At 49.2% G+C, this 65,422-nt stretch overlaps 3 protein-coding genes across 3 annotated transcripts; all 3 read left to right on the forward strand.

Moving 5' to 3' along the window:
• The first annotated feature begins 23,519 nt into the window (after window positions 1-23,519).
• On the forward strand, window positions 23,520-26,829 carry LOC142590987 (uncharacterized). Its single transcript, XM_075703362.1, has 2 exons — window positions 23,520-25,046; window positions 26,343-26,829. The coding sequence occupies exons 1-2, from the start codon at window positions 23,649-23,651 to the stop codon at window positions 26,649-26,651; spliced, it is 1,707 nt and encodes a 568-aa protein (XP_075559477.1). The 5' UTR covers window positions 23,520-23,648; the 3' UTR covers window positions 26,652-26,829.
• Window positions 26,830-39,679: 12,850 nt separating this feature from the next.
• Window positions 39,680-42,811, forward strand: LOC142591352 (uncharacterized). Its single transcript, XM_075703676.1, has 2 exons — window positions 39,680-41,206; window positions 42,503-42,811. The coding sequence occupies exons 1-2, from the start codon at window positions 39,809-39,811 to the stop codon at window positions 42,809-42,811; spliced, it is 1,707 nt and encodes a 568-aa protein (XP_075559791.1). The 5' UTR covers window positions 39,680-39,808.
• A 13,407-nt stretch (window positions 42,812-56,218) lies between these two features.
• Window positions 56,219-59,350, forward strand: LOC142591354 (uncharacterized). Its single transcript, XM_075703677.1, has 2 exons — window positions 56,219-57,745; window positions 59,042-59,350. Exons 1-2 carry the CDS (start codon window positions 56,348-56,350, stop codon window positions 59,348-59,350), a joined length of 1,707 nt encoding a protein of 568 aa, XP_075559792.1. The 5' UTR covers window positions 56,219-56,347.
• Window positions 59,351-65,422: the final 6,072 nt, after the last annotated feature.

Raw genomic sequence — 65,422 nt, forward strand, 5'->3', positions numbered from 1 at the left:
TAAAAATACATCGAGGGCTTACATAAGGGCAACCGAAATTGCTTCGTGAAGACGTCCTAAAGGCTCTGCCCCGCCTGTGATGCACTCGCATGTTGTATCTTTCCTTGAGCTGAAACAGCACAAACTAACACGACAGGAAAACAGGTTAGCTCAGGTCATGAGCTAACCAATGCAAATGCGTGCATGGTAAAATAATTTCCAGCCTTAATATAAGCATGAAGAATGTGTCTATAACTCATACCCTCACATCGTACTTTCGGCGTAAGAGTGCGAGTTAAGGACACATCTACACCCTTATTGAAATTTTCGATGTGCGAGTTACTAAATAATATAACGTAATTTATTGCGGACATCGTTCCGTTCCAGGAAAACATCTCCCGCATCGTCAGCCTGCACTACCTATGCCTTCTGTCGGCGGCGCCATTACTGGACAATGTCGCCGAGATGTTGGTGCTGGCGTTCAGTGACAGCCTGAAGCCTCACATAAAGTGTGTGCACGTTCACTATCGATCCTCTGGCCACGCCACCGAGAAGCGGATCACGTGGATGAAGCGGGCTGGCGATGAAATCGAAGGCGTACTGGTTCGAGACGGTCCCTGCTTCCTCTGTTGTTCGACGGCGACGTTCATAGGACTCGCCAAGCCGCTGAATCGTGACTTCAAAGATATCCTGTAGATGAATGCACGGCCGAGACGTAATATAATGGCTTAGATACGCGTAAATGTGCCTGGAATAATGCTGCTTATCATTTGCTTTCTTCTTTCGTATCTTCGAATATGTATGTCTTATCCTTTTTTTGTTTTTCTTTCTTCACTCAGTGTCTGAACACGATCTAAAGGGGCCCTGCGACGCTTTTTCGGCCCGTTAAATAAATCGCCTTGTATGCGAGACAGTCTCCGCAAAGCATGGGCCGAAAATTGCTCGCTTTCGTGGAGCAAGCAAACGCTCCGTGGTCGAACTTAGTACACACATTCTGTGGGGATGCGAGGGTAACCCTCCCCCACAATCATTACTGCCAGCTCCCTCCGATGAGGGTTGGAACCCGCTGCTGACAAGAGCAGACAAGAAAACGCAACTTTCACTCGTCTCGTGGGCCCGAGACGTCGCCCCCAACTGGGAGCCACACTAGGCCTACCTGTCCTAACTTCCAACCCTGCAGTGGCAAATAAAGGTGTTTCTCTCTCTCTCTGTCTCTCTCATGCACCAGACAGCGTACAATCATCAGCAGCCTCGTTACGCCCACTGCAGGGCAAAGGCCTCTCCCATTCTTCTCCAACAACCCCAGTCATGTACTAATTGTGGCCATGCCGTCCCTGCAAACTTCTTAATGTCATCCGCCCACCTAACTTTCTGCCGCTCCGTGCTACGCTTCCCTTCCCTTTGAATCCAGACCGTAACCCTTAATGACCATCGGTTATCTTCCCTCCTCATTACATGTCCTGGCCATGCCCATTTCTTTTTCTTGCTTTCAACTAAGATGTCACTAACTCGCGTTTGTTCCCTCACCCACCGAATGTACAATGTGGCGTGACTACGTGCCTAGGTGGCGCTGAGGAAACGCCTATCAATATAACACCCCTCTATCTCCAAAACTAGCGGCAACCACTTCCCTCCTCCTCCGCTCCAAACCCGCGGTAGTCGCGCCCTCGACAGTGGCGCCACCTATGGTGGCCCTGCCGTGGAAGACGACGGCTAACCCGATACCGGAGGAAATCCGCGGAAAAGTTCATTCGAGCCCTGCAGAGCAGTTTTTGAGGCGAGGTTTTGTTCGTCAGGCGGTAACTGGCCTTAATAATGTCGTGTTAGTATCGCTAAATATAATATTTAAGGCATAAAGCGCCCGCACATTGAGAGTTCGTGTTGCAGAAACACAACACTTACACACAGTGTGCTCAAACACGCGTACGTGGTTTCGTAGGCTCATTTGCGTACCTGCAGGATACCCTTGTTCGGCCGGCGCGCGAGAGATTCCAAATGCCTGGGGCCAGAAACGCCTAGCAACAGGGCCACTTCTGCTCCGCGTTTATTACGGATGTTTGTAGCTCATGCACGGATTTTGGCGGCCATGAGAAAGGTTTCCACACGTACTCATTATTGATAATTTGAACAACGTACCAGGGCATGGAATCGTTTTATTTATTACAGTGCGAGTGGCTGGAATTTGATAGCAAGAACGCACTTGACGGGTCAACTCAACAGTGATTCCGAAAATAATTCTCCCTACTCCCCCCTAATTAGCACCCGTAACACTTTTATTGAAGTGCTCATGTTATGTCTGTATACTACGTCTCTCTGTATTCTTTCGCGTTGTAATTTTTCGCAGAGGAGCAGTGCATCTTTAACTGGAACTTTCAAGGTACACAAGACGGAAAAAAATGATTCTGGGGTTTTACGTACCAGAACCACGATATGATTAGAGGCACGCCATAATGGGGAACTCCGAATTAATTTAGACCAGCTCGGTTTCTGCAACGTGTCCCCAATGGTTGGGACACGGGCGTGTTTGCATATCGCCGCCATCAGAGTGCGGCCGCGGTGGCCGCGATTCGATCCCGCCACCTCCCGCCATCAATTCGTGTGCGCGTACTTCCGTCGCACTGCGCCAGCAATGGCGTTCGGAGCGCGCTGCAAAGAAAAAAATATACAAAAGCGCAACCCGTGCTTCCTCGTGACACAGATTGGCCAATGGAGGAGGGGAGGAGGCTGGGCAACACCCTCTAGAGAACTAGGTGTTGGGCTGGGGCGACAGGAGGCGTGGAGGAGGAAACGCCGGGAAGAGCGGCGTGGCGGAAAGATCTAATGGCGCTACTTTTGGAAAATTGAGGGACTTTAGGTCAGCATAAATTAAACCCCTTAAACTTCGTAAAGTAGCAACACTCTCCTCCTCCACCTTCACTCGATCCTCCTCGTTTCTCCTCTCTTTTACGCTCCCTCCTCGACCGTGGCGCCGCCTACACTGCTCCAGCTTAGCAACGGCGCCAACATGCGCTCATTGCCACTCCGTACACGCTTCTCGAGCAAAAATGGCGCTGATGCACGGCGCAAGGGCCCACGTGATGCTATTAGGCCAACAGCGACGCGGCGTCGGTTTCGGCCAGAACGCGCGAGGAGGAGGCGGCATTCTTCAAAGCGTGGCACTACTTTGCTAAGTTTAAGGGACTTTAGGTCAGCACAGCCCGCAGGGCCGCGCTTGTCGGTTTCGGGTACTACAAAAACTCAAAACACGGCCTCCGAGATCGGGCGCCACATCTCGGAGGCGATATGCGGAACCCTGGCGGCGAATGAAGTTGAAAAGGAAACAAAGTTGTATACCCAGTGCGAACACTGCGCACAGGAGGTTGCGCAGAATACTCGGTCAAAGACCAGAGTTGGTAGAGTATGTTTTAGAGGGAAGCTGTATACCTCTACCGTCCAAGGAAATTTTGGTGTCGTTGCGGTAAGCAAGAAACTCCCCGGTGGAGCTGAAGTCGCGTTAAGCACTCCGCATACGTGGGCCAATCCCGAAGATAGTGCAATGCCGGGCCGACCCGCGCCGGAGGTGAAGAAGGTGTTAAGCCCTCCCTATACGAGCGCCGACCCGTGGCAGAAGTGCAGTTAGCCATTAAGGGACCATCACACAAACCTTCGTCGGTCATCCTTCCTCACAGATCGCAAGGGCACTGGAATTTTTTATCCATTTCTGAGACACGCAGGTTCTTTTCCAGAGATGTTCTTCAAAGAACACCTAAATATAACTTTCCATATACACTGCAGCGAATTCGGTTCTTAGCCACAGAACCAGAACACTGAAAATTCGGAGTATGCATGCGAATATTCGAAATTTGTCCGCGCCCTAACGGATGCAGCTTCTCACCGTGCTGGTCCTCCAACGTTGCCACAGCTAGCAAGACGGCAGTTCAAGCGATTATGTACGAATCGAATGGTCCTAGATATTTTTTTTCGTATTCGGAGACCCCATAACAGAACGACAAACAAAAGAAGAACCAATTAGGCATACGATAGTATGGACGCCGGGACACACGGGAGTGACAGGGAACCTAGAGGTGGACAGGATAGCTCGAGGGTGCACTTATTACCGAGCATCCAACATAGGCGACCTCGAGGAGACCGAACCTGTACCCCAAGACTATTCGGCGATACTAAATTACTACAAGGGCTGCAGAAAGCGGTATCCACCACCGCACAACTCCCTTAGCAGAGAGGACTCTGTCGCGTGGAGGCAGCTACAAACGGGCTCGTACCCGAACCTAAACGTACTCAGCAAAATTTATCCCACACAATACAATGACAAATGCCCCTGGTGCCACGAAACACCCACGCTGTATCACATAACTTGGGCATGCCAGAAGATAGACGTGGTACCCGTTATACCAAACCCGAGTGCGGAGCAATGGGAGGGAGTGCTCTCCCTCCCATTGGCAACCGACCGTTGTGCTAGAAGATGGACGATTCCATCTGAAGACCGCAGAAGACCAGCGAATCTAGAGCAGATAAAGTTTTTCACTCACTCACTCACTCACTCACTCGTATTCGATTTGAGAATTCGCTGTCCCAAGTTGTACAACACTATATGTATAAGGGGAGTGTACGGCTGCCCTTGCAGTCTACAAGCCTAAAGACCGATTCAAGTGGACACTCTTCTGAACCATTCTGGTGCAGGAGAATCGCGGTCGTTGCACAAACTATCCCGTTCGCGGAAGAACGCAAGAAGGAGGTCGCTAGCGCAATAGTTACCGGCCGTTGAGGAAGAATTGCTTGCCTTGGGAAACCCACAAGTTGTAACGTAAGGTGATGGTATAGAGTAGTGGCTCTTCCATAAGACTGCGTGACGCAGCGCGAAGCGGAACAAGGGACACCGAAGAACAAGGACAAGCGCTTGTCCTTGTTGCGCTTGTCCTTGTTCTTCTTTGCGCATTGTCCCGCTTCGCGCTACGCTACACAGTCTTCTTCAGATTGGTTGTCTCGATATAGACAAAGCAATTTATTATATGCGCAATCTCACCATTGCTGGACACCTTCAGAACGATGTACGGTGATGTGGCATGGCCCTCTGCTCCTTTGTAATGAGCACTATACTCTACTAGATTTATAATTCCATTTTTTACATTGCTGCCATGCTAAAAACGCAAAAATACGCTCCTGTACCATGCATTCGACGCACGTTAAAGAAACCCAGGTGGTCAAAATTATTCCGGAGTCCTCTATCTACAGGGTACCGCATGATTGTATCGTGGTTTCGGCGCGTGAAATAGCGAAATTCATTTTCACATCAAGTTTTGCGGCACGCTCACGAGAACCACGGTCAGCAAGGCTGTGAAGTTATATCGCGCGCTAGATAACACGGAGGAAGAGATTAATGAGGCAGCAAAACTGCACCACACAGATAGATGCGAAAGCGCCCCATCCATGGCTATAAATTCATAAAACAAAATTTTAGAACGCCTCGCTTCTGCAAAAACGTCCATAACACACGTGTTGACGGAGGGAGTCAGCTGTTCAAGTTTTAATGTGTCTCGCTTTGTTTTTGTCTAATTTTGTTGCCCTCAGTTCCTTGTTTGTTTTTTCTTGTGACTTCCGTACAACACCCACCATGCTCTAAGGGAAAAAATTAGTTGTGAGTTGACGCATCATGTTATCGATGTCACATTGCTTTTAATTTATCCTTTGTTAAACAACGAAGGAGCGCGCTTAAGCACGATATACCGCCGGCGACAGCCCCTGCCAAGCGTTTATATAGCGGTGCGTTTTGCATGCACCCGACAGAAGCCGGTCCAGTCGGCTTGTCGTGCTGTAATTGGTCTATCGAGCTCGTGCAAACGCTGCCTGGTCGGCCTGAACGAGTGTCGGGTCGGGCTGAGTAGGCCCGACGTCGCGACGTCGACCCGACTCGACCCGTTTGCAGCGCGAATGTAAACGCTGACTCGTCGGGGCTTCAGCCGGTGCTGAGACTTCCGCGGAAGCAGTGTGACGTCGCGATTTGTGCGCTGTGCAACGCGAAGGTTATCATAACAAGGCAAAGACAGGCATCTAACCTGATCATAACGACACGACCCATGAAAGACAAGCTGTTGCAGACGGCAGGCGGGAAACTGAAGTACAGTTCGGACGCGTCGATATCCCGGCACGGCCCTGGGTGTCGTCGTTGTTCAAAACTTCTCAGAAGCGTGTTCATATAAAGGGCACGCAGTCACGCCATGTTCATTCCGCCAGATTTTCTGACTGTCGGGTTCACTAAAGTGTAGCCTGTAACATATAAGTAAAGGTAACCAATAAGTGTAACCTGTAACCTATAGCCTCTAACCTATAAGGTCAAAGGCTATGTCGCTTGAAGCTGGCTGCGCTCTATAGCAGCCACACATGCATTCCTACGGTAAAATCTTATCTCCTGTAGGGTATCATATCCACTGGTTCGCGGATCTGTAACTGCACGCTGCGAACAAGCAGGCAAGCAGAAGGGGGTGAAAAGAGCGAACAACTTTGTCACTTCTGCCGCTCTTCATAGCAGTTCGCCGCTTTGAACAATGATGTTTGCCGAGTAAAGGTGTAAAACTCGTTCGAGAACCTTCCGAATAACGCACGCCGTCGAAAATCTCGCGGAAATATTTCTTATCCACGCATTTGGTGTTACGCCAGCGCCACCGCAACTGCGTGACGTCACGTTGCTCGCCCGTATTGTATCACGTGTGCAACAAGCATTCGTCGAAAGTCGTGCGCAACGGTCGGTTAGCACCATCGCCTTTCCCCGTTCGTTGGGCCGCGCCACTTGAGCCTCTATGATTCGGCGAGCCTGAAGCCCTCCACTAAAGAGACACCGGCACAGGGACACCGAAGTAATGGTGGTGATACGCGCCCATCAAGGGCTGTCTTCTCTGATCGAGAAGCTAGAAGCTACGACACTGGTTCCGGCTATCCGCGCACTCGACCTCACAAATTGCATCCTTCTCGAACCAAAGGAATTGCCTCTACACATCGGCAAATGTACGGGACTCCAAATTTTGCGGTGCGTCGCCTGCCCGCTCAGGCCGAGCGCCCTGCTCCACTTGATGTTAAACCGGCTTCCAAGTCTAAAGGAAGTTGAGTTCTCCCTCGTGGCTGAGACGGACGTGGACTCGGAAATAAGGGAGCTGCACAACACCGCGTCGCAAGTGCCAGGCGTCCTTGCTGTCAGTCTCCGCCGCATGTACGCCGAAGTGAGCGGCGACCTGAACTTCAAGCTCCTCTCGGCGCTGCTGAGCTACTGCCCGGAGCTGGACAAGCTGCGTGTTCATTTCGTGCGCGGAAACTTCATGAACGCGCTCCTGGAATGTAACGCCATCCTCAAACAGGGCTTCAATTTGGAAACATTCACGTTCTGTTCCGAGGTGCCAACCTCCGATCCACGCCTGCCGTCCACACCACTGGACTTCACGAGCTGCGCGGCCGTCTGCGCCAACGCCAGCTACCAGAGGTCCAGCAACATGTGGAACTGTGTTCTTCTCCGAGATCTCGCTGTCGGGTACACAAATCCCATCCATTTGCCGCAACAGCTGGTCCTGGTTGCCGTCCACCACGCAGAAGGCATCACGGCGGAATGGATTCGCGCGGCCACCCTTGGGCACTACTGGGCGAACGTGAGTCAAGTTTGTCTTCTGCTGTTACCGGCACAGCCCTCCGACGGTGTATACGCGACGGCTGGCGCCGCCTACCGCGACAGTCTTCGCGACTTTATCTCCGTCAAGCTCAAGCAACTAGTCGAGCTTAACATAAGTGCCTTTCACTTCGGACCCGGCCTCGATCTGACGGCACTGCTACAGGACGGCTCCCTGGAGCATCTGCAATCCCTCTCGGCGACGCCCTGCGCGCTTCGCCGCCCGTCAGCTCTGCGCCGTCTAGCGCAGAACTGCACCGAATTCAAAGAACTGGACGTGCGCATCCATAGGCGGGGCAGCTTCGTTCGCTGCACTGTTTGCGAGGGTGAGTTCGTCCTCCATCCCGAAGACATGCTGGAAATGCAAGACGGCACACCCATGTTTCACAATGGGCTTGTCAGGCTGACTCTGAGTGACGTGCATGGCCGTATCTCCCTTTGGCTCATCGAGACCTGTCCTGCGCTTTCGGTGAGGCTGTCAGACTGCCCCAATCCGTCGCACCCACACTACCCGTCTTTGGGTCAGCTGCTCGCCAGAAGCAGCTTGCTGAGTTGTCTCGTGCTTCGGCACGATGCCCTGCCATTCGGCGAGGCGTGTCTACTGGTGAGTCGGGTTTGATCTACGTGCCTTTAGTGCCACGAGCATGGTTCCGTAATCTAAATGTGTCGAAAGCGCCGGAAATGAAATTTCTCAGTTTATTTATTTGGGGGAGGGGGTGGCCTCAGTGAATGGCGTACTGCCCAAAATACAAGAAAAATTGTGGAGGGAGACATAAGACAAAGCACAGACTACCAACTCTTTTATTGCACGAAACGACAGCAAGCCAATACATCGGCAAAGTAATCGAGAGCACCACCCCGATATGCGGAAACATTTACATCGTTTTCCCACCGCTGTGACATGAGATACCACGTTCCAATCTGAAGCGAAAAAGACGAACAGATTGTGTGGTGCGTTGCTTGTTCAGCACGAAAAAACTAATTTGCAAGAAAGTAGTTCTGCGTCGTGTTTACTGGCATTGCGTATCTTTTTTGAGATAAATGCTCAAGGTAAATACGCTAACGGCAGAAGAAACAAAAAAAAACTGCTTCCCAGATCTGGCTGTTTCACTCAGAACAAGCCACCGATTGGAACCATAGGTTTCTGCTGTAACACAATATCTATTTCCTCCTTTCAAATTCTTTAGGGTGTTTAGCACAGTTTCTGAAAGTTTAATTTCACTTTATAACATTTACAGTAGACACGGACATTTACCGAGAACGGTTAGATACGGGCAACTGAAGTTGCTTCGGCGAAACGTCCTAGGCTCTGCCACTCGCCTGGTGCACTTGCATGTGGCATCGTTCCTTGGGCTGAACAGCGCAAATTAATACGACAGGAAAAGAGGGACATACACACACATCCTCCTATTTCGTGATATTTCTTCTACGGTCAGGAGCTAACAAGCCCAAAGGCGTGCACTGTAAAATTTTTTGAACCCAGAAAGAAAGGATTGAGAATGTAAATGTCTATAACTCACACCCTTGCAACACTTTTTTCGCAATAAGAGTGCCACGTAAATATATTTACGCCCTTATTGAAATTTTGGTGGTATAAATTCATTATCATCATCAGCCTGGCCACGTCCACTGCAGGGCAGAAGCCTCTCCCATGCTTCTCCAACTACCCCGGTCATGTACTTATTCTGGTCATGTTGTTCCTGCAAACTCCTTAATCTCATCCGCCCACCTAACTTTCTGCCACCCCCTGCTACGCTTCCCTTTCTCTGGGAAACCATACCGTAACCCTTAATGACCATCGGTTATCTTCCTTCGTTATTACGTGTCCAATTTTATTTAATTTCTATATCCCATAATTATTTAATAATATAATTTTCTGCGGGCGTCGTTCCATTCCAGGAAAACATCGCCCTCATCGGCCGCTTGCAGTACCTGTGCCTTCTGTCAGCGGCGCCATTACTCGACAATGACGCCGAGGAATCCCTGCTGACGTTCAGCGACCGGCTGAAGCCTCGCATAAAGGGTGTACACGTTCACTACCGAAGCTCTACCGACGGCATCGAGAAGCGGATCACGTGGATGAAGCGGTCTGGCGCTCCAACCGGTGGCGTCCTGGTTCGAGACGGTCCCTGCTTCATCTATTGTTCGACGGCTACGTTCATAGGACTCGCCAAGCCGCTGAATCGTGACTACAAACAGATCACGTATAGATGAAGGCACAGTCGAGACGTAATAATGTGTCATAGATGCACGTAAAAGTGCCTACAATGATACAGCTTGTTTATTTGTTTTTTTTTTCATTGGTATCTTCGAATATGTATGCCTTATCCTTTGTTTATTTCTCTTTCTTCACTCATTGTCGGAATTCGCGCTAAAGGGGCCCTGCAACGCTTCTTGAACTCGTTAAATAAACTGCTCTACATGCGAGACCATGCTTCAGGAGCGCATGAAATAAATATTGCTCACTTTCATGAATCGGGGAACGTGGAATGGGGCGTGACGGCCTGCCCAGGTGGCGCTGCGGAAACGCCGGTCTACACATCACCCCGTGGCGCGCTTTTCGGTTACGGATTGTCCACAAATTCAAAACATGTCCTCCGAGATCGGGCGGCAAATCTCGGAGGCCATGTGCGAAGCCCCGGTGGTGAATTAAGTAGAGAAGGAAAAAAGGTTGTATGCCTAGTGCCAACACTGCGCAAGAGAGGTTGCGCAATGTACTCGGCCAAAGACCAGAGTTCATCGAGTATGTTTTTATCCATTACTGATACACGCACGTTCCTTTCAAGCGATGTTCTTCCAAGAACACTTAAAAACAGCTTTCCGCATACACCTCAGCGAATTCAATTCCTAGCGACATAACCGAAAACTCAAAATTCGGACTATGCATGCGAATGTTCGAGGTGTGTACGTGCCGTCAGGGACGCAGCTTCTCGCCGTCCCGGTCCACCAACATGGCCGCTAGACCAACGGCAGTACAAGTCATCCTATACGATTCCAATAGTCCTACCTATTCGGACCTACCTATTCGCGCTGTCCTTAGAACAAGCTAAGGACCGCGCGAAGGACGACGAAACGAAAAAAATATCAGTGCCGTTCCACTCGGTGAAGAAGGATGACCAGCGAAGCTATGTATGTGGGCCCCTTAATGGTGAGGTGCACCTCGCCGCGGGTCGGCCTGGCATTACACTAACGTCGGAATCGGCCGGCATGTGGGGAGTGCTTAACGCCTGCTTCACCTCTGCCGCGGAAAGGCCCGGCACTGCACCATCTTCGGGATCGGCCGCCGTATGGGGAGTGCTTAACGCCTCCTTCACCTATGGCGCGGGTCGGTCCGGTATTGCACCATCTAGGAGATCGGACAACATATGCGGAGTGCTTAACGTCTCCTCACCCTTGCCGCAGGTCGGGCCGGTATTGCACTATCTTCGAGATCGGCCAACGTATGGGGGGTGCTTAACGCCTGATTCACCTATGCCGCGGGTCGGGCCGGTATTGCAATATCTTCGGGATCGGCCGCGTATGGGGAGTGCCTCACGCCTGCTTCACCTATGCCGGGGTCGGGCCGGTATTTTACTATTTTCGGTATCGCCCAACGTATGGGGAGTGCTTAACGCCTTCTTCACCTATACCGCGGGTCGGTCCGGCATTGCACTATCTTCGGGATCGGCCAACGTATGGGGAGTGCTTAACGCCTGCTTCACCTATGCCGCGGGTCGGTCCGGCATTGCACTATCTTCGGGATCGGCCAACGTATGGGGAGTGCTTAACGCCTGCTACACCTATGCCGCGGGTCGGTCCGGCATTGCAGAATCTTCTGGATCGGCCCTGTATGGGGAGTGTTTAACGGCTGCTTAACCTCCGCCGCGGGTCGGGCCACTATTGCACAATCTCAATGATCGACCCACGTATGGGGGAGTTTTTTGCTTACGACACAAAAATTTCTTTGGAGGATAGAGGTATACAGCTTTGCTGCAAAATTTTAGTCGAAACTTTAAGAGACAGGAAGAAATCGGAGTTAATAAGAGAGCAAACTGGGATGCCTTCTGATGCGATGTCAAGTCGGGTCGATGTTTCAGAATCCTTTTTCCCGGAAGAGGCTGGCCGTCCAACTGGTTCAGCACGACGGCAAGCGATTGTCTCTACTCAGTGTACTGCGGCCACTGGCAAAGAACGTGACGGAAGGTTTCCGCGTAGCCGCAGTCGCCACATGCTGTGGCGTCAGCCATCCTTATGCGGAACGGGTAGGCATTGGAAAACGCGAAGCCCAAATATAGCCAACGAAAACGGGTCGCATTGTCACATGTAATAGGGAAGATAAAATAAAATGGTAGACGAAGAAAGGTTTCAAGAAGACCTCGAGGATGGCGTTAAGAATGACGTGTATTAACCGAAGACGAAAGAAGATAAAAGAAGTTCTCAGTGAGGTGACAAGAGATGATTGGTGGAGAAGAGAAGAAGAAGAAGTACCCGGTGAGATGGAAAGCGATGATTGGTGGAGAAGAGAAGAAGACGAGAAGGATTACGTGGACTAACAAGAAGGAGAATTTGCCCTGGCAAGCAAGCAAGCAAGCAACAACGCCTTAGGTTCAACAAACGCGAATGAAACGCGGCAAGCTGGTGCCTGAGCTCCCGAACACTGCTTCTGGTCAAGTAGCTGGCGGTTTTCTTTCAATCTGTGTGTTTTACGTATTTAGTTTTGAGCTTTTGTTCAATATCTGATAAGCTTCCAAAGTAATTTCCTATTTCATGGCAATGTCACTCTCATCGCCAGGCCAGGAGGTTTTCCCCTGGTCGGCTTCTGTTCCTAACTCTGATTTGCCGGTGGAGATTTTCTTAACGCAGTGGGACGAGCAGCGTACCTGTGGCGTTGGTTCCGAGTGATGGCGGGGTGATTCGCATGAAGAATCCCAACGCAATTCAAACCGAACTCCGGATGACCTCGGCCAATTTTCAACAAATCACCGAGGTTCGACAGTTTGACCGAGCGTCCATTCTTTGCTGCTCGTCAGACCAGGCTTGTGTTCAAGATTTGCTGAAGTGCGGTGTTTTTGCGACACATCCGGTGAGCAGTTTCATTCCTCGTCACCTTGCATGTACCAAAGGCCTAGTCCGCGGTGTCGACATAAGTCTATGTCCGGCAGGAATCTTGGAAATGTTTTCAGCGGCAGGCGTGATTTCTGTGTATCGTTGCAGCCGTGTTGTTTGATAATAAGCGCATGCCCACTGAAACAGTCATAGCTACTTTCGCTGGAATGAACCGCCCATAGGAAATCAAGGCATGTCCACTCATATACCGAGTTGAGCCTCTATCACCTCGCCTCCTTCAGTGCCTAACGTGCTGGCGGTTTGGGCACTCGACAAAAGAATGCAGGTCAAACACACGATGCCGAATTTGTGGAGAAGGCCATCATTCAAATGACTGTTCTTCCCGAAATGAGTCCTGCTGCCTTTGCAGTGGTCCCCACCCCGCAAATGAACCTAATTGCCCTGCAAGGACAAAAGAAATGCAAATCCTCGAAATAATTGAGAGACGTCGATGCTCTCGTCGTGAGGCCATTGGAGAAATTCAGAGCAGATCTCAAGGGTATGCTGGTATAACGGCCCGTCAAACATTGTCTATGGAGAACTCAATCTCTGAGGCTGCTGCAGCTTCCGTAGAAAAGGCATTGGAGAAAGCAATGGAGCGCATCATGACAAATCTCACCGACTCCCTTGTCCAGGTGCTGTCCTCACAACTAACTCCGTGGCTTCAACTAACTAATAAACCCAACCTTGTGGATCAAGATTGGGTTTAGGTGTGGGGTCTACCGCGGAGTCCACCTATTGAAATATCGACCGCGCAGCCATTCACAAATAACGATTCACCAAAGCCATCAACTACTGAAAAAGTCGACCGAATCTGTCTCTCCGACACAGATGGGGTGGAAAATCAAGATGTAGATATGGACCCCCGATCTCTTCAACGAACAAGGTCACCGACAGAGAAAAAAAATCTAGCTCTCCCATCAACTCCAAAGCAAAAAAGTACGTTAGAGAGACCCCGACTAAGAAGGACTTCTTAAAAAAGAACGTTTTAGACCAAGGAGTCTCTGCTGCTCGGATTTATTCACCATAGGAACTTTAACAGTAATTCAGTGGAACTGTCGTTCCATACTTTCGGCCGCAACAGATTTATTATATCTTATTTCTATATACCCGCCAGATATTATTGTTTTACAGGAAACTTGGCTTGCTGCTGGTGGATCTTTTCATCTAAAAAATTTCCGATGTTTTCGATTGGATCGCCCATCCCGAGGCGGTGGTTTAGTGTTGTTTGTGTCATCAAAAATCTGCCATAGAGCTACTATAGCATACCAGATAATGTCCCCAGACTGAAATCCTAGGACTGGATATAATACTACCTGGTTGTACACCTTTTTCTATAATTAACACGTACTTCCCCGTTGGAGTACAAGATACCCGTTATCTAGATACCTCTATTGCTCGCAGTCAGAAGAACAACATACTAGTGGGAGATTTTAATTCTCATCATGTATCGTGGGGTTTCCGAACGGACACTTGTGGCAAACGCCTGTGGGATTGGGTCATAATGAATCATTTCTCCTGCTTAAATTCGAGAGCACATACTTTCGTGCGTGGTCAGTCGCGATCTACCCTAGATCTTACGTTTGCTACCCCGAACATGACAGTCACCTCCTGGAAGACTGTAGATTTCGGAACTAACAGTGATCACCTTCCTGTAATTTTTGAACTGATTCCTCCTTTAACTAGTTTAAATAATAATATGCGTACTTTCGTGAACTACGAAAAATTTTAAAATGCTTTAAAATCAGGTTTACAAGCCCAGGAGGGCATGGAGATGGATATTAAAGCAATGAGCCTATGTTCAATACTAAAACAGTCATCAAAAAAAGCTAAATTTGCTGTGAAATCTTATAAGTATGGACCATAGTGTCCCTGGTGGAATTCTGAGTGCGAACGAGATTTTAGACGTAGAAAAGCTGCACGGAAAAAGCTTTTATACAACCAGTGTCCTGTCAATTGGGCTGATTATACATATATAGCTACCACATTTAAACGAACAGTCTCAAAAGCTAAGGAGGACTACGATTCCAGGCACTACACATACCTTTCGAAGTCTCAGCAATAAAAAAGCCCTGTTTAAATTTCTTCGATCTCGCAAAGCTATACCGGCCCCCGTGAACGTCGAATCTGTCGTTCTATCAACAAAAGAATTATCAGAATCACTTGAGAAAATTGCTCAAGGACTTGCGCGACGTTTCACACATCAGTTGCCGATAGGACTAAAGAAACCGCCCTTGGTAGACGACTTTGTAGCAGTAACAGCGACAGAGCTTGAAGGCATTATTAATTCCTTGCCGGCGTCAGCCCCCGGTCCAGATGAAATTACAACAGGAATGCTAAAAGTTTTATTTGATTATGCGCCTCAGGACCTACTAAACATAATAAATTTCCCTCTCAAGAATTCATGGGTTCCAAGAGAGTGGATAGTAGCTAAAATTATCCCACTATTGAAGAAAAAATCACCCGGACTTGACTTAGAAAACATAAGACCGATTTCTCTTACCTCAAATGTAGTCAAATTAATAGAAAGGGTTCTTCACAGCCGTATAACAAATTTTAGCAGGATGATAACCTTCTCAGTCCTTGTCAGATTGGATTTCGTCCGGGCCACTCCATATGGTGCGCCCGTGTAGATTTAGAGAGCCGCATTAAACTTGCTCGCCGCAAACGAGAGTACGCAGCTCTGGTGACGCTAGATTTAGCAAAAGCATATGACTCTGTAGAACTTTGCATTCTATTCAATAAGCTTCACTCTACGAATTTCCCAAAAATATAACCGCTTGGATCTGCGAATTCATAACGGATAGAGAATTTTATTGTTACCAACACGGTATTTCGACGTCTAAACACAAGCAGACAAGAGGTGTACCACAGGGTTCCGTTCTTTCCCCTGTATTATTTAACATTTTGCTAAGCACCATTCCTTTGTCTCCGGAAGTACATGTTTATGTTTATGTGGACGATATCGCATTTTTTTTTCCTCGGCAAGCAATATACATCCTCTACAACAGTCGTTGCAAAATTACTTAGGAATGCTGGAGACATGGCTAGAGAGATTAAGTATGTCATTAAATATTAGCAAAAGTGCGGTCTTAGTCTTCCCATTAACTACACAAGTGCATATATCTTTGCAATACCGACAGGAAATCATTCCTCAAGTTGAGGAAGTCAGGTACCTTGGTGTTATTTACGATGGCAAACTCACCTGGCGCAGTCACATTGAACATATTAAAACAAAGGCAGAACGAGCCGTAGCTATGCTTCGCCGGCTCAGCCACCGCCGCTCTGGACACATTTAAGGATGGTTCCATACTCTAAACGTGTCGAAGGCGCCGAAATTAAGATTTCCTCGTTTATTTATTTACTCAGCGCGTTACGTAGTGGACAATATACATGAAAAATGGTGGAGGGAGAGGCAGGACACAGCGTGTACTACCATTTGTTGATGAGGATAGCTGTAGGAGCTTGTTGGTACGGCATATCTTATTATGTTGGTGTGCAAGCTGAACAAGGACAACACAAAGGCACATCTGACACATACTGCGCTGTATGTGTCAGACGTGCCTTTCGGTTGCTCTTGTTCAGCTGGCGCTACAACAAAATAAGATATGCGAACTGTCTAATTGCAAGAAATGACATGACGCGAATATAAAGGTAAAGTAATCGCTAGCACAATCCAGAAATGCGGGAACATCTACAATAGTTTTGCCGCCACTGTAACACGAGATGGGCACACTTTCGCTTGAGAAGCGACGAGAAAAAAAGATTCTGCACGGCGCACTACTTGTTCAGTATGCACCAACTAATCCGCAACAGAGTTTACTGCGGCTGCGTATCCTTATAGCGATAAATTCTCAAGGTAACTAAATAATTACACTCGCAGACACTGTCACCCTCCAACGGCAGAAGAAAAAAAGAAAAACTGCTTCCCAGTGCTAACTGTTTCGCTCAGAATTAGCCATCAATCCCTATCGTAAGTTTCTGCAACAACACGCAACCTATTTGCTGCCTTCAAATCCTTTAGGGTGCTTACGACAATTTCTCCAAGCTCAATTTCTCTTTAACACTTAACGCATAAAAATACATCGAGGGCTTACATAAGGGCAACCGAAATTGCTTCGTGAAGACGTCCTAAAGGCTCTGCCCCGCCTTTGATGCACTCGCATGTTGTATCTTTCCTTGAGCTGAAACAGCACAAACTAACACGACAGGAAAACAGGTTAGCTCAGGTCATGAGCTAACCAATGCAAATGCGTGCATGGTAAAATAATTTCCAGCCTTAATATAAGCATGAAGAATGTGTCTATAACTCATACCCTCACATCGTACTTTCGGCGTAAGAGTGCGAGTTAAGGACACATCTACGCCCTTATTGAAATTTTCGATGTGCGAGTTACTAAATAATATAACGTAATTTATTGCGGACATCGTTCCGTTCCAGGAAAACATCTCCCGCATCGTCAGCCTGCACTACCTATGCCTTCTGTCGGCGGCGCCATTACTGGACAATGTCGCCGAGATGTCGGTGCTGGCGTTCAGTGACAGCCTGAAGCCTCACATAAAGTGTGTGCACGTTCACTATCGATCCTCTGGCCGCGCCACCGAGAAGCGGATCACGTGGATGAAGCGGGCTGGCGATGAAATCGAAGGCGTACTGGTTCGAGACGGTCCCTGCTTCCTCTGTTGTTCGACGGCGACGTTCATAGGACTCGCCAAGCCGCTGAATCGTGACTTCAAAGATATCCTGTAGATGAATGCACGGCCGAGACGTAATATAATGTCTTAGATGCGCGTTAATATGCCTAGTATAATGCTGCTTACCATTTACTTTCTTCTTTCGTATCTTCAAATATGTATGCCTTATCCTTTTTTTGTTTTTCTTTCTTCACTCAGTGTCTGAACACGATCTAAAGGGGCCCTGCGACGCTTTTTCGGCCCGTTAAGTAAATCGCCTTGTATGCGAGACAGTTTCCGCAACGCATGGGCCAAAAATTGCTCGCTTTCATGGAGCAAGCAAACATTCCGCGGTCGAACTTAGTACACACATTCTGTGAGGATGCGAGGGTAACCCTCCCCCACAATCATTACTGCCAGCTCCCTCCGATGAGGGTTGGAACCCGCTGCTGACAAGAGCAGACAAGAAAACGCAACTTTCACTCGTCTCGTGGGCCCGAGACGTCGCCCCCAACTGGGAGCCACACTAGGCCTACCTGTCCTAACTTCCAACCCTGCAGTGGCAAATAAAGGTGTTTCTCTCTCTCTCTGTCTCTCTCATGCACCAGACAGCGTACAATCATCAGCAGCCTCGTTACGCCCACTGCAGGGCAAAGGCCTCTCCCAAACTTCTTAATCTCATCCACCCACCTAGCTTTCTGCGGCCCCGTGCTACGCTTCCCTTCCCTTGGAATCCAGACCGTAACCCTTATTGACCATCGGTTATCTTCCCTCCTCATTACATGTCCTGGCCATGCCCTTTTCTTTTTCTTGCTTTCAACTAAGATGTCACTAACTCGCGTTTGTTCCCTCACCCACCGAATGTACAATGTGGCGTGACTGCGTGCCCAGGTGGCGCTGCGGAAACGCCTAGCAGTATAACACACCTCTATCTCCAAAACTAGCGGCGACCACTTCCCTCCTCCTCCGCTCCAAACCCGCGGTAGTCGCGCCCTCGACAGTGGCGCCACCTATGGTGGCCCTGCCGTAGAAGACGACGGCTAACCCGATACCGGAGGAAATCCGCGGAAAAGTTCATTCGAGCCCTGCAGAGCAGTTATTGAGGCGAGGTCTTGTTGGTCAGGCGGTAACTGGCCTTAATAATGTCGTGTTAGTATCGCTAAAAAAATATAGAGAAAAGGTCTGTTATTTAAGGCATAAAGCGCCCACGCATTGAGAGTTCGCGTTGCAGAAACACAACGCTTACACACAGTGTGCTCAAACACGCGCACATGGTTTCGTAGGCTCATTTGCGTACCTGCAGGATACCCTTGTTCGGCCGGCGCGCGAGAGATTCCAAATGCCTGGGGCCAGAAACGCCTAGCAACAGGGCCACTTCTGCTCCGCGTTTATTACGGATGTTTGTAGCTCATGCACGGATTTTGGCGGCCATGAGAAAGGTTTCCACACGTACTCAGTATTGATAATTTGAACAACGTACCAGGGCACGGAATCGTTTTATTTATTACAGTGCGAGTGGCTGGAATTTGATAGTGAGAACGCACTTGACGGGTCAACTCAACAGTGATTCCGAAAATAATTCTCCATACTCCCCCCTAATTAGCACCCGTAACACTTTTACTGAAGTGCTCATGTTATGTCTGTATACTACGTCTCTCTGTATTCTTTCGCGTTGTAATTTTTCGCAGAGGAGCAGTGCATCTTTAACTGGAACTTTCAAGGTACACAAGACGGAAAAAAATGATTCTGGGGTTTTACGTACCAGAACCACGATATGATTAGAGGCACGCCATAATGGGGAACTCCGAATTAATTTAGACCAGCTCGGTTTCTGCAACGTGTCCCCAATGGTTGGGACACGGGCGTGTTTGCATATCGCCGCCATCAGAGTGCGGCCGCGGTGGCCGCGATTCGATCCCGCCACCTCCCGCCATCAATTCGTGTGCGCGTACTTCCGTCGCACTGCGCCAGCAATGGCGTTCGGAGCGCGCTGCAAAGAAAAAAATATACAAAAGCGCAACCCGTGCTTCCTCGTGACACAGATTGGCCAATGGAGGAGGGGAGGAGGCTGGGCAACACCCTCTAGAGAACTAGGTGTTGGGCTGGGGCGACAGGAGGCGTGGAGGAGGAAACGCCGGGAAGAGCGGCGTGGCGGAAAGATCTAATGGCGCTACTTTTGGAAAATTGAGGGACTTTAGGTCAGCATAAATTAAACCCCTTAAACTTCGTAAAGTAGCAACACTCTCCTCCTCCACCTTCACTCGATCCTCCTCGTTTCTCCTCTCTTTTACGCTCCCTCCTCGACCGTGGCGCCGCCTACACTGCTCCAGCTTAGCAACGGCGCCAACATGCGCTCATTGCCACTCCGTACACGCTTCTCGAGCAAAAATGGCGCTGATGCACGGCGCAAGGGCCCACGTGATGCTATTAGGCCAATAGCGACGCGGCGTCGGTTTCGGCCAGAACGCGCGAGGAGGAGGCGGCATTCTTCAAAGCGTGGCACTACTTTGCTAAGTTTAAGGGACTTTAGGTCAGCACAGCCCGCAGGGCCGCGCTTGTCGGTTTCGGGTACTACAAAAACTCAAAACACGGCCTCCGAGATCGGGCGCCACATCTCGGAGGCGATATGCGGAACCCTGGCGGCGAATGAAGTTGAAAAGGAAACAAAGTTGTATACCCAGTGCGAACACTGCGCACAGGAGGTTGCGCAGAATACTCGGTCAAAGACCAGAGTTGGTAGAGTATGTTTTAGAGGGAAGCTGTATACCTCTACCGTCCAAGGAAATTTTGGTGTCGTTGCGGTAAGCAAGAAACTCCCCGGTGGAGCTGAAGTCGCGTTAAGCACTCCGCATACGTGGGCCAATCCCGAAGATAGTGCAATGCCGGGCCGACCCGCGCCGGAGGTGAAGAAGGTGTTAAGCCCTCCCTATACGAGCGCCGACCCGTGGCAGAAGTGCAGTTAGCCATTAAGGGACCATCACACAAACCTTCGTCGGTCATCCTTCCTCACAGATCGCAAGGGCACTGGAATTTTTTATCCATTTCTGAGACACGCAGGTTCTTTTCCAGAGATGTTCTTCAAAGAACACCTAAATATAACTTTCCATATACACTGCAGCGAATTCGGTTCTTAGCCACAGAACCAGAACACAGAAAATTCGGAGTATGCATGCGAATATTCGAAATTTGTCCGCGCCCTAACGGATGCAGCTTCTCACCGTGCTGGTCCTCCAACGTTGCCACAGCTAGCAAGACGGCAGTTCAAGCGATTATGTACGAATCGAATGGTCCTAGATATTTTTTTTCGTATTCGGAGACCCCATAACAGAACGACAAACAAAAGAAGAACCAATTAGGCATACGATAGTATGGACGCCGGGACACACGGGAGTGACAGGGAACCTAGAGGCGGACAGGATAGCTCGAGGGTACACTTATTACCGAGCATCCAACATAGGCGACCTCGAGGAGACCGAACCTGTACCCCAAGACTATTCGGCGATACTAAATTACTACAAGGGCTGCAGAAAGCGGTATCCACCACCGCACAACTCCCTTAGCAGAGAGGACTCTGTCGCGTGGAGGCAGCTACAAACGGGCTCGTACCCGAACCTAAACGTACTCAGCAAAATTTATCCCACACAATACAATGACAAATGCCCCTGGTGCCACGAAACACCCACGCTGTATCACATAACGTGGGCATGCCAGAAGATAGACGTGGTACCCGTTATACCAAACCCGAGTGCGGAGCAATGGGAGGGAGTGCTCTCCCTCCCATTGGCAAACGACCGTTGTGCTAGAAGATGGACGATTCCATCTGAAGACCGCAGAAGACCAGCGAATCTAGAGCAGATAAAGTTTTTCACTCACTCACTCACTCACTCACTCACTCACTCACTCACTCACTCACTCACTCACTCACTCACTCACTCACTCACTCACTCACTCACTCGTATTCGATTTGAGAATTCGCTGTCCCAAGTTGTACAACACATAAGGGGAGTGTACTGCTGCCCTTGCAGTCTACAAGGCTAAAGACAGATTCAAGTGGACACTCTTCTGAACCATTATGGTGCAGGAGAATCGCGGTCGTTGCACAAACTATCCCGTTCACGGAAGAACGCATGAAGGAGGTCGCTAGCGCAATAGTTACCGGCCGTTGAGGAAGAATTGCTTGCCTTAGGAAACCCACAAGTTGTAACGTAAGGTGATGGTATAGAGTAGTGGCTCTTCCATAAGACTGCGTGACGCAGCGCGAAGCGGAACAAGGGACACCGAAGAACAAGGACAAGCGCTTCTCCTTGTTGCGCTTGTCCTTGTTCTTCTTTGCGCATTGTCCCGCTTCGCGCTACGCTACACAGTCTTCTTCAGATTGGTTGTCTCGATATAGACAAAGCAATTTATTATATGCGCAATCTCACCATTGCTGGACACCTTCAGAACGATGTACGGTGATGTGGCATGGCCCTCTGCTCCTCTGTAATGAGCACTATACTCTACTAGATTTATAATTCCATTTTTTACATTGCTGCCATGCTAAAAACGCAAAAATACGCTCCTGTACCATGCATTCGACGCACGTTAAAGAAACCCAGGTGGTCAAAATTATTCCGGAGTCCTCTATCTACAGGGTACCGCATGATTGTATCGTGGTTTCGGCGCGTAAAATAGCGAAATTCATTTTCACATCAAGTTTTGCGGCACGCTCACGAGAACCACGGTCAGCAAGGCTGTGAAGTTATATCGCGCGCTAGATAACACGGAGGAAGAGATTAATGAGGCAGCAAAACTGCACCACACAGATAGATGCGAAAGCGCCCCATCCATGGCTATAAATTCTTAAAACAAAATTTTAGAACGCCTCGGTTCTGCAAAAACATGAACGCCCATAACACACGTGTTGACGGAGGGAGTCAGCTGTTCAAGTTTTAATGTGTCTCGCTTTGTTTTTTGTCTAATTTTGTTGCCCTCAGTTCCTTGTTTTTTTTTTCTTGTGACTTCCGTACGATAGCCACCATGCTCTAAGGGAAAAAACTAGTTGTGAGTTGACGCATCGTGTTATCGATGTCACATTGTTTTTAATTGATCCTTTGTTAAGCAACGAAGGAGCGCGCTTAAGCACGATATACCGCCGGCGACAGCCCCTGCCAAGCGTTTATATAGCGGTGCGTTTTGCATGCACCCGACAGAAGCCGGTCCAGTCGGCTTGTCGTGCTGTAATTGGTCTATCGAGCTCGTGCAAACGCTGCCTGGTCGGCCTGAACGAGTGTCGGGTCGGGCTGAGTAGGCCCGACGTCGCGAGGTCGACCCAACTCGACCCGTTTGCAGCGCGAATGTAAACGCTCACTCGTCGGGGCTTCAGCCGGTGCTGAGACTTCCGCGGAAGCAGTGTGACGTCGCGATTTGTGCGCTGTGCAACGCGAAGGTTATCATAACAAGGCAAAGACAGGCATCTAACCCGATCATAACGACACGACCCATGAAAGACAAGCTGTTGCAGACGGCAGGCGGGAACCTGAAGTACAGTTCGGACGCGTCGATATCCCGGCACGGCCCTGGGTGTCGTCGTTGTTCAAAACTTCTCAGAAGCGTGTTCATATAAAGGGCACGCGGTCACGCCATGTTCATTCCGCCAGATTTTCTGACTGTCGGGTTCACTAAAGTGTAGCCTGTAACATATAAGTAAAGGTAACCAATAAGTGTAACCTGTAACCTATAGCCTCTAACCTATAAGGTCAAAGGCTATGTCGCTTGAAGCTGGCTGCGCTCTATAGCAGCCACACACGCATTCCTGCGGTAAAATCTTATCTCGTGTAGGGTATCATATCCACTGGTTCACGGATCTGTAACTGCACGCTGCGAACAAGCAGGCAAGCAGAAGGGGGTGAAAAGAGCGAACAACTTTGTCACTTCTGCCGCTCTTCATAGCAGTTCGCCGCTTTGAACAATGATGCTTGCCGAGTAAAGGTGTAAAACTCGTTCGAGAACCTTCCGCATAACGCACGCCATCGAAAATCTCGCGGAAATATTTCTTATCCACGCATTTGGTGTTACGCCAGCGCCACCGCACCTGCGTGACGTCACGTTGCTCGCCCGTATTGTATCACGTGTGCAACAAGCATTCGTCGAAAGTCGTGCGTAACGGTCGGTTAGCACCATCGCCTTTCCCCGTTCGTTGGGCCGCGCCACTTGAGCCTCTATGATTCGGCGAGCCTGAAGCCCTCCACTAAAGAGACACCGGCACAGGGACACCGAAATAATGGTGGCGCTACGCGCCCACCAAGGGCTGTCTTCTCTGGTCGAGAAGCTAGAAGCTACGACACTGGTTCCGGCTATCCGCGCACTCGACCTCACAAATTGCATCCTTCTCGAACCAAAGGAATTGCCTCTACACATCGGCAAATGTACGGGACTCCAAATTTTGCGGTGCGTCGCCTGCCCGCTCAGGCCGAGCGCCCTGCTCCACTTGATGTTAAACCGGCTTCCAAGTCTAAAGGAAGTTGAGTTCTCCCTCGTGGCTGAGACGGACGTGGACTCGGAAATAAGGGAGCTGCACAACACCGCGTCGCAAGTGCCAGGCGTCCTTGCTGTCAGTGTCCACCGCATGTACGCCGAAGTGAGCGGCGACCTGAACTTCAAGCTCCTCTCGGCGCTGCTGAGCTACTGCCCGGAGCTGGACAAGCTGCGTGTTCATTTTGTGCGCGGAAACTTCATGAACGCGCTCCTGGAATGTAACGCCATCCTCAAACAGGGCGTCAATTTGGAAACATTCACGTTTTCTTCCGAGGTGCCAGCCTCAAATCAACGCCCGCCGTTCACACCGTCGCACTTCACGAGCTGCGCGGTCGTCAACGCCAACGTCAGCTACCAGAGGTCAAGCAACATGTGCAGCAGTGTTCTACTCCGAGATCTCGTTGTCGGCAGCGCAGATCCCCTCCATTTGCCGCAACAGCTGGTCCTGGTTGCCGTCCACCACGCAGAAGGCATCACGGCGGAATGGATTCGCGTGGCAACCCTTGGGCACTACTGGGGGAACGTGAGCCAACTTTGTCTTGTGCTGTTACCGGCACAGCCCTCCGACGGTGTATACGCGACGGCTGGCGCCGCCTACCGCGACAGTCTTCGCGACTTTATCTCCGTCAAGCTCAAGCAACTAGTCGAGCTTAACATAAGCGCGTTCCACTTCGGACCCGACCTCGATCTGACGGCACTGCTACAGGACGGCTCCCTGGAGCATCTGCAATCCCTCTCGGCGACCCCCTGCGCGCTTCGCCGCCCGTCAGCTCTGCGCCGTCTGGCGCAGAACTGCACCGAATTCAAAGAACTGGACGTGCGCATCGATAGGCGGGGCAGCTTCGTTCGGTGCACTGTTTGCGAGGGTGAGTTCGTCCTCCATCCGGAAGACATGCCGGAAATGCAAGACGGCACACCCATGTTTCACAATGGGCTTGTCAGGCTGACTCTGAGTGACGTGCATGGCCGTATCTCCCTTTGGCTCATCGAGACCTGTCCTGCGCTTTCGGTGAGGCTGTCAGACTGCCCCAATCCGTCGCACCCACACTACCCGTCTTTGGGTCAGCTGCTCGCCAGAAGCAGCTTGCTGAGTTGTCTCGTGCTTCGGCACGATGCCCTGCCCTTCGGCGAGGCGTGTCTGCTGGTGAGTCGGGTTTGATCTACGTGCCTTTAGTGCCACGAGCATGGTTCCGTAATCTAAATGTGTCGAAAGCGCCGGAAATGAAATTTCTCAGTTTATTTATTTGGGGGAGGGGGTGGCCTCAGTGAATGGCGTACTGCCCAAAATACAAGAAAAATGGTGGAGGGAGAGATAAGACAAAGCACAGACTACCAACTCTTTTATTGTACGAAACGACAGCAAGCCAATACATCGGCAAAGTAATCGTGAGCACCACCCCGATATGCGGAAACATTTACAATCGTTTTCCCACCGCTGTGACATGAGATACCCCGTTCCAATCTGAAGCGAAAAAGACGAACAGATTGTGTGGTGCGTTGCTTGTTCAGCACGAAAAAACCAATTTGCAAGAAAGTAGTTCTGCGTCGTGTTTACTGGCATTGCGTATCTTTCTTGAGATAAATGCTCAAGGTAACTACGCTAACGGCAGAAGAAACAAAAAAAAACTGCTTCCCAGATCTGGCTGTTTCACTCAGAACAAGCCACCGATTGGAACCATAGGTTTCTGCTGTAACACAATATCTATTTCCTCCTTTCAAATTCTTTAGGGCGTTTAGCACGATTTCTGAAAGTTTAATTTCACTTTATAACATTTACCGTAGACACGCACATTTACCGAGAACGGTTAGATACGGGCAACTGAAGTTGCTTCGGTGAAACGTCCTAGGCTCTGCCACTCGCCTGGTGCACTTGCATGTGGCATCGTTCCTTGGGCTGAACAGCGCAAATTAATACGACAGGAAAAGAGGGACATACACACACATCCTCCTATTTCGTGATATTTCTTCTACGGTCAGGAGCTAACAAGCCCAAAGGCGTGCACTGTAAAATTTTTTGAACCCAGAAAGAAAGGATTGAGAATGTAAATGTCTATAACTCACACCCTTGCAACACTTTTTTCGCCATAAGAGTGCCACGTAAATATATTTACGCCCTTATTGAAATATTGGTGGTATAAATTCATTATCATCATCAGCCTGGCCACGTCCACTGCAGGGCAGAAGCCTCTCCCATGCTTCTCCAACTACCCCGGTCATGTACTTATTCTGGTCATGTTGTTCCTGCAAACTACTTAATCTCATCCGCCCACCTAACTTTCTGCCACCCCCTGCTACGCTTCCCTTTCTCTGGGAAACCATACCGTAACCCTTAATGACCATCGGTTATCTTCCCTCGTTATTACGTGTCCAATTTTATTTAATTTCTATATCCCATAATTATTTATTAATATAATTTTCTGCGGGCGTCGTTCCATTCCAGGAAAACATCGCCCTCATCGGCCGCTTGCAGTACCTGTGCCTTCTGTCAGCGGCGCCATTACTCAACAATGACGCCGAGGAATCCCTGCTGACGTTCAGCGACCGGCTGAAGCCTCGCATAAAGGGTGTACACGTTCACTACCGAAGCTCTACCGACGGAATCGAGAAGCGGATCACGTGGATGAAGCAGGCTGGCGCTACAACCGGTGGCGTCCTGGTTCGAGACGGTCCCTGCTTCATCTATTGTTCGACGGCTACGTTCATAGGACTCGCCAAGCCGCTGAATCGTGACTACAAACAGATCACGTAGATGAAGGCACAGTCGAGACGTAATAATGTGTCATAGATGCACGTAAAAGTGCCTACAATGATACAGCTTATTTATTTGTTTTTTTTTTCATTGGTATCTTCGAATATATATGCCTTAGCCTTTGTTTATTTCTCTTTCTTCACTCAGTGTCTGAATTCGCGCTAAAGGGGCCCTGCAACGCTTCTTGAACTCGTTAAATAAACTGCTCTACATGCGAGACCATGCTTCAGGAGCGCATGAAATAAATATTGCTCGCTTTCATGAATCGGGGAACGTAGAATGGGGCGTGATGGCCTGCCCAGGTGGCGCTGCGGAAACGCCGGTCTACGCATCACCCCGTGGCGCGCTTTTCGGTTACGGATTGTCCACAAATTCAAAACATGTCCTCCGAGATCGGGCGGCAAATCTCGGAGGCCATGTGCGAAGCCCCGGTGGTGAATTAAGTAGAGAAGGAAAAAAGGTTGTATGCCTAGTGCCAACACTGCGCAAGAGAGGTTGCGCAATGTACTCGGCCAAAGACCAGAGTTGATCGAGTATGTTTTTATCCATTACTGATACACGCACGTTCCTTTCAAGCGATGTTCTTCCAAGAACACTTAAAAACAGCTTTCCGCATACACCTCAGTGAATTCAATTCCTAGCGACATAACCGAAAACTCAAAATTCGGACTATGCATGCGAATATTCTAGGTTTGTACGTGCCGTCAGGGACGGAGCTTCTCGCCGTCCCGGTCCACCAACATGGCCGCTAGACCAACGTCAGTACAAGTCATCCTATACGATTCCATTAGTCCTACCTATTCGGACCTACCTATTCGCGCGGTCCTTAGAACAAGCTAAGGACCGCGCGAAGGACGACGGAAAGAAAAAAAATATCAGTGCCGTTCCACTCGGTGAAGAAGGATGACCAGCGAAGCTATGTATGTGGGCCCCTTAATGGCGAAGTGCAACTCGCCGCGGGTCAGCCCGGCATTACACTAACGTCGGGATCGGCCGGCATATGGGGAGTGCTTAACGCCTGCTTCTCCTCCGCCGCGGGTCGGCCCGGCACTGCACTATCTTCGGGATCGGCCGCCGTATGGGGAGCGCTTAACGCCTCCTTTACCTATGGCGCGGGTCGGTCCGGTATTGCACCATCTAGGAGATCGGCCAACATATGCGGAGTGCTTAACGCCTCCTCACCCTTGCCGCAGGTCGGGCCGGAATTGCACTATCTTCGAGATCGGCCAACGTATGGGGGGTGCTTAACGCCTGATTCACCTATGCCGCGGGTCGGGCCGGTATTGCAATATCTTCGGGATCGGCCGCGTATGGGGAGTGCCTCACGCCTGCTTCACCTATGCCGGGGTCGGGCCGGTATTTTACTATTTTCGGTATCGCCCAACGTATGGGGAGTGCTTAACGCCTTCTTCACCTATACCGCGGGTCGGTCCGGCATTGCACTATCTTCGGGATCGGCCAACGTATGGGGAGTGCTTAACGCCTGCTACACCTATGCCGCGGGTCGGTCCGGCATTGCACTATCTTCGGGATCGGCCAACGTATGGGGAGTGCTTAACGCCTGCTACACCTATGCCGCGGGTCGGTCCGGCATTGCAGAATCTTCTGGATCGGCCCTGTATGGGGAGTGTTTAACGGCTGCTTAACCTCCGCCGCGGGTCGGGCCACTATTGCACAATCTCAATGATCGACCCACGTATGGGGGAGTTTTTTGCTTACGACACAAAAATTTCTTTGGAGGATAGAGGCATACAGCTTTGCTGCAAAATTTTAGTCGAAACTTTAAGAGACAGGAAGAAATCGGAGTTAATAAGAGAGCAAACTGGGATGCCTTCTGATGCGATGTCAAGTCGGGTCGATGTTTCTGAATCCTTTTTTCCGGAAGAGGCTGGCCGTCCAACTGGTTCAGCACGACGGCAAGCGATTGTCTCTACTCAGTGTACTGCGGCCACTGGCAAAGAACGTGACGGAAGGTTTCCGCGTAGCCGCAGTCGCCACATGCTGTGGTGTAAGCCATCTTTATGCGGAACGGGTAGGCATTGGAAAACGCGAAGCCCAAATATAGCCAACGAAAACGGGTCGCATTGTCACATGTAATAGGGAAGATAAAATAAAATGGTAGACGAAGAAAGGTTTCAAGAAGACCTCGAGGATGGCGTTAAGAATGACGTGTATTAACCGAAGACGAAAGAAGATAAAAGAAGTTCTCAGTGAGGTGACAAGAGATGATTGGTGGAGAAGAGAAGAAGAAGAAGTACCCGGTGAGATGGAAAGCGATGATTGGTGGAGAAGAGAAGAAGACGAGAAGGATTACGTGGACTAACAAGAAGGAGAGTTTGCCCTGGCAAGCAAGCAAGCAAGCAAGCAACAAAGCCTTAGGTTCAACAAACGCGAGTGAAACGCGGCAAGCTGGTGCCTGAGCTCCCGAACACTGCTTCTGGTCAAGTAGCTGGCGGTTTCTTTTAATCTGTGTGTTTTACGTAATTGGTTTTGAGCTTTTGCTTAATATCTGATAAGCTTCCAGAGTAATTTCCTATTTCATGGCAATGTCACTCTCATCGCCAGGCCAGGAGGTTTTCCCCTGGTCGGCTTCTGTTCCTAACTCTGATTTGCCGGTGGAGATTTTCTTAACGCAGTGGGACGAGCAGCGTACCTGTGGCGTTGGTTCCGAGTGATGGCGGGGTGATTCGCATGAAGAATCCCAACGCAATTCCAACCGAACTCCGGATGACCTCGGCCAATTTTCAACAAATCACCGAGGTTCGACAGTTTGACCGAGGGTCCATTCTTTGCTGCTCGTCAGACCAGGCTTGTGTTCACGATTTGCTGAAGTGCGGTGTTTTTGCGACACATCCGGTGAGCAGTTTCATTCCTCATCCCCTTGCATGTACCAAAGGCCTAGTCCGCGGTGTCGACATAAGTCTATGTCCGGCAGAAACCTTGGAAATGTTTTCAGCGGCAGGCGTGATTTCTGTGTATCGTTGCAGCCGTGTCGTTGATAATAAGCGCATGCCCACTGAAACAGTCATAGCTACTTTCGCTGGAATGAACCGCGCATAGGAAATCAAGGCATGGCCACTCATATACCGAGTTGAGCCTCTATCACCTCGCTTCCTTCAGTGCCTAAAGTGCTGGCGGTTTGGGCACTCGACAAAAGAATGCAGGTCAAACACACGATGCCGAATTTGTGGAGAAGGCCATCATTCAAATGACTGTTCTTCCCGAAATGAGTCCTGCTGCCTTTGCAGTGGTCCCCACCCCGCAAATGAACCTAATTGCCCTGCAAGGACAAAAGAAATGCAAATCCTCGAAATAATTGAGAGACGTCGATGCTCTCGTCGTGAGGCCATTGGAGAAATTCAGAGCAGATCTCAAGGGTATGCTGGTATAACGGCCCGTCAAACATTGTCTATGGAGAACTCAATCTCTGAGGCTGCTGCAGCTTCCGTAGAAAAGGCATTGGAGAAAGCAATGGAGCGCATCATGACAAATCTCACCGACTCCCTTGTCCAGGTGCTGTCCTCACAACTAACTCCGTGGCTTCAACTAACTAATAAACCCAACCTTGTGGATCAAGATTGGGTTTAGGTGTGGGGTCTACCGCGGAGTCCACCTATTGAAATATCGACCGCGCAGCCATTCACAAATAACGATTCACCAAAGCCATCAACTACTGAAAAAGTCGACCGAATCTGTCTCCCCGACACAGATGGGGTGGAAAATCAAGATGTAGATATGGACCCCCGATCTCTTAAACGAACAAGGTCACCGACAGAGAAAAAAAATCTAGCTCTCCCATCAACTCCAAAGCAAAAAAGTACGTTAGAGAGACCCCGACTAAGAAGGACTTCTTAAAAAAGAACGTTTTAGACCAAGGAGTCTCTGCTGCTCGGATTTATTCACCATAGGAACTTTAACAGTAATTCAGTGGAACTGTCGTTCCATACTTTCGGCCGCAACAGATTTATTATATCTTATTTCTATATACCCGCCAGATATTATTGTTTTACAGGAAACTTGGCTTGCTGCTGGTGGATCTTTTCATCTAAAAAATTTCCGATGTTTTCGATTGGATCGCCCATCCCGAGGCGGTGGTTTAGTGTTGTTTGTGTCATCAAAAATCTGCCATAGAGCTACTATAGCATACCAGATAATGTCCCCAGACTGAAATCCTAGGACTGGATATAATACTACCTGGTTGTACACCTTTTTCTATAATTAACACGTACTTCCCCGTTGGAGTACAAGATACCCGTTATCTAGATACCTCTATTGCTCGCAGTCAGAACAACAACATACTAGTGGGAGATTTTAATTCTCATCATGTGTCGTGGGGTTTCCGAACGGACACTTGTGGCAAACGCCTGTGGGATTGGGTCTTAATGAATCATTTCTCCTGCTTAAATTCGAGAGCACATACTTTCGTGCGTGGTCAGTCGCGATCTGCCCTAGATCTTACGTTTGCTACCCCGAGCATGACAGTCACCTCCTGGAAGACTGTAGATTTCGGAACTAACAGTGATCACCTTCCTGTAATTTTTGAACTCATTCCTCCTTTAACTAGTATAAATAATAATATGCGTACTTTCGTGAACTACGAAAAATTTTAAAATGCTTTAAAATCAGGTTTACAAGCCCAGGAGGGCATGGAGATGGATATTAAAGCAATGAGCCTATGTTCAATACTAAAACAGTCATCAAAAAAAGCTAAATTTGCTGTGAAATCTTATAAGTATGGACCATAGTGTCCCTGGTGGAATTCTGAGTGCGAACGAGATTTTAGACGTAGAAAAGCTGCACGGAAAAAGCTTTTATACAACCAGTGTCCTGTCAATTGGGCTGATTATACATATATAGCTACCACATTTAAACGAACAGTCTCAAAAGCTAAGGAGGACTACGATTCCAGGCACTACACATACCTTTCGAAGTCTCAGCAATAAAAAAGCCCTGTTTAAATTTCTTCGATCTCGCAAAGCTATACCGGCCCCCGTGAACGTCGAATCTGTCGTTCTATCAACAAAAGAATTATCAGAATCACTTGAGAAAATTACTCAAGGACTTGCGCGACGTTTCACACATCAGTTGCCGATAGGACTAAAGAAACCGCCCTTGGTAGACGACTTTGTAGCAGTAACAGCGACAGAGCTTGAAGGCATTATTAATTCTTTGCCGGCGTCAGCCCCCGGTCCAGATGAAATTACAACAGGAATGCTAAAAGTTTTATTTGATTATGCGCCTCAGGACCTACTAAACATAATAAATTTCCCTCTCAAGAATTCATGGGTTCCAAGAGAGTGGATAGTAGCTAAAATTATCCCACTATTGAAGAAAAAATCACCCGGACTTGACTTAGAAAACATAAGACCGATTTCTCTTACCTCAAATGTAGTCAAATTAATAGAAAGGGTTCTTCACAGCCGTATAACAAATTTTAGCAGGATGATAACCTTCTCAGTCCTTGTCAGATTGGATTTCGTCCGGGCCACTCCATATGGTGCGCCCGTGTAGATTTAGAGAGCCGCATTAAACTTGCTCGCCGCAAACGAGAGTACGCAGCTCTGGTGACGCTAGATTTAGCAAAAGCATATGACTCTGTAGAACTTTGCATTCTATTCAATAAGCTTCACTCTACGAATTTCCCAAAAATATAACCGCTTGGATCTGCGAATTCATAACGGATAGAGAATTTTATTGTTACCAACACGGTATTTCGACGTCTAAACACAAGCAGACAAGAGGTGTACCACAGGGTTCCGTTCTTTCCCCTGTATTATTTAACATTTTGCTAAGCACCATTCCTTTGTCTCCGGAAGTACATGTTTATGTTTATGTGGACGATATCGCATTTTTTTTTTCCTCGGCAAGCAATATACATCCTCTACAACAGTCGTTGCAAAATTACTTAGGAATGCTGGAGACATGGCTAGAGAGATTAAGTATGTCATTAAATATTAGCAAAAGTGCGGTCTTAGTCTTCCCATTAACTACACAAGTGCATATATCTTTGCAATACCGACAGGAAATCATTCCTCAAGTTGAGGAAGTCAGGTACCTTGGTGTTATTTACGATGGCAAACTCACCTGGCGCAGTCACATTGAACATATTAAAACAAAGGCAGAACAAGCCGTAGCTATGCTTCGCCGGCTCAGCCACCGCCGCTCTGGACACATTTAAGGATGGTTCCATACTCTAAACGTGTCGAAGGCGCCGAAATTAAGATTTCCTCGTTTATTTATTTACTCAGCGCGTTACGTAGTGGACAATATACATGAAAAATGGTGGAGGGAGAGGCAGGACACAGCGTGTACTACCATTTGTTGATGAGGATAGCTGTAGGAGCTTCTTGGTACGGCATATCTTATTATGTTGGTGTGCAAGCTGAACAAGGACAACAGAAAGGCACATCTGACACATACTGCGCTGTATGTGTCAGACGTGCCTTTCGATTGCTCTTGTTCAGCTGGCGCTACAACAAAATAAGATATGCGAACTGTCTAATTGCAAGAAATGACATGACGCGAATATAAAGGTAAAGTAATCGCTAGCACAATCCAGAAATGTGGGAACATCTACAATAGTTTTGCCGCCACTGTAACACGAGATGGGCACACTTTCGCTTGAGAAGCGACGAGAAAAAAAGATTCTGCACGGCGCACTACTTGTTCAGTATGCACCAACTAATCCGCAACAGAGTTTACTGCGGCTGCGTATCCTTATAGCGATAAATTCTCAAGGTAACTAAATAATTACACTCGCAGACACTGTCACCCTCCAACGGCAGAAGAAAAAAAAGAATAACTGCTTCCCAGTGCTAACTGTTTCGCTCAGAACTAGCCATCAATCCCTATCGTAAGTTTCTGCAACAACACGCAACCTATTTGCTGCCTTCAAATCCTTTAGGGTGCTTACGACAATTTCTCCAAGCTCAATTTCTCTTTAACACTTAACGCATAAAAATACATCGAGGGCTTACATAAGGGCAACCGAAATTGCTTCGTGAAGACGTCCTAAAGGCTCTGCCCCGCCTGTGATGCACTCGCATGTTGTATCTTTCCTTGAGCTGAAACAGCACAAACTAACACGACAGGAAAACAGGTTAGCTCAGGTCATGAGCTAACCAATGCAAATGCGTGCATGGTAAAATAATTTCCAGCCTTAATATAAGCATGAAGAATGTGTCTATAACTCATACCCTCACATCGTACTTTCGGCGTAAGAGTGCGAGTTAAGGACACATCTACACCCTTATTGAAATTTTCGATGTGCGAGTTACTAAATAATATAACGTAATTTATTGCGGACATCGTTCCGTTCCAGGAAAACATCTCCCGCATCGTCAGCCTGCACTACCTATGCCTTCCGTCGGCGGCGCCATTACTGGACAATGTCGCCGAGATGTCGGTGCTGGCGTTCAGTGACAGCCTGAAGCCTCACATAAAGTGTGTGCACGTTCACTATCGATCCTCTGGCCGCGCCACCGAGAAGCGGATCACGTGGATGAAGCGGGCTGGCGATGAAATCGAAGGCGTACTGGTTCGAGACGGTCCCTGCTTCCTCTGTTGTTCGACGGCGACGTTCATAGGACTTGCCAAGCCGCTGAATCGTGACTTCAAAGATATCCTGTAGAGAAATGCACGGCCGAGACGTAATATAATGGCTTAGATGCGCGTAAATATGCGTAGTATAATGCTGCTTATCATTTGCTTTCTTCTTTCGTATCTTCGAATATGTATGCCTTATCCTTTTTTTGTTTTTCTTTCTTCACTCAGTGTCTGAACACGATCTAAAGGGGCCCTGCGACGCTTTTTCGGCCCGTTAAGTAAATCGCCTTGTATGCGAGACAGTCTCCGCAACGCATGGGCCAAAAGTTGATCGCTTTCATGGAGCAAGCCAACACTCCGTGGTCGAACTTAGTACACACATTCTGTGGGGATGCGAGTGTAACCCTCCCCCACAATCATTACTGCCAGCTCCCTCCGAGGAGGGTTGGAACCCGCTGCTGACAAGAGCAGACAAGAAAACGCAGCTTGCAATCGTCTCGTGGGCCCGAGACGTCGCCCCCAACTGTGAGCCACACTAAGCCTACCTGTCCTAACTTCCAACCCTGCAGTGGCAAATAAAGGTGTTTCTCTCTCTCTCTGTCTCTCATGCACCAGACAGCGTACAATCATCATCAGCCTCGTTACGCCCACTGCAGGGCAAAGGCCTCTCCCAAACTTCTTAATCTCATCCACCCACCTAGCTTTCTGCGGCCCCGTGCTACGCTTCCCTTCCCTTGGAATCCAGACCGTAACCCTTATTGACCATCGGTTATCTTCCCTCCTCATTACATGTCCTGGCCATGCCCATTTCTTTTTCTTGCTTTCAACTAAGATGTCACTAACTCGCGTTTGTTCCCTCACCCACCGAATGTACAATGTGGCGTCACTACGTGCCTAGGTGGCGCTGAGGAAACGCCTATCAATATAACACCCCTCTATCTCCAAAACTAGCGGCAACCACTTCCCTCCTCCTCCGCTCCAAACCCGCGGTAGTCGCGCCCTCGACAGTGGCGCCACCTATGGTGGCCCTGCCGTAGAAGACGACGGCTAACCCGATACCGGAGGAAATCCGCGGAAAAGTTCATTCGAGCCCTGCAGAGCAGTTTTTGAGGCGAGGTTTTGTTGGTCAGGCGGTAACTGGCCTTAATAATGTCGTGTTAGTATCGCTAAAAAAATATAGAGAAAAGGTCTGTTATTTAAGGCATAAAGCGCCCGCGCATTGAGAGTTCGTGTTGCAGAAACACAACGCTTACACACAGTGTGCTCAAACACGCGTACGTGGTTTCGTAGGCTCATTTGCGTACCTGCAGGATACCCTTGTTCGGCCGGCGCGCGAGAGATTCCAAATGCCTGGGGCCAGAAACGCCTAGCAACAGGGCCACTTCTGCTCCGCGTTTATTACGGATGTTTGTAGCTCATGCACGGATTTTGGCGGCCATGAGAAAGGTTTCTACACGTACTCAGTATTGATAATTTGAACAACGTACCAGGGTATGGAATCGTTTTATTTATTACAGTGCGAGTGGCTGGAATTTGATAGCAAGAACGCACTTGACGAGTCAACTCAACAGTGATTCCGAAAATAATTCTCCATACTCCCCCCTAATTAGCACCCGTAACACTCTTATTGAAGTGCTCATGTTATGTCTGTATACTACGTCTCTCTGTATTCTTTCGCGTTGTAATTTTTCGCAGAGGAGCAGTGCTTCTTTAACTGGAACTTTCAAGGTACACAAGACGGGAAAAATTGATTCTGGGGTTTTACGTACCAGAACCACGATATGATTACAGGCACGCCATAATGGGGAACTCAGAATTAATTTAGACCAGCTCGGTTTCTTCAACGTGTCCCCAATGGTTGGGACACGGGCGTGTTTGCATATCGCCGCCATCAGAGTGCGGCCGCGGTGGCCGCGATTCGATCCCGCCACCTCCCGCCATCAATTCGTGTGCGCGTAGTTCCGTCGCACTGCGCCAGCAATGGCGTTCGGAGCGCGCTGCAAAGAAAAAAATATACAAAAGCGCAACCCGTGCTTCCTCGTGACACAGATTGGCCAATGGAGGAGGGGAGGAGGCTGGGCAACACCCTCTAGAGAACTAGGTGTTGGGCTGGGGCGACAGGAGGCGTGGAGGAGGAAACGCCGGGAAGAGCGGCGTGGCGGAAAGATCTAATGGCGCTACTTTTGGAAAATTGAGGGACTTTAGGTCAGCATAAATTAAACCCCTTAAACTTCGTAAAGTAGCAACACTCTCCTCCTCCACCTTCACTCGATCCTCCTCGTTTCTCCTCTCTTTTACGCTCCCTCCTCGACCGTGGCGCCGCCTACACTGCTCCAGCTTAGCAACGGCGCCAACATGCGCTCATTGCCACTCCGTACACGCTTCTCGAGCAAAAATGGCGCTGATGCACGGCGCAAGGGCCCACGTGATGCTATTAGGCCAATAGCGACGCGGCGTTGGTTTCGGCCAGAACGCGCGAGGAGGAGGCGGCATTCTTCAAAGCGTGGCACTACTTTGCTAAGTTTAAGGGACTTTAGGTGAGCACAGCCCGCAGGGCCGCGCTTGTCGGTTTCGGGAACCACAAAAACTCAAAACGCGGCCTCCGAGATCGGGCGCCACATCTCGGAGGCGATATGCGGAACCCTGGCGGCGAATGAAGTTGAAAAGGAAACAAAGTTGTATACCCAGTGCGAACACTGCGCACAGGAGGTTGCGCAGAATACTCGGTCAAAGACCAGAGTTGGTAGAGTATGTTATAGAGGGAAGCTGTATACCTCTACCGTCCAAGGAAATTTTCGTGTCGTTGCGGTAAGCAAGAAACTCCCCGGCGGAGCTGAAGTCGCGTTAAGCACTCCGCATACGTGGGCCAATCCCGAAGATAGTGCAATGCCGGGCCGACCCGCGGCGGAGGTGAAGAAGGTGTTAAGCCCTCCCCATACGAGCGCCGACCCGTGGCAGAAGTGCAGTTAGCCATTAAGGGACCATCATACAAACCTTCGTCGGTCATCCTTCCTCACAGATCGCAAGGGCACTGGGATTTTTTATCCATTTCTGAGACACGCAGGTTCCTTTCCAGAGATGTTCTTCAAAGAACACCTAAATATAACTTTCCACATACACTGCAGCGAATTCAGTTCTTAGCCACAGAACCAGAACACTGAAAATTCGGAGTATGCATGCGAATATTCGAAATTCGCCCGCGCCCTAACGGATGCAGCTTCTCACCGCGCTGGTCCTCCAACGTGGCCACAGCTAGCAAGACGGCAGTTCAAGCGATTATGTACGAATCGAATGGTCCTAGATATTTTTTTCGTATTCGATTTGAGAATTCGCCGTCCCAAGTTGTACAACACTATATATATAAGGGGAGTGTACTGCTGCCCTTGCAGTCTACAAGGCTAAAGACAGATTCAAGTGGACACTCTTCTGAACCATTCTGGTGCAGGAGAATCGCGGTCGTTGCACATACTATCCCGTTCATGGAAGAACGCATGAAGGAGGTCGCTAGCGCAATAGTTACCGGCCGTTGAGGAAGAATTGGTTGCCTTGGGAAACCCACAAGTTGTAACGTAAGGTGATGGTATAGAGTAGTGGCTCTTCCATAAGACTGCGTGACACAGCGCGAATCGGGACAAGGGACACCGAAGAACAAGGACAAGCGCTTGTCCTTGTTCTTCTTTGCGCCTTGTCCCGCTTCGCGCTACACTACACAGTCTTCTTCAGATTGGTTGTCTCGATATAGACAAAGAAATTTATTATATGCACAATCTCACCATAGCTGGACACCTTCAGAACGATGTACGGTGATGTGGCATTGCCCTCTGCTCCTCTGTAATGAGCACTATACTCTACTAGATTTATAATTCCATTTTTTACATTACTGCCATGCTAAAAACGCAAAAATACGCTCCTGTACCATGCATTCGACGCACGTTAAAGAAACCCAGGTGGTCAAAATTATTCCGGAGTCCTCTATCTACAGGGTACCGCATGATTCTATCGTGGTTTCGGCGCGTAAAATAGCGAAATTCGTTTTCACATCAAGTTTTGCGGCATGCTCACGAGAACCACGGTCAGCAAGGCTGTGAAGTTATATCGCGCGCTAGATAACACGGAGGAAGAGAGTAATGAGGCAGCAAAACTGCACCGCACAGATAGATGCGAAAGCGCCCCATCCATGGCTATAAATTCATAAAACAAAATTTTAGAACGCCTCGCTTCTGCAAAAACATGAACGCCCATAACACACGTGTTGACGGAGGGAGTCAGCTGTTGAAGTTTTAATGTGTCTCGCTTTGTTTTTGTCTAATTTTGTTGCCCTCAGTTCCTTGTTTTTTTTTTCTTGTGACTTCCGTACAATAGCCACCATGCTCTAAGGGAAAAAAATTAGTTGTGAGTTGACGCATCATGTTATCGATGTCACATTGTTTTTAATTTATCCTTTGTTAAGCAACGAAGGAGCGCGCTTAAGCACGATATACCGCCGGCGACAGCCCCCTGCCAAGCGTTTATATAGCGGTGCGTTTTGCATGCACCCGACAGAAGCCGGTCCAGTCGGCTTGTCGTGCTGTAATTGGTCTATCGAGTTCGTGCAAACGCTGCCTGGTCGGCCTGAACGAGTGTCGGGTCGGGCTGAGTAGGCCAGGCGTCACAAGGTCGACCCAACTCGACCCCTTTGCAGCGCGAATGTAAACGCTGACTCGTCGGGGCTTCAGCCGGTGCTGAGACTTCCGCGGAAGCAGTGTGACGTCGCGATTTGTGCGCTGTGCAACGCGAAGGTTATCATAACAAGGCAAAGACAGGCATCTAACCTGATCATAACGACACGACCCATGAAAGACAAGCTGTTGCAGACGGCAGGCGGGAAACTGAAGTACAGTTCGGACGCGTCGATATCCCGGCACGGCCCTGGGTGTCGTCGTTGTTCAAAACTTCTCAGAAGCGAGTTCATATAAAGGGCACGCGGTCACGCCATGTTCATTCCGCCAGATTTTCTGACTGTCGGGTTCACTAAAGTGTAGCCTGTAACATATAAGTAAAGGTAACCAATAAGTGTAACCTGTAACCTATAGCCTCTAACCTATAAGGTCAAAGGCTATGTCGCTTGAAGCTGGCTGCGCTCTATAGCAGCCACACACGCATTCCTACGGTAAAATCTTATCTCGTGTAGGGTATCATATCCACTGGTTCACGGATCTGTAACTGCACGCTGCGAACAAGCAGGCAAGCAGAAGGGGGTGAAAAGAGCGAACAACTTTGTCACTTCTGCCGCTCTTCATAGCAGTTCGCCGCTTTGAACAATGATGCTTGCCGAGTAAAGGTGTAAAACTCGTTCGAGAACCTTCCGCATAACGCACGCCATCGAAAATCTCGCGGAAATATTTCTTATCCACGCATTTGGTGTTACGCCAGCGCCACCGCACCTGCGTGACGTCACGTTGCTCGCCCGTATTGTATCACGTGTGCAACAAGCATTCGTCGAAAGTCGTGCGTAACGGTCGGTTAGCACCATCGCCTTTCCCCGTTCGTTGGGCCGCGCCACTTGAGCCTCTATGATTCGGCGAGCCTGAAGCCCTCCACTAAAGAGACACCGGCACAGGGACACCGAAATAATGGTGGCGCTACGCGCCCACCAAGGGCTGTCTTCTCTGGTCGAGAAGCTAGAAGCTACGACACTGGTTCCGGCTATCCGCGCACTCGACCTCACAAATTGCATCCTTCTCGAACCAAAGGAATTGCCTCTACACATCGGCAAATGTACGGGACTCCAAATTTTGCGGTGCGTCGCCTGCCCGCTCAGGCCGAGCGCCCTGCTCCACTTGATGTTAAACCGGCTTCCAAGTCTAAAGGAAGTTGAGTTCTCCCTCGTGGCTGAGACGGACGTGGACTCGGAAATAAGGGAGCTGCACAACACCGCGTCGCAAGTGCCAGGCGTCCTTGCTGTCAGTGTCCGCCGCATGTACGCCGAAGTGAGCGGCGACCTGAACTTCAAGCTCCTCTCGGCGCTGCTGAGCTACTGCCCGGAGCTGGACAAGCTGCGTGTTCATTTTGTGCGCGGAAACTTCATGAACGCGCTCCTGGAATGTAACGCCATCCTCAAACAGGGCTTCAATTTGGAAACATTCACGTTCTGTTCCGAGGTGCCAACCTCCGATCCACGCCTGCCGTCCACACCACTGGACTTCACGAGCTGCGCGGCCGTCTGCGCCAACGTCAGCTACCAGAGGTCCAGCAACATGTGGAACTGTGTTCTTCTCCGAGATCTCGCTGTCGGGTACACAAATCCCCTCCATTTGCCGGAACAGCTGGTCCTGATTGCCGTCCACCACGCAGAAGGCATCACGGCGGAATGGATTGGCGTGGCAACCCTTGGGCACTACTGGGGGAACGTGAGCCAACTTTGTCTTGTGCTGTTACCGGCACAGCCCTCCGACGGTGTATACGCGACGGCTGGCGCCGCCTACCGCGACAGTCTTCGCGACTTTATCTCCGTCAAGCTCAAGCAACTAGTCGAGCTTAACATAAGCGCGTTCCACTTCGGACCCGACCTCGATCTGACGGCACTGCTACAGGACGCCTCCCTGGAGCATCTGCAATCCCTCTCGGCGACCCCCTGCGCGCTTCGCCGCCCGTCAGCTCTGCGCCGTCTGGCGCAGAACTGCACCGAATTCAAAGAACTGGACGTGCGCATCGATAGGCGGGGCAGCTTCGTTCGGTGCACTGTTTGCGAGGGTGAGTTCGTCCTCCATCCCGAAGACATGCCGGAAATGCAAGACGGCACACCCATGTTTCACAATGGGCTTGTCAGGCTGACTCTGAGTGACGTGCATGGCCGTATCTCCCTTTGGCTCATCGAGACCTGTCCTGCGCTTTCGGTGAGGCTGTCAGACTGCCCCAATCCGTCGCACCCACACTACCCGTCTTTGGGTCAGCTGCTCGCCAGAAGCAGCTTGCTGAGTTGTCTCGTGCTTCGGCACGATGCCCTGCCCTTCGGCGAGGCGTGTCTGCTGGTGAGTCGGGTTTCATCTACGTGCTTTCAGTGCCACGAGCATGGTTCCGTAATCTAAATGTCTCGGAAGCGCCGGAAATGAAATTTCTCAGTTTATTTATTTGGGGGAGGGGGTGGCCTCAGTGAGTGGCGTACTGCCCAAAATACAAGAAAAATGGTGGAGGGAGAGATAAGACAAAGCACAGACTACCAACTCTTTTATTGTACGAAACGACAGCAAGCCAATACATCGGCAAAGTAATCGTGAGCACCACCCCGATATGCGGAAACATTTACAATCGTTTTTCCACCGCTGTGACATGAGATACCCCGTTCCAATCTGAAGCGAAAAAGACGAACAGATTGTGTGGTGCGTTGCTTGTTCAGCACGAAAAAACTAATTTGCAAGAAAGTACTTCTGCGTCGTGTTTACTGGCATTGCGTATCTTTCTTGAGATAAATGCTCAAGGTAACTACGCTAACGGCAGAAGAAACAAAAAAAAACTGCTTCCCAGATCTGGCTGTTTCACTCAGAACAAGCCACCGATTGGAACCATAGGTTTCTGCTGTAACACAATATCTATTTCCTCCTTTCAAATTCTTAAGGGCGTTTAGCACGATTTCTGAAAGTTTAATTTCACTTTATAACATTTACCGTAGACACGGACATTTACCGAGAACGGTTAGATACGGGCAACCGAAGTTGCTTCGGCGAAACGTCCTAGGCTCTGCCACTCGCCTGGTGCACTTGCATGTGGCATCGTTCCTTGGGCTGAACAGCGCAAATTAATACGACAGGAAAAGAGGGACATACACACGCATCCTCCTATTTCGTGATATTTCTTCTACGGTCAGGAGCTAACAAGCCCAAAGGCGTGCACTGTAAAATTTTTTGAACCCAGAAAGAAAGGATTGAGAATGTAAATGTCTATAACTCACACCCTTGCAACACTTTTTTCGCCATAAGAGTGCCACGTAAATATATTTACGCCCTTATTGAAATTTTGGTGGTATAAATTCATTATCATCATCAGCCTGGCCACGTCCACTGCAGGGCAGAAGCCTCTCCCATGCTTCTCCAACTACCCCGGTCATGTACTTATTCTGGTCATGTTGTTCCTGCAAACTCCTTAATCTCATCCGCCCACCTAACTTTCTGCCACCCCCTGCTACGCTTCCCTTTCTCTGGGAAACCATACCGTAACCCTTAATGACCATCGGTTATCTTCCCTCGTTATTACGTGTCCAATTTTATTTAATTTCTATATCCCATAATTATTTAATAATATAATTTTCTGCGGGCGTCGTTCCATTCCAGGAAAACATCGCCCTCATCGGCCGCTTGCAGTACCTGTGCCTTCTGTCAGCGGCGCCATTACTCGACAATGGCGCCGAGGAATCCCTGCTGACGTTCAGCGACCGGCTGAAGCCTCGCATAAAGGGTGTACACGTTCACTACCGAAGCTCTACCGACGGCATCGAGAAGCGGATCACGTGGATGAAGCGGGCTGGCGCTCCAACCGGTGGCGTCCTGGTTCGAGACGGTCCCTGCTTCATCTATTGTTCGACGGCTACGTTTATAGGACTCGCCAAGCCGCTGAATCGTGACTACAAACAGATCACGTAGATGAAGGCACGGTCGAGACGTAATAATGTGTCATAGATGCGCGTAAAAGTGCCTACAATGATACGGCTTATTTGTTTTTTTTTTCATTGGTATCTTCGAATAAGTATGCCTTATCCTTTGTTTATTTCTCTTTCTTCACTCAGTGCCTGAACTCGCGCTAAAGGGGCCCTGCAACGCTTCTTGAACTCGTTAAATAAACTGCTCTACATGCGAGACCATGCTTCAGGAGCGCATGACACAAATATTGCTTGCTTTCATGGCTCGGGTAACGTACAATGGGGTGTGACGGCCTGCCCAGGTGGCGCTGCGGAAACGCCGGTCTACACATCACCCCGTGACGCGCTTTTCGGTTACGGATTGTCCACAAATTCAAAACATGTCCTCCGAGATCGGGCGGCAAATCTCGGAGGCCATGTGCGAAGCCCCGGTGGTGAATTAAGTAGAGAAGGAAAAAAGGTTGTATGCCTAGCGCCAACACTGCGCAAGAGAGGTTGTGCAATGTACTCGGCCAAAGACCAGAGTTGATCGAGTATGTTTTTATCCATTACTGATACAAGCACGTTCCTTTCAAGCGATGTTCTTCCAAGAACACCTAAAAAGAACTTTCCGCATACACCTCAGTGAATTCAATTCCTAGCGACATAACCGAAAACTCAAAATTCGGAGTATGCATGCGAATATTCTAGGTTTGTACGTGCCGTCAGGGACGCAGCTTCTCGCAGTCCCGGTCCACCAACATGGCCGCTAGACCAACGTCAGTACAAGTCATCCTATACGATTCCAATAGTCCTACCTAATCGGACCTACCTATTCGCGCGGTCCTTAGAACAAGCTAAGGACCGCGCGAAGGACGACGGAACGAAAAAAATATCAGTGCCGTTCCACTCGGTGAAGAAGGATGACCAGCGAAGCTATGTATATGGGCCCCTTAATGGCGAAGTGCACCTCGCCGCGGGTCGGCCCGGCACTGCACTAACGTCGGGATCGGCCTGCATATGGAGAGCGCTTAACGCCTGCTTCTCCTCCGCCGCGGGTCGGCCCGGCACTGCACTATCTTCGGGATCGGCCAACGTATGGGGAGTGCTTAACGCCTGCTTCACCTATGGCGCGGGTCGGTCCGGTATTGCACCATCTAGGAGATCGGCCAACGTATGCGGAGTGCTTAACGCCTCCTCACCCTTGCCGCAGGTCGGGCCGGTACTGCACTATCTTCGAGATCGGCCAACGTATGGGGGGTGCTTAACGCCTGAATCACCTATGCCGCGGGTCGGTCCGGCATTGCACTATCTTCGGGATCGGCCAACGTATGGGGAGTGCTTAACGCCTCCTTCACCTATGGCGCGGGTCGGTCCGGTATTGCACCAGCTTCGAGATCGGCCAACGTATGGGGGGTGCTTAACGCCTGATTCACCTATGCCGCGGGTCGACCCGGCACTGCACCATCTTCGGGATCGGCCGGCGTATGGGGAGTGCTTAACGCCTGCTTCACCTATGCCGCGGGTCGGCCCGGCACTGCACTATCTTCGGGATCGGCCGCCGTATGGGGAGTGCTTAACGCCTCCTTCACCTATGGCGCGGGTCGGTCCGGTATTGCACCAGCTTCGAGATCGGCCAACGTATGGGGGGTGCTTAACGCCTGATTCACCTATGCCGCGGGTCGGCCCGGCACTGCACCATCTTCGGGATCGGCCGCCGTATGGGGAGTGCTCAACGCCTCCTTCACCTATGGCGCGGGTCGGTCCGGTATTGCACCATCTAGGAGATCGGCCAACGTATGCGGAGTGCTTAACGCCTCCTCACCCTTGCCGCAGGTCGGGCCGGTATTGCACCAGCTTCGAGATCGGCCAACGTATGGGGGGTGCTTAACGCCTGATTCACCTACGCCGCGGGTCGGGCCGGTATTGCAATATCTTCGGGATCGGCCAACGTATGGGGGGTGCTTAACGCCTGATTCACCTATGCCGCGGGTCGGTCCGGCATTGCAGAATCTTCTGGATCGGCCCTGTATGGGGAGTGTTTAACGGCTGCTTAACCTCCGCCGCGGGTCGAGCCGCTATTGCACAATCTCAATGATCGACCCACGTATGGGGGAGTTTTTTGCTTACGACACAAAAATTTCTTTCGAGGATAGAGGTATACAGCTTTGCTGCAAAATTTTAGTCGAAACTTTAAGAGACAGGAAGAAATCGGAGTTAATAAGAGAGCAAACTGGGATGCCTTCTGATGCGATGTCAAGTCGGGTTGATGTTTCAGAATCCTTTTTTCCTTAAGAGGCTGGCCGTCCAACTGGTTCAGCACGACGGAAAGCGATTGTCTCTACTCAGTGTACTGCGGCCACTGGCAAAGAACGTGACGGACGGTCTCCGCGTAGCCGCAGTCGACACATGCTGTGGTGTCAGCCATCCTTATGCGGAACGGGTAGGCATTGGAAAACGCGAAGCCCAAATATAGCCAACGAAAACGGGTCGCATTGTCACATGTAATAGGGAAGATAAAATAAAATGGTAGACGAAGAAAGGTTTCAAGAAGACCTCGAGGATGGCGTTAAGAATGACGTGTATTAACCGAAGACGAAAGAAGATAAAAGAAGTTCTCAGTGAGGTGACAAGAGATGATTGGTGGAGAAGAGAAGAAGAAGAAGTACCCGGTGAGATGGGAAGCGATGATTAGTGGAGAAGAGAAGAAGACGAGAAGGATTACGTGGACTAACAAGAAGGAGAGTTTGCCCTGGCAAGCAAGCAAGCAAGCAACAACGCCTTAGGTTCAACAAACGCGAATGAAACGCGGCAAGCTGGTGCCTGAGCTCCCGAACACCGCTTCTGGTCAAGTAGCTGGCGGTTTTCTTTTAATCTGTGTGTTTTACGTAATTGGTTTTGAACTTTTGTTTAATATCTGATAAGCTTCCAGAGTAATTTCCTATTTCATGGCAATGTCACTCTCATCGCCAGGCCAGGAGGTTTTCCCCTGGTCGGCTTCTGTTCCTAACTCTGATTTGCCGGTGGAGATTTTCTTAACGCAGTGGGACGAGCAGCGTACCTGTGGCTTTGGTTCCGAGTGATGGCGGGGTGATTCGCATGAAGAATCCCAAAGCAATTCAAACCGAACTCCGGATGACCTCGGCCAATTTTCAACAAATCACCGAGGTTCGACAGTTTGGCCGAGGGTCCATTCTTTGCTGCTCGTCAGACCAGGCTTGTGTTCAAGATTTGCTGAAGCGCGGTGTTTTTGCGACACATCCCGTGAGCAGTTTCATTCCTCATCACCTTGCATGTACCAAAGGCCTAGTCCGCGGTGTCGACATAAGTCTATGTCCGGCAGAAATCTTGGAAATGTTTTCAGCGGCAGGCGTGATTTCTGTGTATCGTTGCAGCCGTGTCGTTGATAATAAGCGCATGCCCACTGAAACAGTCATAGCTACTTTCACTGGAATGAACCGCCCATAGGAAATCAAGGCATCGCCACTCATATACCGAGTTGAGCCTCTATCACCTCGCTTCCTTCAGTGCCTAAAGTGCTGGCGGTTTGGGCACTCGACAAAAGAATGCAGGTCAAACACACGATGCCGAATTTGTGGAGAAGGCCATCATTCAAATGACTGTTCTTCCCGAAATGAGTCCTGCTGCCTTTGCAGTGGTCCCCACCCCGCAAATGAACCTAATTGCCCTGCAAGGACAAAAGAAATGCAAATCCTCGAAATAATTGAGAGACGTCGATGCTCTCGTCGTGAGGCCATTGGAGAAATTCAGAGCAGATCTCAAGGGTATGCTGGTATAACGGCCCGTCAAACATTGTCTATGGAGAACTCAATCTCTGAGCCTGCTGCAGCTTCCGTAGAAAAGGCATTGGAGAAACCAATGGAGCGCATCATGACAAATCTCACCGACTCCCTTGTCCAGCTGCTGTCCTCACAACTAACTCCGTGGCTTCAACTAACTCATAAACCCAACCTTGTGGATCAAGATTGGGTTTAGGTGTGGGGTCTACCGAAGAGTCCACCTATTGCAATATCGACCGCGCAGCCATTCACAAATAACGATTCACCAAAGCCATCAACTACTGAAAAAGTCGACCGAATCTGTCTCTCCGACACAGATGGGGTGGAAAATCAAGATGTAGATATGGACCCCCGATCTCTTAAACGAACAAGGTCACCGACAGAGAAAAAAAATCTAGCTCTCCCATCAACTCCAAAGCAAAAAAGTACGTTAGAGAGACCCCGACTAAGAAGGACTTCTTAAAAAAGAACGTTTTAGACCAAGGAGTCTCTGCTGCTCGGATTTATTCACCATAGGAACATTAACAGTAATTCAGTGGAACTGTCGTTCCATACCTTCGGCCGCAACAGATTTATTATATCTTATTTCTATATACCCGCCAGATATTATTGTTTTACAGGAAACTTGGCTTGCTGCTGGTGGATCTTTTCATCTAAAAAATTTCCGATGTTTTCGATTGGATCGCCCATCCCGAGGCGGTGGTTTAGTGTTGTTTGTGTCATCAAAAATCTGCCATAGAGCTACTATAGCATACCAGATAATGTCCCCAGACTGAAATCCTAGGACTGGATATAATACTACCTGGTTGTACACCTTTTTCTATAATTAACACGTACTTCCCCGTTGGAGTACAAGATACCCGTTATCTAGATACCTCTATTGCTCGCAGTCAGAACAACAACATACTAGTGGGAGATTTTAATTCTCATCATGTGTCGTGGGGTTTCCGAACGGACACTTGTGGCAAACGCCTGTGGGATTGGGTCTTAAGGAATCATTTCTCCAGCATAAATTCGAGAGCACATACTTTCGTGCGTGGTCAGTCGCGATCTGCCCTAGATCTTACGTTTGCTACCCCGAGCATGACAGTCACCTCCTGGAAGACTGTAGATTTCGGAACTAACAGTGATCACCTTCCTGTAATTTTTGAACTGATTCCTCCTTTAACTAGTTTAAATAATAATATGCGTACTTTCGTTAACTACGAAAAATTTTAAAATGCTTTAAAATCAGGTTTACAAGCCCAGGAGGGCATGGAGATGGATATTAAAGCAATGAGCCTATGTTCAATACTAAAACAGTCATCAAAAAAAGCTAAATTTGCTGTGAAATCTTATAAGTATGGACCATAGTGTCCCTGGTGGAATTCTGAGTGCGAACGAGATTTTAGACGTAGAAAAGCTGCACGGAAAAAGCTTTTATACAACCAGTGTCCTGTCAATTGGGCTGATTATACATATATAGCTACCACATTTAAACGAACAGTCTCAAAAGCTAAGGAGGACTACGATTCCAGGCACTACACATACCTTTCGAAGTCTCAGCAATAAAAAAGCCCTGTTTAAATTTCTTCGATCTCGCAAAGCTATACCGGCCCCCGTGAACGTCGAATCTGTCGTTATATCAACAAAAGAATTATCAGAATCACTTGAGAAAATTGCTCAAGGACTTGCGCGACGTTTCACACATCAGTTGCCGATAGGACTAAAGAAACCGCCCTTGGTAGACGACTTTGTAGCAGTAACAGCGACAGAGCTTGAAGGCATTATTAATTCTTTGCCGGCGTCAGCCCCCGGTCCAGATGAAATTACAACAGGAATGCTAAAAGTTTTATTTGATTATGCGCCTCAGGACCTACTAAACATAATAAATTTCCCTCTCAAGAATTCATGGGTTCCAAGAGAGTGGATAGTAGCTAAAATTATCCCACTATTGAAGAAAAAATCACCCGGACTTGACTTAGAAAACATAAGACCGATTTCTCTCACCTCAAATGTAGTCAAATTAATAGAAAGGGTTCTTCACAGCCGTATAACAAATTTTAGCAGGATGATAACCTTCTCAGTCCTTGTCAGATTGGATTTCGTCCGGGCCACTCCATATGGTGCGCCCGTGTAGATTTAGAGAGCCGCATTAAACTTGCTCGCCGCAAACGAGAGTACGCAGCTCTGGTGACGCTAGATTTAGCAAAAGCATATGACTCTGTAGAACTTTGCATTCTATTCAATAAGCTTCACTCTACGAATTTCCCAAAAATATAACCGCTTGGATCTGCGAATTCATAACGGATAGAGAATTTTATTGTTACCAACACGGTATTTCGACGTCTAAACACAAGCAGACAAGAGGTGTACCACAGGGTTCCGTTCTATCCCCTGTATTATTTAACATTTTGCTAAGCACCATTCCTTTGTCTCCGGAAGTACATGTTTATGTTTATGTGGACGATATCGCATTTTTTTTCCTCGGCAAGCAATATACATCCTCTACAACAGTCGTTGCAAAATAACTTAGGAATGCTGGAGACATGGCTAGAGAGATTAAGTATGTCATTAAATATTAGCAAAAGTGCGGTCTTAGTCTTCCCATTAACTACACAAGTGCATATATCTTTGCAATACCGACAGGAAATCATTCTCAAGTTGAGGAAGTCAGGTACCTTGGTGTTATTTACGATGGCAAACTCACCTGGCGCAGTCACATTGAACATATTAAAACAAAGGCAGAACGAGCCGTAGCTATGCTTCGCCGGCTCAGCCACCACCGCTCTGGACACATCTAAGGATGGTTCCGTACTCTAAACGTGTCGAAGGCGCCGAAATTAAGATTTCCTCGTTTATTTATTTACTCAGCGCGTTAGGTAGTGGACAATATACATGAAAAATGGTGGAGGGAGAGGCAGGACACAGCGTGTACTACCATTTGTTGATGAGGATAGCTGTAGGAGCTTGTTGGTACGGCATATCTTATTATGTTGGTGTGCAAGCTGAACAAGGACAACAGAAAGGCACATCTGACACATACTGCGCTGTATGTGTCAGACGTGCCTTTCGGTTGCTCTTGTTCAGCTGGCGCTACAACAAAATAAGATATGCGAACTGTCTAATTGCAAGAAATGACATGACGCGAATATAAAGGTAAAGTAATCGCTAGCACAATCCAGAAATGCGGGAACATCTACAATAGTTTTGCCGCCACTGTAACACGAGATGGGCACACTTTCGCTTGAGAAGCGACGAGAAAAAAAGATTCTGCACGGCGCACTACTTGTTCAGTATGCACCAACTAATCCGCAACAGAGTTTACTGCGGCTGCGTATCCTTATAGCGATAAATTCTCAAGGTAACTAAATAATTACACTCGCAGACACTGTCACCCTCCAACGGCAGAAGAAAAAAAGAAAAACTGCTTCCCAGTGCTAACTGTTTCGCTCAGAATTAGCCATCAATCCCTATCGTAAGTTTCTGCAACAACACGCAACCTATTTGCTGCCTTCAAATCCTTTAGGGTGCTTACGACAATTTCTCCAAGCTCAATTTCTCTTTAACACTTAACGCATAAAAATACATCGAGGGCTTACATAAGGGCAACCGAAATTGCTTCGTGAAGACGTCCTAAAGGCTCTGCCCCGCCTGTGATGCACTCGCATGTTGTATCTTTCCTTGAGCTGAAACAGCACAAACTAACACGACAGGAAAACAGGTTAGCTCAGGTCATGAGCTAACCAATGCAAATGCGTGCATGGTAAAATAATTTCCAGCCTTAATATAAGCATGAAGAATGTGTCTATAACTCATACCCTCACATCGTACTTTCGGCGTAAGAGTGCGAGTTAAGGACACATCTACACCCTTATTGAAATTTTCGATGTGCGAGTTACTAAATAATATAACGTAATTTATTGCGGACATCGTTCCGTTCCAGGAAAACATCTCCCGCATCGTCAGCCTGCACTACCTATGCCTTCCGTCGGCGGCGCCATTACTGGACAATGTCGCCGAGATGTCGGTGCTGGCGTTCAGTGACAGCCTGAAGCCTCACATAAAGTGTGTGCACGTTCACTATCGATCCTCTGGCCGCGCCACCGAGAAGCGGATCACGTGGATGAAGCGGGCTGGCGATGAAATCGAAGGCGTACTGGTTCGAGACGGTCCCTGCTTCCTCTGTTGTTCGACGGCGACGTTCATAGGACTTGCCAAGCCGCTGAATCGTGACTTCAAAGATATCCTGTAGAGAAATGCACGGCCGAGACGTAATATAATGGCTTAGATGCGCGTAAATATGCGTAGTATAATGCTGCTTATCATTTGCTTTCTTCTTTCGTATCTTCGAATATGTATGCCTTATCCTTTTTTTGTTTTTCTTTCTTCACTCAGTGTCTGAACACGATCTAAAGGGGCCCTGCGACGCTTTTTCGGCCCGTTAAGTAAATCGCCTTGTATGCGAGACAGTCTCCGCAACGCATGGGCCAAAAGTTGATCGCTTTCATGGAGCAAGCCAACACTCCGTGGTCGAACTTAGTACACACATTCTGTGGGGATGCGAGTGTAACCCTCCCCCACAATCATTACTGCCAGCTCCCTCCGAGGAGGGTTGGAACCCGCTGCTGACAAGAGCAGACAAGAAAACGCAGCTTGCAATCGTCTCGTGGGCCCGAGACGTCGCCCCCAACTGTGAGCCACACTAAGCCTACCTGTCCTAACTTCCAACCCTGCAGTGGCAAATAAAGGTGTTTCTCTCTCTCTCTGTCTCTCATGCACCAGACAGCGTACAATCATCATCAGCCTCGTTACGCCCACTGCAGGGCAAAGGCCTCTCCCAAACTTCTTAATCTCATCCACCCACCTAGCTTTCTGCGGCCCCGTGCTACGCTTCCCTTCCCTTGGAATCCAGACCGTAACCCTTATTGACCATCGGTTATCTTCCCTCCTCATTACATGTCCTGGCCATGCCCATTTCTTTTTCTTGCTTTCAACTAAGATGTCACTAACTCGCGTTTGTTCCCTCACCCACCGAATGTACAATGTGGCGTCACTACGTGCCTAGGTGGCGCTGAGGAAACGCCTATCAATATAACACCCCTCTATCTCCAAAACTAGCGGCAACCACTTCCCTCCTCCTCCGCTCCAAACCCGCGGTAGTCGCGCCCTCGACAGTGGCGCCACCTATGGTGGCCCTGCCGTAGAAGACGACGGCTAACCCGATACCGGAGGAAATCCGCGGAAAAGTTCATTCGAGCCCTGCAGAGCAGTTTTTGAGGCGAGGTTTTGTTGGTCAGGCGGTAACTGGCCTTAATAATGTCGTGTTAGTATCGCTAAAAAAATATAGAGAAAAGGTCTGTTATTTAAGGCATAAAGCGCCCGCGCATTGAGAGTTCGTGTTGCAGAAACACAACGCTTACACACAGTGTGCTCAAACACGCGTACGTGGTTTCGTAGGCTCATTTGCGTACCTGCAGGATACCCTTGTTCGGCCGGCGCGCGAGAGATTCCAAATGCCTGGGGCCAGAAACGCCTAGCAACAGGGCCACTTCTGCTCCGCGTTTATTACGGATGTTTGTAGCTCATGCACGGATTTTGGCGGCCATGAGAAAGGTTTCTACACGTACTCAGTATTGATAATTTGAACAACGTACCAGGGTATGGAATCGTTTTATTTATTACAGTGCGAGTGGCTGGAATTTGATAGCAAGAACGCACTTGACGAGTCAACTCAACAGTGATTCCGAAAATAATTCTCCATACTCCCCCCTAATTAGCACCCGTAACACTCTTATTGAAGTGCTCATGTTATGTCTGTATACTACGTCTCTCTGTATTCTTTCGCGTTGTAATTTTTCGCAGAGGAGCAGTGCTTCTTTAACTGGAACTTTCAAGGTACACAAGACGGGAAAAATTGATTCTGGGGTTTTACGTACCAGAACCACGATATGATTACAGGCACGCCATAATGGGGAACTCAGAATTAATTTAGACCAGCTCGGTTTCTTCAACGTGTCCCCAATGGTTGGGACACGGGCGTGTTTGCATATCGCCGCCATCAGAGTGCGGCCGCGGTGGCCGCGATTCGATCCCGCCACCTCCCGCCATCAATTCGTGTGCGCGTAGTTCCGTCGCACTGCGCCAGCAATGGCGTTCGGAGCGCGCTGCAAAGAAAAAAATATACAAAAGCGCAACCCGTGCTTCCTCGTGACACAGATTGGCCAATGGAGGAGGGGAGGAGGCTGGGCAACACCCTCTAGAGAACTAGGTGTTGGGCTGGGGCGACAGGAGGCGTGGAGGAGGAAACGCCGGGAAGAGCGGCGTGGCGGAAAGATCTAATGGCGCTACTTTTGGAAAATTGAGGGACTTTAGGTCAGCATAAATTAAACCCCTTAAACTTCGTAAAGTAGCAACACTCTCCTCCTCCACCTTCACTCGATCCTCCTCGTTTCTCCTCTCTTTTACGCTCCCTCCTCGACCGTGGCGCCGCCTACACTGCTCCAGCTTAGCAACGGCGCCAACATGCGCTCATTGCCACTCCGTACACGCTTCTCGAGCAAAAATGGCGCTGATGCACGGCGCAAGGGCCCACGTGATGCTATTAGGCCAATAGCGACGCGGCGTTGGTTTCGGCCAGAACGCGCGAGGAGGAGGCGGCATTCTTCAAAGCGTGGCACTACTTTGCTAAGTTTAAGGGACTTTAGGTGAGCACAGCCCGCAGGGCCGCGCTTGTCGGTTTCGGGAACCACAAAAACTCAAAACGCGGCCTCCGAGATCGGGCGCCACATCTCGGAGGCGATATGCGGAACCCTGGCGGCGAATGAAGTTGAAAAGGAAACAAAGTTGTATACCCAGTGCGAACACTGCGCACAGGAGGTTGCGCAGAATACTCGGTCAAAGACCAGAGTTGGTAGAGTATGTTATAGAGGGAAGCTGTATACCTCTACCGTCCAAGGAAATTTTCGTGTCGTTGCGGTAAGCAAGAAACTCCCCGGCGGAGCTGAAGTCGCGTTAAGCACTCCGCATACGTGGGCCAATCCCGAAGATAGTGCAATGCCGGGCCGACCCGCGGCGGAGGTGAAGAAGGTGTTAAGCCCTCCCCATACGAGCGCCGACCCGTGGCAGAAGTGCAGTTAGCCATTAAGGGACCATCATACAAACCTTCGTCGGTCATCCTTCCTCACAGATCGCAAGGGCACTGGGATTTTTTATCCATTTCTGAGACACGCAGGTTCCTTTCCAGAGATGTTCTTCAAAGAACACCTAAATATAACTTTCCACATACACTGCAGCGAATTCAGTTCTTAGCCACAGAACCAGAACACTGAAAATTCGGAGTATGCATGCGAATATTCGAAATTCGCCCGCGCCCTAACGGATGCAGCTTCTCACCGCGCTGGTCCTCCAACGTGGCCACAGCTAGCAAGACGGCAGTTCAAGCGATTATGTACGAATCGAATGGTCCTAGATATTTTTTTCGTATTCGATTTGAGAATTCGCCGTCCCAAGTTGTACAACACTATATATATAAGGGGAGTGTACTGCTGCCCTTGCAGTCTACAAGGCTAAAGACAGATTCAAGTGGACACTCTTCTGAACCATTCTGGTGCAGGAGAATCGCGGTCGTTGCACATACTATCCCGTTCATGGAAGAACGCATGAAGGAGGTCGCTAGCGCAATAGTTACCGGCCGTTGAGGAAGAATTGGTTGCCTTGGGAAACCCACAAGTTGTAACGTAAGGTGATGGTATAGAGTAGTGGCTCTTCCATAAGACTGCGTGACACAGCGCGAATCGGGACAAGGGACACCGAAGAACAAGGACAAGCGCTTGTCCTTGTTCTTCTTTGCGCCTTGTCCCGCTTCGCGCTACACTACACAGTCTTCTTCAGATTGGTTGTCTCGATATAGACAAAGAAATTTATTATATGCACAATCTCACCATAGCTGGACACCTTCAGAACGATGTACGGTGATGTGGCATTGCCCTCTGCTCCTCTGTAATGAGCACTATACTCTACTAGATTTATAATTCCATTTTTTACATTACTGCCATGCTAAAAACGCAAAAATACGCTCCTGTACCATGCATTCGACGCACGTTAAAGAAACCCAGGTGGTCAAAATTATTCCGGAGTCCTCTATCTACAGGGTACCGCATGATTCTATCGTGGTTTCGGCGCGTAAAATAGCGAAATTCGTTTTCACATCAAGTTTTGCGGCATGCTCACGAGAACCACGGTCAGCAAGGCTGTGAAGTTATATCGCGCGCTAGATAACACGGAGGAAGAGAGTAATGAGGCAGCAAAACTGCACCGCACAGATAGATGCGAAAGCGCCCCATCCATGGCTATAAATTCATAAAACAAAATTTTAGAACGCCTCGCTTCTGCAAAAACATGAACGCCCATAACACACGTGTTGACGGAGGGAGTCAGCTGTTGAAGTTTTAATGTGTCTCGCTTTGTTTTTGTCTAATTTTGTTGCCCTCAGTTCCTTGTTTTTTTTTTCTTGTGACTTCCGTACAATAGCCACCATGCTCTAAGGGAAAAAAATTAGTTGTGAGTTGACGCATCATGTTATCGATGTCACATTGTTTTTAATTTATCCTTTGTTAAGCAACGAAGGAGCGCGCTTAAGCACGATATACCGCCGGCGACAGCCCCCTGCCAAGCGTTTATATAGCGGTGCGTTTTGCATGCACCCGACAGAAGCCGGTCCAGTCGGCTTGTCGTGCTGTAATTGGTCTATCGAGTTCGTGCAAACGCTGCCTGGTCGGCCTGAACGAGTGTCGGGTCGGGCTGAGTAGGCCAGGCGTCACAAGGTCGACCCAACTCGACCCCTTTGCAGCGCGAATGTAAACGCTGACTCGTCGGGGCTTCAGCCGGTGCTGAGACTTCCGCGGAAGCAGTGTGACGTCGCGATTTGTGCGCTGTGCAACGCGAAGGTTATCATAACAAGGCAAAGACAGGCATCTAACCTGATCATAACGACACGACCCATGAAAGACAAGCTGTTGCAGACGGCAGGCGGGAAACTGAAGTACAGTTCGGACGCGTCGATATCCCGGCACGGCCCTGGGTGTCGTCGTTGTTCAAAACTTCTCAGAAGCGAGTTCATATAAAGGGCACGCGGTCACGCCATGTTCATTCCGCCAGATTTTCTGACTGTCGGGTTCACTAAAGTGTAGCCTGTAACATATAAGTAAAGGTAACCAATAAGTGTAACCTGTAACCTATAGCCTCTAACCTATAAGGTCAAAGGCTATGTCGCTTGAAGCTGGCTGCGCTCTATAGCAGCCACACACGCATTCCTACGGTAAAATCTTATCTCGTGTAGGGTATCATATCCACTGGTTCACGGATCTGTAACTGCACGCTGCGAACAAGCAGGCAAGCAGAAGGGGGTGAAAAGAGCGAACAACTTTGTCACTTCTGCCGCTCTTCATAGCAGTTCGCCGCTTTGAACAATGATGCTTGCCGAGTAAAGGTGTAAAACTCGTTCGAGAACCTTCCGCATAACGCACGCCATCGAAAATCTCGCGGAAATATTTCTTATCCACGCATTTGGTGTTACGCCAGCGCCACCGCACCTGCGTGACGTCACGTTGCTCGCCCGTATTGTATCACGTGTGCAACAAGCATTCGTCGAAAGTCGTGCGTAACGGTCGGTTAGCACCATCGCCTTTCCCCGTTCGTTGGGCCGCGCCACTTGAGCCTCTATGATTCGGCGAGCCTGAAGCCCTCCACTAAAGAGACACCGGCACAGGGACACCGAAATAATGGTGGCGCTACGCGCCCACCAAGGGCTGTCTTCTCTGGTCGAGAAGCTAGAAGCTACGACACTGGTTCCGGCTATCCGCGCACTCGACCTCACAAATTGCATCCTTCTCGAACCAAAGGAATTGCCTCTACACATCGGCAAATGTACGGGACTCCAAATTTTGCGGTGCGTCGCCTGCCCGCTCAGGCCGAGCGCCCTGCTCCACTTGATGTTAAACCGGCTTCCAAGTCTAAAGGAAGTTGAGTTCTCCCTCGTGGCTGAGACGGACGTGGACTCGGAAATAAGGGAGCTGCACAACACCGCGTCGCAAGTGCCAGGCGTCCTTGCTGTCAGTGTCCGCCGCATGTACGCCGAAGTGAGCGGCGACCTGAACTTCAAGCTCCTCTCGGCGCTGCTGAGCTACTGCCCGGAGCTGGACAAGCTGCGTGTTCATTTTGTGCGCGGAAACTTCATGAACGCGCTCCTGGAATGTAACGCCATCCTCAAACAGGGCTTCAATTTGGAAACATTCACGTTCTGTTCCGAGGTGCCAACCTCCGATCCACGCCTGCCGTCCACACCACTGGACTTCACGAGCTGCGCGGCCGTCTGCGCCAACGTCAGCTACCAGAGGTCCAGCAACATGTGGAACTGTGTTCTTCTCCGAGATCTCGCTGTCGGGTACACAAATCCCCTCCATTTGCCGGAACAGCTGGTCCTGATTGCCGTCCACCACGCAGAAGGCATCACGGCGGAATGGATTGGCGTGGCAACCCTTGGGCACTACTGGGGGAACGTGAGCCAACTTTGTCTTGTGCTGTTACCGGCACAGCCCTCCGACGGTGTATACGCGACGGCTGGCGCCGCCTACCGCGACAGTCTTCGCGACTTTATCTCCGTCAAGCTCAAGCAACTAGTCGAGCTTAACATAAGCGCGTTCCACTTCGGACCCGACCTCGATCTGACGGCACTGCTACAGGACGCCTCCCTGGAGCATCTGCAATCCCTCTCGGCGACCCCCTGCGCGCTTCGCCGCCCGTCAGCTCTGCGCCGTCTGGCGCAGAACTGCACCGAATTCAAAGAACTGGACGTGCGCATCGATAGGCGGGGCAGCTTCGTTCGGTGCACTGTTTGCGAGGGTGAGTTCGTCCTCCATCCCGAAGACATGCCGGAAATGCAAGACGGCACACCCATGTTTCACAATGGGCTTGTCAGGCTGACTCTGAGTGACGTGCATGGCCGTATCTCCCTTTGGCTCATCGAGACCTGTCCTGCGCTTTCGGTGAGGCTGTCAGACTGCCCCAATCCGTCGCACCCACACTACCCGTCTTTGGGTCAGCTGCTCGCCAGAAGCAGCTTGCTGAGTTGTCTCGTGCTTCGGCACGATGCCCTGCCCTTCGGCGAGGCGTGTCTGCTGGTGAGTCGGGTTTCATCTACGTGCTTTCAGTGCCACGAGCATGGTTCCGTAATCTAAATGTCTCGGAAGCGCCGGAAATGAAATTTCTCAGTTTATTTATTTGGGGGAGGGGGTGGCCTCAGTGAGTGGCGTACTGCCCAAAATACAAGAAAAATGGTGGAGGGAGAGATAAGACAAAGCACAGACTACCAACTCTTTTATTGTACGAAACGACAGCAAGCCAATACATCGGCAAAGTAATCGTGAGCACCACCCCGATATGCGGAAACATTTACAATCGTTTTTCCACCGCTGTGACATGAGATACCCCGTTCCAATCTGAAGCGAAAAAGACGAACAGATTGTGTGGTGCGTTGCTTGTTCAGCACGAAAAAACTAATTTGCAAGAAAGTACTTCTGCGTCGTGTTTACTGGCATTGCGTATCTTTCTTGAGATAAATGCTCAAGGTAACTACGCTAACGGCAGAAGAAACAAAAAAAAACTGCTTCCCAGATCTGGCTGTTTCACTCAGAACAAGCCACCGATTGGAACCATAGGTTTCTGCTGTAACACAATATCTATTTCCTCCTTTCAAATTCTTAAGGGCGTTTAGCACGATTTCTGAAAGTTTAATTTCACTTTATAACATTTACCGTAGACACGGACATTTACCGAGAACGGTTAGATACGGGCAACCGAAGTTGCTTCGGCGAAACGTCCTAGGCTCTGCCACTCGCCTGGTGCACTTGCATGTGGCATCGTTCCTTGGGCTGAACAGCGCAAATTAATACGACAGGAAAAGAGGGACATACACACGCATCCTCCTATTTCGTGATATTTCTTCTACGGTCAGGAGCTAACAAGCCCAAAGGCGTGCACTGTAAAATTTTTTGAACCCAGAAAGAAAGGATTGAGAATGTAAATGTCTATAACTCACACCCTTGCAACACTTTTTTCGCCATAAGAGTGCCACGTAAATATATTTACGCCCTTATTGAAATTTTGGTGGTATAAATTCATTATCATCATCAGCCTGGCCACGTCCACTGCAGGGCAGAAGCCTCTCCCATGCTTCTCCAACTACCCCGGTCATGTACTTATTCTGGTCATGTTGTTCCTGCAAACTCCTTAATCTCATCCGCCCACCTAACTTTCTGCCACCCCCTGCTACGCTTCCCTTTCTCTGGGAAACCATACCGTAACCCTTAATGACCATCGGTTATCTTCCCTCGTTATTACGTGTCCAATTTTATTTAATTTCTATATCCCATAATTATTTAATAATATAATTTTCTGCGGGCGTCGTTCCATTCCAGGAAAACATCGCCCTCATCGGCCGCTTGCAGTACCTGTGCCTTCTGTCAGCGGCGCCATTACTCGACAATGGCGCCGAGGAATCCCTGCTGACGTTCAGCGACCGGCTGAAGCCTCGCATAAAGGGTGTACACGTTCACTACCGAAGCTCTACCGACGGCATCGAGAAGCGGATCACGTGGATGAAGCGGGCTGGCGCTCCAACCGGTGGCGTCCTGGTTCGAGACGGTCCCTGCTTCATCTATTGTTCGACGGCTACGTTTATAGGACTCGCCAAGCCGCTGAATCGTGACTACAAACAGATCACGTAGATGAAGGCACGGTCGAGACGTAATAATGTGTCATAGATGCGCGTAAAAGTGCCTACAATGATACGGCTTATTTGTTTTTTTTTTCATTGGTATCTTCGAATAAGTATGCCTTATCCTTTGTTTATTTCTCTTTCTTCACTCAGTGCCTGAACTCGCGCTAAAGGGGCCCTGCAACGCTTCTTGAACTCGTTAAATAAACTGCTCTACATGCGAGACCATGCTTCAGGAGCGCATGACACAAATATTGCTTGCTTTCATGGCTCGGGTAACGTACAATGGGGTGTGACGGCCTGCCCAGGTGGCGCTGCGGAAACGCCGGTCTACACATCACCCCGTGACGCGCTTTTCGGTTACGGATTGTCCACAAATTCAAAACATGTCCTCCGAGATCGGGCGGCAAATCTCGGAGGCCATGTGCGAAGCCCCGGTGGTGAATTAAGTAGAGAAGGAAAAAAGGTTGTATGCCTAGCGCCAACACTGCGCAAGAGAGGTTGTGCAATGTACTCGGCCAAAGACCAGAGTTGATCGAGTATGTTTTTATCCATTACTGATACAAGCACGTTCCTTTCAAGCGATGTTCTTCCAAGAACACCTAAAAAGAACTTTCCGCATACACCTCAGTGAATTCAATTCCTAGCGACATAACCGAAAACTCAAAATTCGGAGTATGCATGCGAATATTCTAGGTTTGTACGTGCCGTCAGGGACGCAGCTTCTCGCAGTCCCGGTCCACCAACATGGCCGCTAGACCAACGTCAGTACAAGTCATCCTATACGATTCCAATAGTCCTACCTAATCGGACCTACCTATTCGCGCGGTCCTTAGAACAAGCTAAGGACCGCGCGAAGGACGACGGAACGAAAAAAATATCAGTGCCGTTCCACTCGGTGAAGAAGGATGACCAGCGAAGCTATGTATATGGGCCCCTTAATGGCGAAGTGCACCTCGCCGCGGGTCGGCCCGGCACTGCACTAACGTCGGGATCGGCCTGCATATGGAGAGCGCTTAACGCCTGCTTCTCCTCCGCCGCGGGTCGGCCCGGCACTGCACTATCTTCGGGATCGGCCAACGTATGGGGAGTGCTTAACGCCTGCTTCACCTATGGCGCGGGTCGGTCCGGTATTGCACCATCTAGGAGATCGGCCAACGTATGCGGAGTGCTTAACGCCTCCTCACCCTTGCCGCAGGTCGGGCCGGTACTGCACTATCTTCGAGATCGGCCAACGTATGGGGGGTGCTTAACGCCTGAATCACCTATGCCGCGGGTCGGTCCGGCATTGCACTATCTTCGGGATCGGCCAACGTATGGGGAGTGCTTAACGCCTCCTTCACCTATGGCGCGGGTCGGTCCGGTATTGCACCAGCTTCGAGATCGGCCAACGTATGGGGGGTGCTTAACGCCTGATTCACCTATGCCGCGGGTCGACCCGGCACTGCACCATCTTCGGGATCGGCCGGCGTATGGGGAGTGCTTAACGCCTGCTTCACCTATGCCGCGGGTCGGCCCGGCACTGCACTATCTTCGGGATCGGCCGCCGTATGGGGAGTGCTTAACGCCTCCTTCACCTATGGCGCGGGTCGGTCCGGTATTGCACCAGCTTCGAGATCGGCCAACGTATGGGGGGTGCTTAACGCCTGATTCACCTATGCCGCGGGTCGGCCCGGCACTGCACCATCTTCGGGATCGGCCGCCGTATGGGGAGTGCTCAACGCCTCCTTCACCTATGGCGCGGGTCGGTCCGGTATTGCACCATCTAGGAGATCGGCCAACGTATGCGGAGTGCTTAACGCCTCCTCACCCTTGCCGCAGGTCGGGCCGGTATTGCACCAGCTTCGAGATCGGCCAACGTATGGGGGGTGCTTAACGCCTGATTCACCTACGCCGCGGGTCGGGCCGGTATTGCAATATCTTCGGGATCGGCCAACGTATGGGGGGTGCTTAACGCCTGATTCACCTATGCCGCGGGTCGGTCCGGCATTGCAGAATCTTCTGGATCGGCCCTGTATGGGGAGTGTTTAACGGCTGCTTAACCTCCGCCGCGGGTCGAGCCGCTATTGCACAATCTCAATGATCGACCCACGTATGGGGGAGTTTTTTGCTTACGACACAAAAATTTCTTTCGAGGATAGAGGTATACAGCTTTGCTGCAAAATTTTAGTCGAAACTTTAAGAGACAGGAAGAAATCGGAGTTAATAAGAGAGCAAACTGGGATGCCTTCTGATGCGATGTCAAGTCGGGTTGATGTTTCAGAATCCTTTTTTCCTTAAGAGGCTGGCCGTCCAACTGGTTCAGCACGACGGAAAGCGATTGTCTCTACTCAGTGTACTGCGGCCACTGGCAAAGAACGTGACGGACGGTCTCCGCGTAGCCGCAGTCGACACATGCTGTGGTGTCAGCCATCCTTATGCGGAACGGGTAGGCATTGGAAAACGCGAAGCCCAAATATAGCCAACGAAAACGGGTCGCATTGTCACATGTAATAGGGAAGATAAAATAAAATGGTAGACGAAGAAAGGTTTCAAGAAGACCTCGAGGATGGCGTTAAGAATGACGTGTATTAACCGAAGACGAAAGAAGATAAAAGAAGTTCTCAGTGAGGTGACAAGAGATGATTGGTGGAGAAGAGAAGAAGAAGAAGTACCCGGTGAGATGGGAAGCGATGATTAGTGGAGAAGAGAAGAAGACGAGAAGGATTACGTGGACTAACAAGAAGGAGAGTTTGCCCTGGCAAGCAAGCAAGCAAGCAACAACGCCTTAGGTTCAACAAACGCGAATGAAACGCGGCAAGCTGGTGCCTGAGCTCCCGAACACCGCTTCTGGTCAAGTAGCTGGCGGTTTTCTTTTAATCTGTGTGTTTTACGTAATTGGTTTTGAACTTTTGTTTAATATCTGATAAGCTTCCAGAGTAATTTCCTATTTCATGGCAATGTCACTCTCATCGCCAGGCCAGGAGGTTTTCCCCTGGTCGGCTTCTGTTCCTAACTCTGATTTGCCGGTGGAGATTTTCTTAACGCAGTGGGACGAGCAGCGTACCTGTGGCTTTGGTTCCGAGTGATGGCGGGGTGATTCGCATGAAGAATCCCAAAGCAATTCAAACCGAACTCCGGATGACCTCGGCCAATTTTCAACAAATCACCGAGGTTCGACAGTTTGGCCGAGGGTCCATTCTTTGCTGCTCGTCAGACCAGGCTTGTGTTCAAGATTTGCTGAAGCGCGGTGTTTTTGCGACACATCCCGTGAGCAGTTTCATTCCTCATCACCTTGCATGTACCAAAGGCCTAGTCCGCGGTGTCGACATAAGTCTATGTCCGGCAGAAATCTTGGAAATGTTTTCAGCGGCAGGCGTGATTTCTGTGTATCGTTGCAGCCGTGTCGTTGATAATAAGCGCATGCCCACTGAAACAGTCATAGCTACTTTCACTGGAATGAACCGCCCATAGGAAATCAAGGCATCGCCACTCATATACCGAGTTGAGCCTCTATCACCTCGCTTCCTTCAGTGCCTAAAGTGCTGGCGGTTTGGGCACTCGACAAAAGAATGCAGGTCAAACACACGATGCCGAATTTGTGGAGAAGGCCATCATTCAAATGACTGTTCTTCCCGAAATGAGTCCTGCTGCCTTTGCAGTGGTCCCCACCCCGCAAATGAACCTAATTGCCCTGCAAGGACAAAAGAAATGCAAATCCTCGAAATAATTGAGAGACGTCGATGCTCTCGTCGTGAGGCCATTGGAGAAATTCAGAGCAGATCTCAAGGGTATGCTGGTATAACGGCCCGTCAAACATTGTCTATGGAGAACTCAATCTCTGAGCCTGCTGCAGCTTCCGTAGAAAAGGCATTGGAGAAACCAATGGAGCGCATCATGACAAATCTCACCGACTCCCTTGTCCAGCTGCTGTCCTCACAACTAACTCCGTGGCTTCAACTAACTCATAAACCCAACCTTGTGGATCAAGATTGGGTTTAGGTGTGGGGTCTACCGAAGAGTCCACCTATTGCAATATCGACCGCGCAGCCATTCACAAATAACGATTCACCAAAGCCATCAACTACTGAAAAAGTCGACCGAATCTGTCTCTCCGACACAGATGGGGTGGAAAATCAAGATGTAGATATGGACCCCCGATCTCTTAAACGAACAAGGTCACCGACAGAGAAAAAAAATCTAGCTCTCCCATCAACTCCAAAGCAAAAAAGTACGTTAGAGAGACCCCGACTAAGAAGGACTTCTTAAAAAAGAACGTTTTAGACCAAGGAGTCTCTGCTGCTCGGATTTATTCACCATAGGAACATTAACAGTAATTCAGTGGAACTGTCGTTCCATACCTTCGGCCGCAACAGATTTATTATATCTTATTTCTATATACCCGCCAGATATTATTGTTTTACAGGAAACTTGGCTTGCTGCTGGTGGATCTTTTCATCTAAAAAATTTCCGATGTTTTCGATTGGATCGCCCATCCCGAGGCGGTGGTTTAGTGTTGTTTGTGTCATCAAAAATCTGCCATAGAGCTACTATAGCATACCAGATAATGTCCCCAGACTGAAATCCTAGGACTGGATATAATACTACCTGGTTGTACACCTTTTTCTATAATTAACACGTACTTCCCCGTTGGAGTACAAGATACCCGTTATCTAGATACCTCTATTGCTCGCAGTCAGAACAACAACATACTAGTGGGAGATTTTAATTCTCATCATGTGTCGTGGGGTTTCCGAACGGACACTTGTGGCAAACGCCTGTGGGATTGGGTCTTAAGGAATCATTTCTCCAGCATAAATTCGAGAGCACATACTTTCGTGCGTGGTCAGTCGCGATCTGCCCTAGATCTTACGTTTGCTACCCCGAGCATGACAGTCACCTCCTGGAAGACTGTAGATTTCGGAACTAACAGTGATCACCTTCCTGTAATTTTTGAACTGATTCCTCCTTTAACTAGTTTAAATAATAATATGCGTACTTTCGTTAACTACGAAAAATTTTAAAATGCTTTAAAATCAGGTTTACAAGCCCAGGAGGGCATGGAGATGGATATTAAAGCAATGAGCCTATGTTCAATACTAAAACAGTCATCAAAAAAAGCTAAATTTGCTGTGAAATCTTATAAGTATGGACCATAGTGTCCCTGGTGGAATTCTGAGTGCGAACGAGATTTTAGACGTAGAAAAGCTGCACGGAAAAAGCTTTTATACAACCAGTGTCCTGTCAATTGGGCTGATTATACATATATAGCTACCACATTTAAACGAACAGTCTCAAAAGCTAAGGAGGACTACGATTCCAGGCACTACACATACCTTTCGAAGTCTCAGCAATAAAAAAGCCCTGTTTAAATTTCTTCGATCTCGCAAAGCTATACCGGCCCCCGTGAACGTCGAATCTGTCGTTATATCAACAAAAGAATTATCAGAATCACTTGAGAAAATTGCTCAAGGACTTGCGCGACGTTTCACACATCAGTTGCCGATAGGACTAAAGAAACCGCCCTTGGTAGACGACTTTGTAGCAGTAACAGCGACAGAGCTTGAAGGCATTATTAATTCTTTGCCGGCGTCAGCCCCCGGTCCAGATGAAATTACAACAGGAATGCTAAAAGTTTTATTTGATTATGCGCCTCAGGACCTACTAAACATAATAAATTTCCCTCTCAAGAATTCATGGGTTCCAAGAGAGTGGATAGTAGCTAAAATTATCCCACTATTGAAGAAAAAATCACCCGGACTTGACTTAGAAAACATAAGACCGATTTCTCTCACCTCAAATGTAGTCAAATTAATAGAAAGGGTTCTTCACAGCCGTATAACAAATTTTAGCAGGATGATAACCTTCTCAGTCCTTGTCAGATTGGATTTCGTCCGGGCCACTCCATATGGTGCGCCCGTGTAGATTTAGAGAGCCGCATTAAACTTGCTCGCCGCAAACGAGAGTACGCAGCTCTGGTGACGCTAGATTTAGCAAAAGCATATGACTCTGTAGAACTTTGCATTCTATTCAATAAGCTTCACTCTACGAATTTCCCAAAAATATAACCGCTTGGATCTGCGAATTCATAACGGATAGAGAA

The sequence above is a fragment of the Dermacentor variabilis genome, chromosome 8 (assembly GCF_050947875.1).
Source record: "Dermacentor variabilis isolate Ectoservices chromosome 8, ASM5094787v1, whole genome shotgun sequence".
Taxonomy (NCBI): domain Eukaryota; kingdom Metazoa; phylum Arthropoda; class Arachnida; order Ixodida; family Ixodidae; genus Dermacentor; species Dermacentor variabilis.

Bases quoted from the DNA above. Each gene is read 5' to 3' on its own strand.
- LOC142591354 (XM_075703677.1), top strand. From the start codon at position 56,348: ATGGTGGCGCTACGCGCCCACCAAGGGCTGTCTTCTCTGGTCGAGAAG. The intron at 57,746-59,041 runs GTGAGTCGGGTT...GTTCCATTCCAG, and splicing joins TCGGCGAGGCGTGTCTGCTG to GAAAACATCGCCCTCATCGG.
- LOC142590987 (XM_075703362.1), top strand. From the start codon at position 23,649: ATGGTGGCGCTACGCGCCCACCAAGGGCTGTCTTCTCTGGTCGAGAAG. The intron at 25,047-26,342 runs GTGAGTCGGGTT...GTTCCATTCCAG, and splicing joins TCGGCGAGGCGTGTCTGCTG to GAAAACATCGCCCTCATCGG.
- LOC142591352 (XM_075703676.1), top strand. From the start codon at position 39,809: ATGGTGGCGCTACGCGCCCACCAAGGGCTGTCTTCTCTGGTCGAGAAG. The intron at 41,207-42,502 runs GTGAGTCGGGTT...GTTCCATTCCAG, and splicing joins TCGGCGAGGCGTGTCTGCTG to GAAAACATCGCCCTCATCGG.